The sequence below is a fragment of the Glycine soja genome, unplaced genomic scaffold, assembly GCF_004193775.1.
Source record: "Glycine soja cultivar W05 unplaced genomic scaffold, ASM419377v2 tig00032885_1_pilon, whole genome shotgun sequence".
Lineage (NCBI taxonomy): Eukaryota > Viridiplantae > Streptophyta > Magnoliopsida > Fabales > Fabaceae > Glycine > Glycine soja.
This window is the reverse complement of record NW_021143877.1, coordinates 1-70,841: the sequence shown is the minus strand read 5'-3', so window position 1 is coordinate 70,841 and position 70,841 is coordinate 1. Positions and strand designations below refer to the sequence as shown.

The following is a 70,841-nucleotide window of genomic DNA, read 5'->3' as shown; positions in this document are numbered from 1 at the left end:
TCCTTGCCTTCAGAGGTCTAAACCCCTCGCCTTTAGAGGGCTGCACGTCCTCGCCTTCAGAGGCTGCATGTCTTTGCCTTCAGAGGGCCGCATGTCCTCGCCTAAGAGGGTGGCACGTCCTCCCCTTCTGAGGGCCGCACGTCCTCGCCTTCCGAGGGCCACACGCCCTCGCCTTCTGAGGGTTGCACACCCTCGCCTTCGGTTGGCTACACGCCCTTGCCTTCTGAGGGCTACACATCCTCGCCTTCAGAGGATTGCACGTCCTCGCCTTCAGAGGGCTACACGCTCTAGCCTTCAGAGGGCTGCACGCCCTCAGCTTTAGAGGGCTACACGCCCTCACCTTTGGAGGATTACATGCCCACGCCTTCAGAGGGCTACATGCCTTCGTCTTAAGAGGGCTGCACGCCCTCGTCTTCAGAGGATTGCACGTCCACGCCTTCAGAGGACTACATGTCCTCGACTTCAAAGGGCTGCACCTCCTCTCCTTCAGAGGACAGCACGTCCTCGCCTTTAGCGGACTGCACGTCCTCACCTTTAGAAAACTACACGTCCTCGCCTTCAGAGTATTGCACGTCCTCGCCTTCCGAGAGCCGCACACCCCCGCCTTTGAAGGGCTGCACGCCTCTCCTTTCGAGGGCTACAAGTCGTCACCTTCAAAGGATTGTCCGTCCTCGCCTTCAGAAGACTGCTTGCCTCACCTTTAGAGGGCTACGCGTCCTCGCCTTTAGAGGGCTACACGCCCTTACCTTCAAAGGACTGCACGTCGTCGCCTTCCAAAGGACTACACGTCCTTGCCTTCAAAGGACTGCATGTCTCGACTTCAAAAGGCTACACGTCCTTGCTGTCAGAGGATTGCACGTCCTCGCCTTTGAGAACTACATGCCTTCACCTCAAAGGACTGTTCGTCCTCGCCTTCAGAGGACTGCTTTCCTCGCCTTCATAGGGCTACACACCCTCGCCTTCAAAGGGCTACACGCCCTCGCCTTCAAAGGCTACACGCCCTCGCCTTCAGAGGACTACACGTCCTCGCCTTCAGAGGGCTTCACCCCCTCACGATTAGAGGGCCGCACGCCCTCGACTTCAGAAGCCACAGGTCCTCGCCTTCAGACGGCCCACATGTCCTCGCCCTCAGAAGGCTTCATGTCCTCGCCTTCTGAAGCCGCACGTCCTCGCCATCGGAGGGCCACACGTCCTCGCCTTCGGAGGGCCACACGCCTTCGCCTTCGGAGGGCTGCACACCCTCACTTTCCGAGGGCTGCACGTCCTTGCCTTCAGAGGAATTGCACGTCCTCGGCTTCAGAGGGCTACATGCCCTTGCCTTCAGAGGGTTGCAAGCCCTCGCCTTGAGGCTAACATGCCCTCCCTTTCAGAGGGCTACACGCCCTCGCAATCAGAGGGCTACACGCCACTCGCCATCAGAGGGTACACGCCCTCGCCATCAGAGGGCTACATGCCTTCGCCGTTAGAGGGTATCACGCCCTTGCCTTTAGAGGACTGGACGTCCTTGCCTTCAGTGGACTGCAAGTCCTTGCCTTCAAAGGACTGCACGTCCTCAAATTCAAAGGGCTACACGTCCTCGCCTTCAGAGGACTGCACTTCCTCGCCTTCAGAGGGCAACACGCCCTCATCTTCAGAGGACAACACGTCCTCGTCTTTAGAAGGCTGCACGTCCTCGCCTTCAGAGGGTTGTATGCCCTCGCCTTCAGAGGGCCGCACGCCCTCACCTTCAGAGGGTCGCACGTCTTCGCCTTCAGAGGGCCACACATCCTGGCCTTCAGAGGGCCGCATGTCCTCACCCTCAGAGGGCCGCACGTCCTCGCTTTCTGAGGGCCGCACGCCCTCGCCTTCTGAGGGCTGCACGCCCTTGCCTTCCAAGGGCTGCACGTCCTCGCCTTTCAAGGGCGGCACGTCCTTGCTTCTCGCCTTAAGAGGGCTGCACATCCTCACCTTTAGAGGGTTGCACATCCTCGCCTTCAGAGGGCTACATGTCCTCGACTTCAAAGGGCTACACGCCCTCACCTTCAGAGGGCTGCATGCCCTCGCCTATAGAAAACTACACGCCCTCGCCTTCAGAGGACTGCACGTCGTCGCCTTCAGATGGCTACAAGCCGGCACCTTTAGAGGACTGAACATCCTCACCTTCAGAGGGCCGCATGTCCTCACCTTCAGAGGGCTACACGCCCTCCCCTTTGGAGGAGTGCACATCCTCACCTTTAGAGAGCCACACATCTTTGCCTTCAGAGGACTACATGTCCTTGCCTTGAGAGGGTTTCACGCCCTCGCCTTCATGGGACTGCACGTCCTAGCCTTTAGAGGACTGCACGTCCTCTCTTTCAGAGGGCTACACGCCCTCGCCTTCAGAGGACTACAAGCCCTCGCCTTCATAGGACTGGACGTGATGCAATCCTCCCTAGGAAAGGACCAGTTACCAGAGCCATGAGCAAGAGGCTCCAAGAGGATTGGGCTAGAGTTGATAAAGAAGGCCTTAGGGTTCTCATGAACCTTAGGATAGATTTTTAGCCCATGGGCCAAGGTTGGGTCCACTCTTCTTTGTAAATAGTAGAATAGGTTGTTTTCTTATTTTGGGCCTTGTATTTTGGCCATTCTAGTAGTATAGGGTTTTAGCCTTGTATTTCAGGGCATTTTGAGTAGTCTTTGTAGTAGGATTTTTTTTGTATTTTCATGTTTTTTTGTCATGGGGGTGAGCTTAGCTATTATAGGGGTGTGTAGCTAAGCTCTAGCTTCTCAAGAAAGCTTCTCAAGGAGGTGAGCTTAGTTTTTAGATGGGTGTGTGTAGCTAAGCTCTAGCTTCTCAAGGAAGCTTCTCAAGGAGGTGAGCTTAGTTTTTAGATGGGTGTGTGTAGCTAAACTCTAGCTTCTCAAGGAAGTTTTCTCAAAGAAACTTCTCAAGGAAGTTTTCTTAAGAAAGCTTCTCAAGGAAGTTTTCTTAAGAAAGCTTCTCAAGGAAGCTACCTAGTCTATAAATAGAAGCATGTGTAACACTTGTTGTAACTTTGATGAATGAAAGTCTTATGAGATACACTTCAAAGTTCCACTTCTTTCCCTCTTTTATTCCTTCAATTTCGTGCTCCCCCCTTCTCTCTTTCTTTTCCTCCATTAAAGCATCCTCTTCAAGCTTTTTATCCAAGGCAATTCTTGGTGGTGAAGCTCCTTCTTCCTTGGCTTATTCCCTAGTGGATGGTGCCTCCCCTCTCCTCTTCTCCTTTGCCTTCCGCTGCATCTCCATGGTGAAAAATCACCATTGAAGGACCTCATTGGAGCTCAAAGATCCAGCCTCCATAGAATCTTCACAAGCAAGCTTCCATCAAGTGGTATCAGAGCACAAGAGCTTCAAGTAGGTGCTCCTTAAACCTCCATTAATTTTTTTGCTCTACCTTCTCTTCCATTGTTGTTTCTTCATTTTTCTCCATGTATCTCCTCACATGTCTTGTTCTAAATGTTGTTAACATGATTCTTTAGAGTTTCCATCGATTAAACTTGCTATAGAAGTTAGATTTGATTTTCTATGGTTCAAATTTCTTGTTCTTGTTCTTGAACCATGAATTGTGTTGAGTTTAGGTTCCTTTGAGTTTTGTCTTGTTATTTTTTGTGGCTGAAACCTAAACCATAAAATTCTTACAAAAATATTAAAGTAGAAGAAAACCTCAAAAATCTAGAGTGACTTGTTCACCTATTGTAGTTTTGTCATAGAAGTCATGTCTAGTCATGAAACTTGTCACATAAGATCTCTTATGTTGTGCTGAATTTTATTTTCTTGTTTCTTTGTCTAACTCATTTGTTCATGAGTGTATGAAATTCTTTTAGCCTATTATTTGATTTGAGTCAAATCTTTCATGTTAATTAGTCCTTAACATGTTCATGCAAAATTCTTAGAGAGTCTTTGATTGTGAACCTTTTCTTGAACTTTTAGGTTTCTTTATGATTGTGTCTATTGTGAATTTGAGTTTTGGTGATTGAATTGCTGGCTGAAATGTTGATCCTAAGTGAATATTGAACTCCGAAAACTGTGGTAAACAATCCTAGTGAGTTCAACATACATAGGAAGGTTGAAAGTAAGCCCAAGGCAATCAATATACCATGCTTAAAGAAACAAATCGCTGGTGCTGGCAGCTTGGGCATACAAACTTGTAAAAATTACTGAGAATTGGTTACTTCGAATTTTGAGCTGAAATTTTTACTTAATTTTCTATACATCTGGAAAAAAGTTATAAAAAAAGAAACAAGTGATTTGGATAAAAGGAAAAAAATACGAAAAATCGCACAAGTTGGCAGGAAAATCAGTATCCAGAAAAAAAAGGTGAAAGGGAAGGGTGCTTGTTGTTTTGGCTCAAAATTTATTCTATAATTGGAAATTTCAATTCAAAATTAGTGTGAAGACAAGTGCCAAAGCTAGAGTTTTGTTGAGTCTTTTTTTTTTTCATTTTTTTTTACTCTACTCTAGAGCCATTCTAAGTTTCTCTTTGAGTCCTAGCTTGCTTCTATGTCCTTTTCATTGCTTTAATTGTTGAATAATCCTTGAAAAATTGTCTTGTTAAAACTCCATTGGTTTAGCTTTCATTTCATTTTTTTTTGGTCTTTGGTTATTGCTTGTCTCTTTGTTTCCTTGTTTGTGGGTTGCCATATAGGGAATTGGAAGGAGGATTGGTGCCATCCCTTGAAGAATTTGAGTCCAGAAGCAAGGGGCCAACCACCATAAGAGCTATTGGACTAAGAAGCACTCCAAATTGAGTGAATCACCAAAGAGAGAACAACCACCAAAATTGAGAACCGTTTTGTAATTTTCAATTTACTTACCTTCATTGCTTTCAAGTTTTTGTAACAAAAAGGCCTTTCATTGGAAGTGTGTTGGGAGCCTCCAATAGGTTACCAAACTTCCATTTGTGTGTAATAATTTTAGGCAATTTTTGCTTAGGATAGTGAGTGCTTTGTTGGGAACCTTGAATGTGGTCATCCAAACACTCTTAGGATTCACCTAGTTTACATTTCTTGCTTACTTTCATAGCTTATTTCTTTTACCTTCCATTGTCAAATCGCCTAGATAGCTTGCATTTTACCAATTAGTTTTTTTTACCTTATCTTTCACACCTCTTTTAGTGTTTATTTTGGCTAGTTTCAACCATAGTTTCTTTTACCTTTTGTTTTCAAACCTCCAACAAGAAAGAACCACAACTTAGAAACCAACATGAGTCATCATTCAACTAGTGTTAATGATGAGGGTACTAGTCATAAGGACCCTCTATCTAGAATCTTAGATGAGTTGAGTTCTCTCAAGTTATGGAAAGAAAAACAAGAGAGAAAAGAAAAAGGAAAAAAAAGAGTGGAAGAAACAAGTCAAGATGAAAGAGAGAAAATAAGAGAGGAAGAAAGAAGAAAAATAATAAAAGAAATGAAAAGAGAAAAACATGCCTCCTATAGTAGTCATGACTCTTGCAAGAGTTTAAGTGAAGAACTTAGCGACTATTATAGGGGGCGCCATAGTTCACATACTAAACATCACTCCCAAAGAAGGGAAAGGGATAGAAGGCCTCAAGAGGTTAACATTAGTCTTCCATATTTCCATGGAAAAGATAATGTTGAGGCCTACTTAGATTGGGAAATGAAGGTTGAACAACTCTTTGCTTGCCATCATATTAGCGAAGAGAGAAAAGTTCCATTGGCTACCCTTAGCTTTCAAGGGTATGCCCTCTATTGGTGGACTTCCCTTGTTAGGGAACGAAGGATTCATGGGGATCCTCCAGTAGAGTATTGGAATGACCTTAAGAGTGCCCTTAGGAAGAGGCACATTCCTCCCTACTATGAAAGGGAGCTTATGGACAAGCTCCAAAGGCTTAAACAAGGGAGTATGAGTATTGAAGAATACAGACAACAAATGGAACTACTCTTTTTAAGAGCTGGACTTAGGGAGGAGGAAAGGACAAGCATAGCGAGGTTCCTTAGTGGGCTTAATATGGAAGTAAGGGACAAGGTTGAACTCCTTCCATATAGGGACCTAGATGAACTAGTCCAACTTTGTATAAGAGTGGAACAACAACTAAAAAGAAAGCCTTCTTCAAAATCTTATGGCTTTCACTCTTATCCAAGGAAGGACCAAGCCCAAGGAGTTTTGGGGGCTACACCTTCAAAACCCAAGGAAGAAAAGGGTAAGACCATAGAGAAATACACCCCTAAGACTAGTTCCCAAGAAAGGACTAGCAACATTAAATTCTTCAAATGTCTTGGGAGAGGTCACATTGCCTCTCAATGCCCCACCAAGAAAACCATGATTATGAGGGGTCAAGACATTTATAGTAGTCAAGAGGAAACTACTTCTTCCCCTTCCTCTAGTGGAAGTGAAGATGAAGTAAGGGGTGAAGAGTCTAGTGAGGAAGTCTACCCCCATGAAGAAGGTGACCTCTTAATGGTTAGAAGGCTCCTTGGAGGTCAATCTTGTGATCTATCTCAATCCCAAAGAGAGAACATATTTCATACAAGATGCAAAATTTTAGATAAAACTTGTTCTCTCATTGTGGATAGTGGATCTTGTTGCAATTGTTGTAGCACAAGATTAGTTTCCAAGTTGAACCTCACTATTATTCCCCACCCAAAACCTTATAAACTTCAATGGCTCAATGAGCAAGGGGAAATGATAGTTAACCAACAAGTGAAGGTACCTTTCTCCATTGGGACATATAAGGATGAAGTTAATTGTGATATAGTTCCCATGGAGGCAGGACATATTCTTTTAGGAAGGCCATGGCAATTTGATAGGAAGATCATTTACAATGGCCTAACTAATGAGATTACCCTCACCCATCTTGGCACTAAATTTGTGTTGCATCCTCAAACACCTTCACATGTGGCCAGAGATCAACTAACTATGAAAGATAAGAGGGATGAGGAAGAAAAACTAGAAAAACAAAATAAAAAGAAGGATATTAAGGCCTTGTCTTCAAAGGCCAAGGGGAAGGAAAAAGAGGAAAAGGATTCCTCCAAGAAGATTGTTAAGAAGGAAAATCATTTTGCAACAAAAGGTGATATTAAAAGAGCACTCCTTCTTAAACAATCTTTCTACCTTTTCCTATCAAGGGAAACATCCCTTAGCACTGCCACAATTCCTACATTTGAGACCTTACCCCCAAATGTCCAAGAACTCTTACATGAATTTGGTGATATATTTCCCAAAGAGATACCCCCTGGGCTACCTCCTTTAAGGGGAATAGAACACCAAATAGATTTAGTCCCAGGAGCAAGCCTTCCTAATAGGCCAGCCTATAGGACTAATCCTCAGGAGACTAAGGAGATAGAGTCTCAGGTAAAAGAATTGTTGAAGAAGGGCTGGGTCCAAGAGAGCCTAAGCCCATGTGCTGTGCCAGTGTTGTTGGTGCCCAAAAAGGATGGTACGTGGAGAATGTGTACAGATTGCAGGGCCATCAACAACATCACTGTAAAGTATAGGCACCCCATTCCTAGACTTGATGATTTGCTTGATGAGTTGCATGGTGCCAATATCTTTTCAAAAATTGATCTTAAAAGTGGGTATCACCAAATCAGGATGAAAAAGGGTGATGAGTGGAAAACCGCTTTCAAGACCAAGTTTGGTTTGTATGAATGGCTAGTGATGCCTTTTGGGCTCACTAATGCACCAAGCACCTTTATGAGGCTTATGCATCATGTCTTAAGGGATTTCATAGGTAGATTTGTAGTTGTTTATTTTGATGATATTTTAGTGTACAGTAGGAGCCTAGATGATCACTTAGGACATCTCAGGCAAGTTCTTTCAGTCCTTAGGAAAAACACCCTCTATACAAATATAGAGAAGTGTACTTTTTGTGTAGATAATATAGTTTTCTTAGGGTTTGTAGTTGGTAGAAATGGGGTCCAAGTGGACCCTGAGAAAATCAAGGCCATCCAAGAATGGCCCACCCCAAAAAGTGTGGGAGATATTAGGAGCTTCCATGGGTTGGCAAGCTTCTATAGAAGGTTCGTTCCTAATTTCTCTACAATTGCATCACCTCTCAATGAGCTAGTGAAGAAGAATGTGGCATTTACCTGGGGTGAAAAGCAAGAGCAAGCCTTTGCTTTGCTCAAAGAAAAGCTTACTAAGGCACCTGTTCTAGCTCTTCCTGACTTTTCTAAAACTTTTGAGCTAGAATGTGATGCCTCTGGAGTGGGAGTTGGAGCTGTTTTGTTGCAAGGTGGGCACCCTATTGCTTATTTTAGTGAAAAACTTCATGGTGCGACCCTTAACTACCCCACCTATGATAAAGAGCTTTATGCCTTAATAAGAGCACTCCGAACTTGGGAACATTACCTTGTTTCCAAGGAATTTGTCATTCATAGTGATCATCAATCACTTAAGTTCATTAGAGGGCAAAGCAAGTTAAACAAAAGGCATGCAAAATGGGTAGAGTACCTAGAGCAATTTCCATATGTTATCAAATACAAAAAGGGAAAAACAAATGTGGTAGCTGATGCCCTCTCTAGGAGACATACATTGTTTTGCTCACTAGGAGCTCAAATTTTAGGATTTGATAACATTAGGGATTTGTATGCTTTAGATGAACATTTCTCTCCCATTTACAAGAGTTGTGGGAAAAAGGCCCAAGATGGATACTATTTGGCTGAGGGGTATTTGTTCAAAGAGGGAAAGCTTTGCATACCCCAAGGAACCATCAGGAAATTACTTGTGAAGGAGAGCCATGAGGGTGGGCTCATGGGCCACTTTGGGATAGACAAGACCCTTGTCTTACTCAAAGAAAAGTTCTATTGGCCCCATATGAAGAAAGATGTCCATAAGCATTGCACTAGGTGTGTGGCTTGTTTACAAGCCAAGTCTAGGGTGATGCCTCATGGGCTATACACACCCTTACCCATTCCATCTGCACCTTGGGTAGACATTAGTATGGACTTTGTCCTTGGGCTACCTAGAACCCAAAGAGGTGTAGACTCTATCTTTGTAGTGGTGGATAGGTTTAGCAAGATGGCACACTTTATACCATGCCACAAGGTGGATGATGCTTCCCATATCTCAAAACTCTTTTTTAGGGAAGTTGTGAGACTCCATGGTTTGCCTAGGACCATTGTGTCAGATAGAGATGCTAAGTTCCTTAGCCACTTCTGGAAAACATTATGGGCTAAGCTAGGAACTAAGCTTCTTTTCTCTACCACTTGTCATCCACAAACTGATGGGAAAACAGAGGTAGTGAATAGGTCTTTATCCACTCTTTTAAGGGCTCTTCTAAAAGGCAACCATAAGTCTTGGGATGAGTATCTTCCTCATGTAGAATTTGCCTACAATAGGGGGGTTCATAGAACCACCAAGCAATCCCCTTTTGAGGTTGTCTATGGGTTCAATCCCTTAACACCCTTAGACCTCATTCCCCTCCCACTTGACACTTCTTTTATACATAAAGAAGGGGAATCTAGGTCAGAGTTTGTAAAGAAGTTGCATGAGAGGGTTAAGACCCAAATAGAGAACCAAACAAAGGTGTATTCAACTAAGGGCAATAGAGGAAGAAAGGAGCTAGTTCTTAATGAGGGGGACTGGGTTTGGCTCCATCTTAGGAAGGAAAGATTCCCTACTAAAAGGAAATCCAAGCTTAGCCTAAGAGGGGATGGACCTTTTCAGGTCTTGGAGAGGATCAATAATAATGCCTATAGGTTGGACCTCCCAAGAGAGTATGGAGTCAGCACCACTTTTAATATTTCGGATTTAATTCCTTTTGCAGGTGGAGCTGATATAGAGGAGGAGGAACCAACAGATTTGAGGTCAAATCCTCTTCAAGGGGGAGGGGATGATGCAATCCTCCCTAGGAAAGGACCAGTTACCAGAGCCATGAGCAAGAGGCTCCAAGAGGATTGGGCTAGAGTTGATAAAGAAGGCCTTAGGGTTCTCATGAACCTTAGGGTAGATTTTTGAGCCCATGGGCCAAGGTTGGGTCCACTCTTCTTTGTAAATAGTAGAATAGGTTGTTTTCTTATTTTGGGCCTTGTATTTTGGCCATTCTAGTAGTATAGGGTTTTAGCCTTGTATTTCAGGGCATTTTGAGTAGTCTTTGTAGTAGGATTTTTTTTGTATTTTCATGTTTTTTTTGTCATGGGGGTGAGTTTAGCTATTATAGGGGTGTGTAGCTAAGCTCTAGCTTCTCAAGAAAGCTTCCCAAGGAGGTGAGCTTAGTTTTTAGATGGGTGTGTGTAGCTAAGCTCTAGCTTCTCAAGGAAGCTTCTCAAGGAGGTGAGCTTAGTTTTTAGATGGGTGTGTGTAGCTAAACTCTAGCTTCTCAAGGAAGTTTTCTCAAAGAAACTTCTCAAGGAAGTTTTCTTAAGAAAGCTTCTCAAGGAAGTTTTCTTAAGAAAGCTTCTCAAGGAAGCTACCTAGTCTATAAATAGAAGCATGTGTAACACTTGTTGTAACTTTGATGAATGAAAGTCTTATGAGATACACTTCAAAGTTCCACTTCTTTCCCTCTTTTATTCCTTCAATTTCGTGCTCCCCCCTTCTCTCTTTCTTTTCCTCCATTAAAGCATCCTCTTCAAGCTTCTTATCCAAGGCAATTCTTGGTGGTGAAGCTCCTTCTTCCTTGGCTTATTCCCTAGTGGATGGTGCCTCCCCTCTCCTCTTCTCCTTTGCCTTCCGCTGCATCTCCATGGTGAAAAATCACCATTGAAGGACCTCATTGGAGCTCAAAGATCCAGCCTCCATAGAATCTTCACAAGCAAGCTTCCATCAGGACGTGCTCGCCTTCAGAGGGCTACACGCCCTCGCCTTCAGCGGATTACACGTCCTCGCCTTCAGAGGTCTAAACCCCCTCGTCTTCAGAGGAATGCACGAGCTCGCCTTCAGAGGACTGCACGTGCTCTCCTTCAGAGGGCTAGATGTCTTCGCCTTCAAAGGACTACACGTCCTCGCCTTCAGAGGGCTACATGCCCTCGCCTTCAAAGGACTGCATGTCCTCGCCTTCAAAGGACTTCATGTCCTCGCCTTCATAGGGCTACACACCCTCGCCTTCAGAGGACTACATGCCTTCGCCTTCAGAGGACTGGATGTCCTTTCCTTTAGAGGACTGCACGTCCTCACCTTCAGAGGGCTTCACGCCCTCGCCTTCAGAGGGCTGCACGTCCTCGCCTTTAGAGGGCTTCACGCCCTTGTGGAAGCAATGTTTTCCAAGATTATTTTGATGATGCGAAAGTCTCAAGTCAAGAATGAAGCGTCAAGCAAGTTTCAAGAATCAAAGAGTTGTTCAATCAAAGCTAGTTTCAAGAATTAAAGAGTCGTTCGATCAAAGCAAGTTTCAAGAATCAAAGAGTCGTTCAATCAAGATTCAAGATTCAAATAAAGAATCAAGAGAAGACTCAATTAAGATAAGTAATAAAAGAGTTTTTAAAAATGTTGAATAGCATAATTTTTATCAAAAGAATTTTTCAAAGAAAATCTTTTACCAAGAGTTATACTCTCTGGTAATTGATTACCAGAAGGCAGTAATCGATTACCAGTAGCCAGCATTCTTATCGAACTGATTTACAAAGCTGTAATCGATTATCATAAGCATGTAATCGATTACCAATGTTTTAAAATGTTAGATTTCAAATTTCAAGAGTCACAACTTGTGATAAAACATTTTTCAAATCATTTCAAACTTGTGTAATCGATTACACAATACTTGTAATCGATTACAAGTGTTTCTAAATGTTTTGATTTTCAAATTTAAACATGGAGTGTCACATCTGTTGATGTGTAATTGATTACACTATGATGGTAATCGATTACCAGTGACTTGTTTTGAAAAATAAATTACCAAAAGTCACAATTCTTAAAGTGACTTGTTTCTGAAGATTTTTTCAAAAGTCACAACCTTTAAGTGACTAGTTTTCAAGAAAGTCACAACTTTTAAAGTGACTAGTTTTCAAAAGAGTCACAACTTTTAAAAAGTGACTAGTTTTGAAGAAATTGCCAAGAGTCATAAACTTTTAACTTGAGTTGTCAAATTACTATAAATATGTGACCACGGCATGAATTTTAAAGAGACAACTTTTAGATTTCTTTCATTCATTCAAAGCATTCTTCTAAGAGTTTTTGTTCAAAACTTTCTTTATTCAAGAAAAGTTCATTGGCCAAAAACTTATGCTATTCTTCTTCTTCATTCCTTCTCCCTCTAGCCAAAAGATTCAAAGGACTAACCGCCTGAGAATTCTTTTGATTCTTCCTCTTCCCTTTAAACAAAAGATTTCAAAGGACTAACCGCCTGAGATATCTTTTGTTTCCCCTTACAAAGATTCAAGGGACTAACTGTCTAAGAATTCTTTGTCTTAACACATTGGAGGGTACATCCTTTGTGGTACAAGTAGAGAGTACATCTACTTGGGTTGTAATACTAAGAACAAGAGAGGGTACATCTCTTGTGTATCAGTTCAAGTGGAGGGTACATCCACTTGGTTGTTCAAAGAGAACAAGGGAGGGTACATCCCTTGTGGATCTTTGCTTGTAAAGGATTTTACAAGGCTATTGGAAATCTCAAGAACCGGTGGTTGTTTGGGGACTGGACATAGGCACGGGTTGTGGTTGAACCAGTATAAATCTTGTGTTTGTCTTCTTCTTCCCTACACTCTTTATCATTCCGCTGTGAACTTTTTATTTCCGCTTTACTTTTGTCTAAGTTATTGTTTTTGTTCGTTACTTTCTCATAACTTAGTAGTAAAGCATAATTGAATCTTGTAATATTAAGAAGGATAAATTTTTAATTAGTCAAGGCACATTAATAATTAATTCAACCCCCTCCCTTCTTAATTATTTCGAGGCCACTTGATCCAACAGCCCTCGCCTTCAGAGGACTACACGTCCTCACCTCCAGAGGACTGCACGTCCTCGCCTTCAGAGGGCTACACGCCTTTGCCTTCAGAGGACTACACGCCTACACCTTCAGAGGACTGCACGTCCTTGCCTTCAGAGGACTGCACGTCCTCGCCTTGAGAAGGCTGTACATCCTCACCTTCTGAGGGCTACACGCCCTCACCTTCAGAGGACTACACATCCTCACTTTTAGAGGGCTACATGCCCTCACCTTCAGAGGGCTACATGCCCTCGCCTTTTGAGGACTGCACGTCCTTGCCTTCAGAGGACTGCACATCCTCGCCTTTATAGGGCTACGTGTCCTCACTTTCAGTGGGCTCCACATCCGCACCTTAGGAGAATTCAAGGTCCTCTGCCCTTAATGCTTAACCGAGTACGGATCATGCGCACCAACATGACCACTCTTACACAAATATTGATGACGTTGCTAATTAGCAGCATTCTGCCCAGCGACCATAATGTCGATCTCCGCCTACGGAAGTATCAGTTGGTCTGTGCCGTCACGACATAGGTAAGTATGCATGTGGCTCAACTGATTTATGATGCCATTTACTATTTGCAGGGATCGCGCCCCCTACGAGGAGCCCCTTGGACCCAGAGAAGTCCAACAGGGCCCTAAGGTTCCCGACTTTGATCATTAGGCCCCTATTAACCGGGCTTTCAACGAGAAGTATTGCGCCCCCAGGCAGGCGCAGGGCAAGGCATCACAACAGCCTGGGGATGGCCAGCAGCAGGTAACAGACGCACCGCCACCACCTCCAAAGTCCACCTCAGCTCATCTACAAAGGCTGGAGCGTTGCCTACAACACGTGGCTGACCAGCAAGCGACCAACCACCCGGGCAGGTATGAGCAAGGACTAGGCCCGAGACCAATAAGTCATCACGCGTCCGGCTCAAGACGTTAAAGAAGCACTACTAGGAGGCAACCTAGTACCTTTTAAATTTTTTCTTGTTATTTTGTTCACCTATGTTTCTTAAGCCACGGTTGAACACGCCTAGTTGCTCATAATCCTAGGAACTTAAATAAACAAGCACAAACTGGGAAGGTAGTAATACCTCACGAACAATATATATATATGTATATGTTTAGGTAACAAAAATGCTTTGAATATGTATGTATATGTTTAGGTAGCAAAGATGCCTCACACAAAATAAGTATATGTTTAGGTAGCAAAGATGTCTCACACTAAATATGTATATGTTTAGGTAGCAAAAATACTTTGAATATGTATGGTAGCAAAATGCCTCACAAAAATATATTGTGTTTACATGACCATAAAAACTTGATGCTTGAGTGTCCACATGGGTGCATGCATGACCAGTTTTGCATAAAATTTCCAAATCATCATTGTTGGATGTGTGCCATGGAAAGCTTAAGAGTGTCCACATGAGTGCATGCATGACCTGAGGATGATCGTTTGTCAACATTTGGATTCTTGCCAGCCAAATTGAGCTGCTTAACACTAATTGCCATGCAATCCGTAGGGTTTTGTGACGTTTCGGCAGGAAATGTGCAAAATACTCAAAAGGAGGGCAAAAAGGTCACTTTTGAGGCATTTTCAGCCCCTGAGTCCACTAGAAAGCTTAAGAGTGAAGAAACCAGCTCGCCTGGGCGAGCTAGGTTACTTCAGGAGAAAGCAAGCAACTCGCTTGGGTGAGTTGTTGTGCAACCTCCACCCCTTATTTGCTATAAACAAGCGTGAGGAGGCTGAAGAAAAGAGGTCCAGAGATCCAGAAAGAAGAGGAAAGAATAGAAAAGGAAGCTAAAATGCAGCCGAATCGTGACTGCAATCAATTTCTACATTGTTCATCGGTCGTTCTTCGTTCTTCATCCAGTTAGTGCTTCTTTTAAGAATTTAAACTTGATTCATGGACCCTCAGGGGTCTTCTCTATTGTTTTGTGCATCTTCATCTCCTTCTTTGATCATCGATAATCGTTTTTCTTTTGTAAAAGTAAGTTTTAACCGATCATTATCACCGCAAGTTATCTTTAAAAAAGGATTGAAGATTAATAAGCAAAAATAAAATAAAACCAACTCATAAACTTCTTCATTTCATCAAAAATCAAGAGATCATTTCAAGGTCCAACGCCTTAATGATTCTCTTTTCTTTTCAAACTTGAGAAGATCGTTTCAAGGTCCAACGCCTTAACGATTCTCTCCGCTTTTCAAAAGTTTAAAACATCGTTTCAAGGTCCAACGCCTTAAACGACTTTTGTTCGTAATTAAAATCAATCTTTCAAAAAAGATAAAATCAATGTAATTCACAAAATTTCAGACTTAAAGAACTACGTAGGTCTGAGTTCCTCATCGCACTTGAGGATATGTAGGAGCGAGAGCAATACCCTTGTCGACCCCAAAAATTAAAAAACATAAAAAAGGAAAAAAGTAAAAAACATAAAAAAGGGGAAATACATAAAAAAAAACATAAAAAGGGAAAATACATAATTTTGAAGTCATTTTGCACACTCGATTAGAGGTTGTCGTCCCTTGTGACAAGCGCGTGGGGTGATAGTACCTTCCCCGTGCATAAACAACTCCCGAACGCTCATTTTCAAAATACGCAGACCTTCATCTTTTTGGTTTTTCTAGCGTTTCCCTCTAATAAACATTGGTGGCGACTCCGCATGTTTTCCTTCCTTGGAAGATGCACATTGAGTCTCACGTCGCCCTCCCACTGAAGGGTAGGTTGCGACAGTTGGCGACTCTGCTGGGGACTTGTTAGAGAGTTAGGTCATTCAATCAGTGTGCAATGTTTTATCATGACTTCTCTATTTATTTTCCCTTCCCCTTTTATCTTTTGTTTTGTCCATATTTTTATATAACCTTTGCTATGTTGTTGTGTTTGGTGTGTGTTTGTTTATCGATTACATTCATAGTTAGAAATATTTTTTCTACATACCTACACCTCGCACACACATTGAGATATTAGGCCCTATACCCGGATCTGTGTGAGCCATAAGGAGTGGAGGCCGATCTGTGGTCATGTTGGGTCTCCGAATCGCTTGATGACAGTGAAGACTCATCTAGATTTTTCCTCTTTTAGTGATGCATTGTCGTTGATAGTCCCTATCACCACAATGTATTACTTAAGAGGATGATATCTCTAGAAGCCACTAAGGTTACATGAAACCTCCCTTGGGAATTATTACTAGAAGTGGACTTTTGGATCCTTTCCATTAGATTCCTAAAATTAGGGGGCACATAGCAAACTTACTCAGGCATATTCCTTGATTGCGTCATGCATTTCTTCATGGCATCATAATGGGCATATCATTCCTGCATCATATTCGTGCATTGCATTTGCATAAATCATTGCATTATCATACACCTTCATTTAGCATGCTTTTGTTCTGCCAACTGCATGTATTCTACTTCCATCATTCACATGTCATGTTCACTCATGCATGATCCTAGCATTTTCCTCTGCAAAAATAGAAAAAGCAAAAAACAAAACAAAGCAAAAACAAAAGAAAGTCACATTGAAGTATGAAAGTCACACCACATTCTTAGTTACATGTGTTGGGTACCACGATGATGGACATAAACCAACCATGTTGGGATTATACACTCACTTATCTAAAAAAATGATTGAAAATCATGTGAACATGGTTCCTAGTGCATGGTTAATTAGGAAATGATGTTTCTTTGGGCATCTCATGTCAATTACATTTTTCCATGCATAGCATAAGTATGCCCTAGTCATTCATTCTATGATGTGTTCTCAAAGTATTGGCGATCAAAATTGCTATTACTTGGATTAGGGGATTGAACCAAGCACATGTTTTAAGGAAAGTTTCATCAAATCAAAGTCAAGTATGGAAGTAATCGGCTTGCAAAAGTTGGGGCAGAAGATGGATCGAGTTACATTGCTTCATTGTCTACTGCGAACACATGATTGAGCTAAATAATTTACAAAAAAAAAATAATAATAAGACTATTGACGTCCATGTTTTATTTCCAATTTCACTTTGACAATATGTGATGGACCATGTTGTTTTAATGAAAATCTAAATTGATTCAACCCTATGTCCTATGTAAAATTTGCAATACTTCAACAATGCATCATTCACATACATCCATGTTTTTCATTGGTTGCATTGCTTATTTCATTCTTTCCTTGAAATCAAAACTGTAATCATTGTTATCAAAAGGAAAGACCGCGCTTTACGGCACCCTTACCAAACGCGTGCTAGAGCTAGAGTAATGGGTGAAATAGAGGAGGTGCAAGAGTGGATGAAGGCCGACATAGAGGCCATGAAAGAGAAAATGGCCACCATGATGGAGGCCATGATGAGCATGAAGAAGATAATGGAGGTCAAAGCGGCTGCAGTTGCCGTTACCAACGCTGTTGCTGAGGTGGACCCGACTCCCCCATCTGGTCTCAACTAAATAAATCATCCAACCTCGGATATGGTAGGTCAGGGAGGCAAAGAGTTGGGATGTACGGGTGGCCCCCATTTTGTGCAAGTTCAGAACAAGCATGCCTTCCCGCCATATGGCTTGCCTCCCAACTATACACCACCCAATGTGGCGCACACTCCCGATAAGAATGTCAATAACTCCATTCCCATACTCATTGAGAGCCAATAACCTCAATCTGATTATGCACATGTCTCTCAACCCATGGGGGAGACGCATGAAATACCCCACCACAATCTAGCCGACTTCGAGCCTTGCCTTGGATATGCCACTAAGGGGCAAGCAGTTGGTGGTGTACCCCTTCCGAACACTTTGGAGGGCCCTCAATTTCGCCCACAACCACATCCCTTGCATGTCGTAGTGGGGAGAGTCCTTCCTGTAATGGTGGAAAGGGAGAAACTGGATCATATAAAGGAAAGGCTCAGGGCCATTGAAGGAGGTGGAGATTATACTTTCACTGACATGGCAAAGTTGTGCCTAGTGCCCGATGTCATCATCCCTCCGAAGTTCAAGGTGTCGGACTTTGAAAAAAAAACAAGGGGACTACTTGCCCCAAGAATCACCTAAAGGTGTACTGTCGGAAGATGGGGGGCATACTCGAAAGATGAAAAATTACTGATGCATTTCTTCCAAGAAAGTCTTACTGGGGCAGCCGTCACCTGGTATACTAATCTAGAACCTTCCCGGGTCCATTATTAGAAGGACCTAATGGTGTCCTTCATTAGGCAGTATTAGTACAATTCTAATATGGCTCCAGATAGGATACAACTACAAAATATGGGTAAAAAGGGGCACAAATATTTCAAAGAATACACCCAAAGGTAGAGGGATCTGGCAACTCAAGTGGCGTCCCCAATGATGGAAAGGGAGATGATAACAATGATAGTAGACACGTTACCGGTGTTCTACTATGAGAAAATGGTGGGTTACACACCTTCAAGCTTTGCAGATTTAGTTTTCGCCAGTGAAAGGATCGAAGTGGGTTTGAAAAGAGGAAAATTTAATCATCCTGCTTTGACAAATAAAAAGCCTGGGGCAAATAGAGAGGATGAGAAGGAGGAAGGAAACCATGTTGTGACAATCGTTCCTACATGGCCAAATTTCCCACCGGCTCAACAATGTCAATACTCAGCCAATATCATCCCTTCTCATTACCCACCACCCAATCAACCACAAAGACCACCCCTAAATCATCCAATGCCAAACACCACCCTTAACACAAACCAAAAAACCAACCGGGGAAGGAATTTTCCAACAAAGAAGCCTGTAGAATTCACCCCAATTCTGGTGTCATATGCTAACTTACTCCCCTATCTGCTCAATAATGCAATGGTAGCAATAACCCCAACCAAGGTTCCTCAACCTCTATTTTTCCAAGGATACAACTCGAACACAACATGTGCTTACCACGGAGGAGTCCCAGGGCATTTCATTGAGCATTGTATAACCCTGAAACATAAGGTACAAGGTCTGATTAATGTTGGCTGGCTAAAATTTGAGGAGGATAATCGCTTGTGAATTCTGACATTGGAAAGCCACACTATGCATGGGGAAATTTTGAATGTTGTTGTTAAATGTCTCTAGTGACTCATTAGGATTTTCAAGTTTATGTCATTACTGTAAACAACAACTGTAATGCTAATAATATGGATAAATTTGATGTCCTTATATCATTCTTTCACAATTACATCTTTGCTTATTTAACTTCCACTAGAATGTGAATGTAATCCATTGGTTTGTTTGCTCAAGTGACCTGCACTCTTGAGTTGATCTCCAAGTCTGTTTAATCAGAAATCGCCCGTTCTCCACGTTAGGTGAGGGTGTCGTAAAACGATGAGTAAAGTTCAAAGAAAAAAAAGTAAAAAGCAAAAAGAAAAAAACATTTGATTGACTGTGTTTCAAATAAAAGTACAGACATTCATGTGACCTCATTCTTAAAAGTTTTCTTTTTGAAAAAAAAAGTGAGTTATCAAGAACAAGAGTCGTTTGACTTGATCTATCAATTGAGAATCCTTTAAATATTTCTCATCCATGAGAATTCATTTTCAAGAATCTGCACAGTTTCTTTCATCTTGCCTTGCTACAAGGTCATAGCCAAAGACAACAATAAATACTTCAGAGCCCTATACTGGGGCAATAAGGAGGCACCATACATGAGCCTTCAGTGAACCTAGGGGTAGATTAGAAGTTCTTGCCTGGTAGGTCGAGAACCCAAAAGGGCAGTTGTCGCAACCTACCCTTCGGCGGGAAGGCGACGCGAGTCTCACGGGTGCGTCTTCCAAGAAAGGAATACGCGCGGAGTCGCCACCAACATTTATTCGAGGAAAACATCGGAAAAACAGGAAAAGGATGTGGTCTACAAACTTTAAGTGTGAAAGGTTTGGGAGTTGTATCTACGCACGAGGAATGTATTAGCACCCCACGCGTCCGTCACAAGGGACGACAGCCTTTAATCAAGTGTGCAAACATGACTTCAATTTGTTTTATGTTCCCTTTTATGTCTTTATGTCTTTTTGTAACTTTTATATTTTTTATCTTTTTGTGGTCGACAAAGGGCTTCCCCTTGCTCCTACGTATTCCTCTATTGTGGTAAGGAAATCAGACCTACATAGTTCTTCGAGAACTAAATGTTGGTTAAGTTGTTTTTTATCTTTTTTGCAAGATATATTTTGACTGAACAAATGTCGTTTAAGGCATTGGACCATTAAACGGTCTTTTGTTTTTGGAAGGAGAGAAACGTTAAGGCGTTGGACCATTAACGATCTCTTAGTTTTGAAAGGAGAGAAACGTTAAGGCGTTGGACCATTAACGATCTCTTGGGGTGGTCGACAAAAGCGGGGCTTATGCTCCTACGTATCCTCAATTGCGATGAGGAAATCATACATACGTAGTTCTTGCAAAAGCGATAAAGTTACATGTTGATTTTATGCTTTTGAACGGTCCATGTTAACCGATAAAAGCAAAGAGGACCGTTTAAGGCGTTGGACCTTAAAACGATTTTAAGTGACTTTTGCGGACAAAGCTTGATTTGTGAGTTGATTTTAGCCTTAGTTTCACTTTGGTTATTAGTCAATTGATCCAAGGAAACTTTCAAGGAAAAACGTCCGATTGATTTTTTTAATTATTTTATTCAAAGATATTTTGATTATTTTATTATTATTTTTCAAGATATTTTGATTATTATATTATTATTTTGCTTTTTTTTTTGTTTAACCAAGGTTACAATGTAAACGATCGGTTAGATTTTGTTTTAAAAGTGATTAAATGATATTGCAACACAAATGATCGGTTGAAATTCATTTTATCATTTATTAGGTGAGAAAACTGCTTAAATAAACGGTAAAAGCGAGTTAAAGACAGAAGAAAAGAAAACCGAAAATGAACGAAATAAAGATCAAAGTCAAGAAAAACAAGAAATGAATTGAAAGTCTCAGATTCAAAAACTTACTCGTTGAAGAACGAAGAACGAACGAAGAACGGATGAAGAACAGTGAAGAACGACGGAAAACCTTCACGAATTCGCTCATGGAAACATCTCAAAAGCGTTACGGAAGCACCTCGGCTTGAATTTTCTTCACGGAAACAATTTTTTCCACCCAAAACAGCTGAAATACATAGCCAGGGGGCTCAGGGATCCTTAGAACAGTCCCCTTCAGCTCGCCCAGAAGCAATCCAGCTTCGAAAAATACTTTGGAAGGCCCAATTCAAAATTTCAAAATTGCTATTTGCACCCCCCCCATTTTGATAAGTTCACCCCCCTTCTTTCGTAATTTACGGAAAAGTTACGAAAGCCAATAGGACTTGATTTTCTTCTTTTTTTTCTCTTCCTTCTCACGCATATTAAGTGAAATATGCTTATTTAGGATTATGGGAATTTTACGGAAGCATTACGGGTGTCCCGGAAGCCCCGGAAGCCCATTTTTTAACAAAACAGGGGAGGTGGTTACCACCTAGCTCACTCAGGCGAGCTAGGTTGCTTTCACCTTAAGCAAGAAAATGCCCAGAAACCTCTAGAACGGCCCAGATTTGAAAACTACTATTTGCACCCCCATTTTACTAAATACACCCCATTTGCCCCTTTTTTGCTGATTCTTTTTCCGTAACGTTACGGAACCTCACGAATTACGTAAAGATACTTGTTTTATTTCCGTAATGTCACAAAACTTTACGGATTACACAACCATTCCTTCTTCGGCTTCTAGAATGTTATGAAACTTTACGGATTGCGCCTAAACACGTTCTTTCAACTCCCGACGTGTCGCGGAACTTTACGGATTGCCAAACGATGCACGTCAAGTACCTCGAAGTGATTAAGCGAGGGTTGCATCCCAACAAACAGATGATCCCCGGACGAAATTAGGGAATGACAACGGCCTAGGCAAAAATTAGGGTAATAAAAAACACAATCAGGGACGTGTTAAGGTTTTGTACCAAAATCCAAACTATAAAAGGATCTAAGTCAAGATTTGAAATGACACATGGTCATGTTTCAACATCCCAAACACTAATTTATCCTTTGCTACCCCCTCCGAGCCAAAGCATATTTGTTTTCTTAAAAAAAACAAAAAAAAATAGCAAAAGCAAAATAGAAACCCTGAGTAGGAACCACCACTAAACCAGTGGGAAGAGCTATGCAAACACCATATGCATGAAGTTGGGCAACAATGAAAAGAAAAAGAAAATAAAATCCGCCAAAGGTGAGTGAAGAAAAAAAGAAGAGAAAAGAGAGACGGAGATCTCTAGATTTTACAAGAAAGGCACAAATTGCAACGAAAGATTAATGTATAAGACAAAAGGAGTAGAGCCCAACCCAAAAGGTACAAGCAAGACTCTCGAGGTTCTTACTCAACGTAACCCTTAAACACTCTTTGAGCCTCTCTAATCCTTTCTTTCATAGCTTTCTTACTCCTGATCACGTTACAAGCCCAAAAAGCCCATGAGGATCAAGGAATGACTAGTTTTGCTTTTGTTGGGATTCTGGAATGGAACCCGCACACGCTTGTGTTTGTTAAATATATATATATATATATATATATATATATATATATATATATATATATATGTAACAAAAAAAGAGAAACCCCTGAGGTTCACACTTGCATATTTGAGAAGAAATCTCATTCAACCAGGAGCTCGCAGAAAATTCCCGAAGCCAATAGTGATAGTAGGGTACATCTGACGTTAGTCTCTCATGCAAGCTCTTTGGGATTCTTTTTGAATCCAAGGGGTAGCTTCGTCATATAAATTATTTTGTGATCAGCCCATGTCATTAAACTCCCAACGGGATCAATAGACCCATGGCATCACTCTATGACCTTAAATCAAGAAAGTTTCACTTGGTCATATACCAAAGTGTAATGATCCATTGCCATCCTTCAATGGTGCATGTGATTGGTCCCAAGGCCTTATATCTCTCTTGCTGTGCAGAATGATCGATGTTTTCTTTTTCTTTTTTTAAAGGGACGAGCCCTAGGATCAATATTTCAATTGATTGATTAAATGTCAAACGGCTCCATTGCCGTCATCTAAAATTGTCAAGTGACTAAATCAAACAGAACATAAACTCTGGGGGAGTTCCCGAAGATATTTGCAAAAGATAGGATGAGGTTGTATGAGTTATCACATCTTTTTTTTTAAAAAAAAAAAAAGGACAGTCAATTTGTGTTTTCCACAAAAAGAAGCAAAAAAATCAAAATCAAAATCACAAAAATAGGAAAGAATGTCATGAACATTGTACAAATTTCCATTGCATTGCATTGTTGCATACGAAGCTTGCATTTACTACATTTCAAGATAAAGGTTGCATGCATTTGCATCCCAAAAATCATGTTCATGTTAAGTGCATAGACTTCTCTTGAGGATGAGAGGCCCTCTCAAAGAGTCAATCTCTTGCTTTCTCATAAGGTTGAGCCACTTGGTACTAGTACCTATCGGCTTGCTTCATAGGACTCAAAGTCCTCCCCTTTGTCTTTCATAGGACTCAAAGTCCTCCCCTTTGTCTTTCATAGGACTCAAAGTCCTCCATCACTTGGGCTTTCTAGACAACAAAGTCTTCATCCTTTTCAAAGACTGTTACAGTCTTCTTTTCCTTCGAGAGACAATCAAGTTCGTTGGCCTGCAGAGACAATTATGGTCATTTGCTACTTTTCGAAGACTTCAATGTCTTTCGATCAAGACTATTAAAGTCTTCTTTGCCTTGTAGAGACAATCAAGTCTATTGGCAAGCAGAGACAATCATTGTCATCTGCCTCTTTTCGAAGACTTCAATGTCTTTCGACCAAGACTATTACAGTCTTCTTTGCCTTCTAGAGACAATCAAGTCTGTTGGCATGCAGAGACAATCATGGTCATCTGCCTTTTCCTGAAGACTTCAATGTATTTCGACCAAGACTATTGTAGTCTTCTTTTCCTTCTAGAGACAATCAAGTTCGTTGGCATGCGGAGACAATCATGGTCATCCGCTTTTGTTGTTTTCAAGACTATTACAGTCTTCTTTGCCTTCCAGAGACAATCAAGTCCGTTGGCATGCGGAGACAATCATGGTCTGCAAAGACAATTATGGTCATCTGCTACTTTTTGAAGACTTCAATGTCTTTCAATCAAGATTATTAAAGTCTTCTTTGCCTTCCAGATACAATCAAGTCCATTGGCATGCGGAGACAATCATGGTCATCTGCCTCTTTTCAAAGACTTCAATGTCTTTTGACCAATACTATTACAGTTTTCTTTGCATTCCAGAGACAATCAAGTCCGTTGCATGCGGAGACAATCATAGTCATCCACTTTCGTTCTTTTCAAGACTATTACTGTATTCTTTGCCTTCCAAAGACATTCAAGTCCGTTGGCATGCGGAGAGACAATCATGGTCATCCGCTTTCATTGTTTTTAAGACTATCATAGTCTTTTGTCTTGTAGAGACAGTCAAGGTCATCTGCTTATTTATATTTCAAAGATGACAATGTCTTCAAAAGGCGACTGCCTTCATTTACATTTCAAAGACAACAATGTCTTCAAAAGGAGGCAAAGCCTTCATTTACATTTCGAAGACGAAAATGTCTTCAGTCATTTCATGCTTCCAAAAGGCGACAATGCCATCCTTTACATTTCAAAGACGACAATGTCTTTAGTCATTTCATGCTTTCAAAAGTCGACAATGCCTTTATTTACATTTCGAATAATGTCTTCAAAAGGCGACAATGCCTTCATTTACATTTTGAAGATGACAATGTCTTCAAAAGGAGGCAATGCCTTCATTTACATTTCGAAGACGAAATTTTTTTCAGTCATTTCATGCTTCCAAAAGGCGACAATGCCTTCATTTACATTTCGAAGACGACAATGTCTTTAGTCATTTCATGCTTTCAAAAGTCGACAATGCCTTTATTTATATTTCGAAGACAACAATATCTTCAGTCATTTCATGCTTTCAAAAGGCGACAGTGCCTTCATTTACACTTTCGAAGATGACAATGTCTTCATCTCAAAGACTTCAATGTCTTTTGTCCTTGTGCTTCATAGGACTCGACGTCCTCTGTTTCTATGCTTTTAAAAAAGAAAAAGACTAATATATATATATATATATATATATATATATATATATATATATATATATATATATATAAAGAAAAAATAAGAAGAAGAAAAGAAAAAAGAAGACTTCAATGTATTTATGTTTTCACAGGTTTTACTGCTTGGACTTTCATTAGTGGTCGGGTGGATAGTGAGATTCCTCGAACAAAATTAGTGTCTTTATCTTTATTTCCCTTTTATTTCCAATAAAAGATAAGTAAAGAGGGGCAACTGTCATACCCTAATTTCGTCCGGGGACAATTGTTTGCCAACATCTGGATTCTTGCCATCCGAATTGAGCTGCTTAACACTAATTGTCGCGCAATCCATAGAGTTTTATGACGTTTCAAAAGGAAATGTGCAAAATACTCAAAATAACGGCAAAAGGGTCACTTTTGAGGCATTTTTTAGCCCCTGGGCCCACTAGAAAGCTTAAGAGTGAAGAAACCAGCTCGCCTGGGCAAGCTAGATTACTTCAGGAGGAAGAAAGTAGATTGCCTGGGCGAGCTGAGATCGCATGGGTAAGCTGTTGTGGAACCTCCACCCCTCATTTTCTATAAATAAGCATGAGGGGCTGAAGGAAAGGGGTCCAGAGGTCAAGAAAGAAGAGGAAAGAAGAGAAAAGAAGAAGAAAGAAGAGAGAAAGAAGCTAAAATGCCACTGAATCGCGACTGCAATCGATTTCTACATCGTTCGTCGGTCGTTCTTCGTTTGTTATTCGGTCATTCTTCATTCGTTCTTCGTTCTTCATTCGTTTAGTGCTTCTTTTAAGAATTTGAACTTGATTCATGGACCCTTAGGGGTCCTCTCTATTGTTTTGTGCATCTTTATCTCCTTCTTTGATCATCGGTAATCGCTTTTCTTTTGTAAAAGTAAGTTTTAACCGATGATTATCGCCGCAAGTTATCTTTAAAAGTGGATTGAAGATTAATAAGCAAAAATAAAATAAAACCAAATCATAAACTTCTTCATTTCATAAAAAATCAAGAGATCGTTTCAAGGTCCAATGCCTTAATGATTCTCTCCACTTTTCAAAAGTTTAAAACATCGTTTTGAGGTCCAATTCCTTAAATGACTTTTGTCCGCAATTAAAATCAATCTTTCAAAAAAGATAAAATCAATGTAATACACAAAATTTTAGGCTTAAAGAACTATGTAGGTCTGAGTTCCTCATCGCACTTGATGATACATAGGAGCAAGGGCAATATCCTTGTCAACCCCAAAAAGTAAAAAAACATAAAAAGGAAAAAAGTAAAAAACATAAAACGGGTAAAATACATAAAAAAACATAAAAAGGGAAAATACATAATTTTGAAGTCATGTTTTGTACACTCGATTAAAGGCTATCGTCCCTTATGACAGGCGTGTGGGGTACTAATACCTTCCCCGTATGTAAACTACTCCTGAACCCTCATTTTCAAAATCCGCAGACCTTTGTCCTTTTTGGTTTTTCTAGTGTTTTCCTTCCTTGGAAAACGCACCATCGAGTCTCACGTCGCCCTTCTGCCGAAGGGTAGGTTGCGACAGGTACGTTTCTCTTAGGCTTTTATTCACAAAGGACCCTAGGGTTAGGTACCTTAGTCTCTTTTTTTGGGTAGGAACTGAGATTGATTGTGATTACTTGTATGAATTCTATATGCATAGTCAAAATCTAATTCGGTTAGGATTAGGTAACCAGAGTAGCTTCTTTAGAAATAGAGAGTGAACCAGTATAAAAATTGGTGTACATCTTCTCTTGATCTTATCTTTCTTTCTCATTGTATTCTTGATCAATTTTCTGAAGTTTAAAGAAAATATCTTTTTGAATAAGAACTTTAATAAAAGGATTTTGTGTTTAGGGTGATTGATTAAATATTGGTTTTAACAAAAGTTTGTGATACGATCCTTGGAAAAGAAAGTTTTTTAAAACTCCATTTTTTGTTTGATTAGATTTATAACCAATTCACCCCCTCCTCTTGGTTTGTGAGTTCTATCATCTTTTTTCAATTGGTATCAGAGCTACATCTTGAAAGTTGTTTAAGAACACAGTTTTTCTAAAATGGGCTCTAAACAAATCACGTTTAATGAGGCTGCATCTCTCAACCAACCTCTATTGTTTGAGGGAAAACATTTTTCATTTTGGTAAACAATAATGGAAATCTTTATTCAGTCAATTGATCCTGGTGCATGGAATGCTATTGTTAAAGGACCTTTTATACCATCTAAAGAAGTGAATGGTGAATTGGTGACTAAAGAATGAGATGAGATGAAAGATGATGAGAAAAGAAAAGTGTAAGATGATCAAAAATCTAAAAACATTTTAACTTTTGGTTTATCTTATGATGAATTTTTTTGTGCTACAAGGTGCAAAAGTGCAAAGGAAATATGGAAAATGTTTGAAGTCACTCATGAAGCCACAACGGATGTAAGAGCAAGAAAACACACTCTTGTATCCGAATATGAAGCTTTCTGAATGGAGACTGGAGAAACCATTTCATAACTTCAAACAAGATTCACCCATATTGTGAAACACCTTCTTGGTCTTGGAAAAACGTTTAAAGATGATGAGCTAAAGAACTTCGGAACCAAAGATCACAATGATCAAGGAATCCAAGGACTTAGCATCAATGTCAATGGAAGCTCTCTTCGAAAAATTGCTTGCATATGAACATGAGTTGATTCAACAATCTCATGTAGAAGAAACAAAAAAAAAGAAAAGGAATTGCACTCAAAGTTAGTTTTTCAAAGGAAGATTACAAAGAAAGCTCTAGTGATGACGAAGATTTTAAGCTCGATGGTGAAGAAGTTTTGAAAATTTCTCAAAAGATCTAAATATAGAAAATTCTCTAAACCTTCAAAGAAGATAGAAAGTAAAAACAACACCTTCACATGCTTCGCATGTGGGAAGCAAGGTCACATCAAATATGAATGTCCTATCTACCTTAGAAAACAACTTGCTGAAAAGAAAAGAAATAAAGATAGAAAACAGAAAAGGACCTACATAGCCTGGGAAGACAATGCATCCACATCCTCCAGCTCTTCTAGTGAAGAAGAAGTTGCAAATGTGAGCTTGATGAAAGATTCAATAGATGAGTCCTCAACCATTGAAGAAACTAAGGTAACTTCTAAATTTAAAGAAGTTTTGGAAGCATTTAATGAAATGCTTGAAGAAGCGCAAAGGCTTGCTATTATGAACAATAAGTTGAGAAGCAATTTAAAACTGCATATCACTAAATTGGCTTCAACACAAAGTGAGCTGGATAAATTGAGACAAGAAAATCAAAAACTTGTTTCGAGTTATAAAGCCACTAGATGTGTTTATGCATCCACTTCTCTTAATATGGATGATTACAAATCTTTACAAATTGAGTTTGAAAAGTTCAAAAAGAATCGCTATGTAGAACGTATGAAGTTGCAAACTAAGCTTTCCTATCTTAAAGATATGTTTAGAAAAATGAACAAAGGAAATAGTAGTCTTAGTCACATGCTCAGTGTGCATAAGCATACTACTGATAAAACTGTTTTGGGGTATAACAAGCAAACTACCTTTTCGAAGAAAACCAAGTTTGCATCGTCCAACAAGGTGAACCCAAACAAAATCTCCAAAAATAAAAACACAGTGCATTCAAACCCTAAAGCAAAGACTTACCATTATTGCATGAAAAGAGGACACACATCCTATAAATACTATGTTAGGAGATTTGATGTTCCTAGGGGTAAATGTGTTTGGATTCCTAAAGATGTAATTGTGAAAATTAACCCCATTTGACCTAACCTCGATTGGGTACCACCTCTCTCTAATTCATTTTGTCTTGTAGGTGTGCCTAAAAGCAAAGGACTCACTATGGTACTTGGATAGTGAATGCTTTAGGCACATGACGGGTGACAAGTCCAGACTTACTGACTTTGTGCAAAAGGAAGAAGGATATGTCACTTTTGGAGAAAACAATAAGGGAAGAATTATGGGAGAAGGAAACATTAGAAATCAGCACAAGACACAAATAAAAAATGTTCTATATGTTAATGGACTTATGCACAATCTCTTGAGCATTAGTCAACTATGTGACAAAGGCTTCAAAATTGAATTCAACAAAATTTTTTGTCTCATTTGTGAAGTTGTATATCGTGAGGTTGTTCACATAGGTAATATCTACATGTTGAATATTGAACATGCATCATTTCATCAACTTAGTTGCTTGGTAAGTAAGATTGATGATTCTTGATTATGGCATCGTAGGGCTGCACATATAAAAATGTATCATCTCAATAATCAAGTTTAAAAGGACTTAGTAATTGGTATTCCGAAACTCAAGTTTGAGAAAAATAAATTGTGTGAAGCATGTCAAAAAAAGGAAACAAGTTAAAAATTCTTTTCAAAGTAAAAATATTTTTTCTACTTCAAAACCCCTTCAACTACTTCATATAGACTTATTTAGACCTTCAAGAACTATGAGTTTAGGTGACAACTACTATGGCTTTGTAATTGTAGATGATTATTCAAGGTTCACTTGGACTTTGTTTTTGAAAACCAAAAATGAAGCTTTTGATGCTTTTCACAAACTTGCCAAAGTTATTCAAAATGAGAAAGGTCTTAACATGAAGAGAATGGAATTCACCACAATTTTCCGACCCAAGAACACCTTAACAAAATAGTGTTTTGGAGAGGAAAAATAGATCCCTTGAAGAAGGAGCTAAAACTCTTCTAAATGAAACAAAGCTACCAAAGTGCTTTTGGGTTGACGCTGTGAGTACTATTTGCTATACTTAAAACAAGGTTCTTATAAAACCTGTTTTGAAGAAAACTCCTTATGAGCTTTACAAAGGAAGAAAACCAAATATATCTCATTTAAGGGTTTTTGGATGTAAATGTTTAGTTTTAAATAATGGAAAAGAATCTCTTGGAAAATTTGATGCAAAAGCCAATGAGACTATTTTTCTTGGTTATTCATTGCAAAGCAAAGCATATAAAGTGTTTAATAGGAGAACTTTGTGTGTGGAAGAATCTTTACATGTCGTGTGTGATGAAACTAACCTTATTGTTCAAGAAATTCTTTGGAAGATGAAGATGCAGGTTTTCATGATAAGGATACTGCACTTGAAGATGAAACCAAAGTTGAAGAGCTTGAACAAAGCAAAGAAATCATTGTCACACCTCCTAAAGACCTCCCAAGAGAATGAAGAACTCAAAGAGACCTCTCCTTAGACAACATTATTGGCGAAATATCAAAGGGAGTATCTACTCACTCTAGACTCAGGATTTTATGCAATAACATGGCTTTTGTTTCTCAAATTGAGCCAAGAAACATAGATGAAGCTTTGTATGATGAGCATTGGTTGCTGGCTATGCATGACGAGTTAAATCAATTTAAAAGGAATGAAGTGTGGGATTTAGTTCCTAAACCTGCCTCTCACAAGTCAATAGGAACCAAATGGGTGTTTCGATACAAACTTGATGAATAAGGCATCATAGTAAGGAACAAGGTCAGATTGGTTGCAAAAGGATACAACCAAGAGGAAGACATTGACTATGATGAAACCTATGCACTTTTTGCAAGGTTATAAGCCATCAGACTACTGCTTGCTTTTGCATGTATTATGGATCTCAAGTTATACCAAATGGATGTGAAGAGTGCTTTTCTCAATGGATACATTGAAGTAGAGATATATGTAGACCAGCCTCCAGGTTTTGTAGACTTTGAACATCCTAATCATGTTTACAAGCTGAAAAAAGCTCTGTATGGTTTGAAACAAGCACCTAGATCTTGGTATGAAAGATTGGGCAATTTTTAAATTGAAAAATCTTTTGTAAGAAGTCAAGTTGATAAAACATTGTTTATCAAGATGGTTTCAAGTCAGACACACACACATATATATAGGTCATTTGTGCCTTTTAAAAATGGTTTGAATAGATGTGTCTTTTCAAAAAGCTTTTTTCTGAAAATTTTCACTGGTAATCGATTACACTATTATATTTTGAAGGTTCATGACTTTTCAAATTAAATTTCAAGAGTTTCGTTGTTGGTAATCAATTACAGCTTTTAAATTCAAATTTCAAATCCTTCTAAAAGTTGTTTTTTCAAAATCGTCTTCTGGTAATCGATTACACTGCCTGATAATCGATTACCATAGCCTTGAATGTCTATGAAACACTTTGTTGTGAGGCAAAGCTTGATCTTGAATTAAACTTGAAGCAATGCTTGTTTGTTGAAGCAACCTTGTATTAATCATGAAGCAATGCTTAACCTTTGAATGGTTGTTGAAGTAATCTTGAACGCAACCTTGTTTGATTATTCTTTGGCATCATCAAAATCATGTATTCATACATTCACATTCTCCCTTTTTTTGATGATGACAATCATTTATCAAGTGAATTCATTTCAGCATCATCAAAACCTGCATGATTCACATTCTCCCCCTTTTTGATGATGACAATCATTTATCAAGTAAATTCTTTTTGACATCATCAAAATCTGCATGATTCACACCTTGGACATCAAGTCAAGCAAATGGAACATGGAACCTTCCTATGTCAAACAAAATACTGTACAAAACTAATTAAGAAATTTAGTATGGAAAATTGCAAAGAAGCATCAACACCAGTCGCAACATCCACTTATCTTGACTTAGATGAAAAAGGTAAATTAGTGGATGAATCAAAGTATAGAGGTATGATTGGCTCACTTCTTTACTTAACTATAAGCCGAGCAGATATTATGTTTAGTGTTTGCTTGTGTGCAAGGTATCAAGCTAACCCTAAGGAATCTCACTTAACAGCTGTTAAAAAGATCACTAAGTACCTTAAGGGCACAACCAATGTTGGTTTATGGTACCCCAAAGGTACCTCTTTAAATCAAATTGGCTTTTCAGATTTTGACTTTGCAAGATGCAAGCTAGATAGGAAAAGCACAAATTGGACATGTCATCTCTTAGGAAGCTCTCTTGTATCTTGGAATTGTAAGAAACAAGCTTGTGTAGCTCTATCCACTACAGAAGCATAATACATTACAGCTGGAAGTTGTTGTGCTCAAAGTCTTTGGATGAAACAATTTGAAAGACTTTGGAGTAATCCTTGATCAAATTCCTTTGAAATGTGACAGCACAAGTGCTATTAATCTGTCTAAAAATCCTGTTATGCATTCTAGAACCAAACATATAGAGATAAGACATCTTTTTCTTAGAGATCATGTATCAAAGGGTGATTGCTGCATTGAGTTTGTTGAAAGTAACTAGCTGACATTTTTATTAAACCTCTTGCTAGAGATAGGTTCTTTTTTATTAGGAATGAACTAGGTATCTTAGATGGATCTAGTATTGAATGATGTTATGTTTTAGTACATGCAGCTTGTTATATATGCTTTCTATGTTTGTCATTTTCTTCAATATCTTAGTATGTTGATATGTTGATTTGTGGTTGAATACCTTTTTCTTTAAATACATGTTTTACTCTGTCATTTTTTGTTTTTCACTATTTTAATCAATTACTCTCTAGTGCTAATCGATTACACTATGTTGTTGTGTGGTTATCAGTTTTTGGAACCTTCTGTTTTAATTGATTACCCCATGGTTTAATCAATTGCCATACTTGCTTTTGTGGTGTTATGGTTTAAGGTTCTCTGTTGTAATCGATTACTACTTCATTTCAATCGATTACATGTTTGGCTTAAAGCTTTTTTTGGTGGTGTGTTTTGTTTTCATCGATTACTTCTTCATCAACAACCATTATTACTACATTTATTCCTGCCACCCATCTCAGCCAACCAAAGTGCCTCAGCCTTTCTTTATAAGACAACCCAAACCTATCCACAAATCACACCAACACCTCCTCTAAAACCTCCTATTACCACTCCTCTCTGAACCCAAACATCTTCTACTCTCAAACCCTTTGTCTCCATATCAAGATGGTGAGCAATCCTTCAAGAGAACAGAAGAAAGCCAAAACTTCCAAGAGGAAGCAAGATGAATGCTCACGGGCTGCTCTCAATCATTTGGACACATGGTTCAAAGATAAAAGCAAGAAGAATGACTACAAGATGATATATATTGTAAAAGATGTGAGGATCCCCCAAGTATTTGGACTTGGAATAGTTCTCTCAACAAGGTTTCAACTTTCCTAATCTACTGGAAGCACATGGATTGTCAAAGCTGGTGCAAATGAAAGTAACTTTTTATCCAGAGCTAGTCAAGGTTTTCTACACCTATGCACGTGCTGACCTTAAGGTAACCTCTTCTCTACTGTAAATGGAGTAGATATGGTCATTGATGTTGTTGTGTGGAAGGAAGTAGTTGGTCTGGACATGGGTGGAGTCCGCAAGTTCAATGAAATGCTTGAGGAATTTCTTGGGAGTTGGTGGACTGACTGTAGAAGACAGAATGGTGGTTTACCTCATTACCTACATTCTCACTCCAAGGCCAAGCAATCATGCTCATGTAATAGATGATGATCTATAGATTGCTTATGGTCTAAAATCAGGTATCAAGATGAGTTAGATATTGTTGATTGAAGACATTATGCTGAAGAGTCGTTGCCTGGTGGATTATGAATTTCCTTTATGTTGTACTTGCCTCAAGATTCATTGATTACTTTAATATTGATGTCTCTAATGAGTTTGTGGACTTTACCAAAATGTCTAGTGAGATTATCGAAAGGCGTCTCAAAAAGCTTGGAATAAGGTTTGTTGATCATGAATGGATAATGGCTGGAGAGTTGGCAATTGAAAACTTTGACTAGATGAAAGAAGATGTTGAAGCGGAAGCTCCACAAGAGCCTGCACATTAATGAAGTCCTTTTGAGTCACCTATGATTCAGAAGGTGGACGTTATGCTTCACCTCCATCAAGAGCACTTAGTTGAAGTTCATAGTTTGATTGAGAGTAGGTTGACCCTTAGCAACCTCATTAACCCTGATGACGATGAAGCTTAGTTGTGTTTAAGTGTTTCCTTTTATGGTCTAATTGTCCTTTCTGATTATGTTTAATTTTGTTTTTGTCTTTAATGATTGAGTTGTAATGTTTTTCTATGAATGAAATGCTATCATATATTTGTTTGTTTACTCTATAAGTAGTTGTGACTTTTTGGCCTTGTTATGCCAAAAGGGGGGAGAAACATTGCATTTGGAAGAAGTAGTGCATTGCATACATACATTCATATACAACTCTACTTAATGATGATGATATGATTTGACACTTAGTGTTTAGAAACTTTCAGGAATTTTAAGAAAAGTCTCTACTCTTAAGACTCTCCAAATGCACTCAAATGACAATTCATGTTTAACATCATCAAAGCCAAAAAAGAGAGAGATTGTTAGAGAAGGGGGAGCAACATGAAAATTAAGCTTTGGAATTTGAAGTAGTTTTGTCTTTTTACATACCCAATTCTTTCAGTGGCATTTGTATTGATTGTTACATCTTAGTCTCTATCTTTTCATATATATACATCATGCATAATCATGTATAGGTAGGAAGATTATTTCTAAAGTTAGAAACTTCTTCAATGCATAAAAATGGTTATTCCAAATTAGTATCCTATTCCAGAATAACTATTTCGGATTATAAAAATTACATTCCAAAATAGTTATTTCAAAATAGGATAATACCTCTTGCTCCCCTATACCATAATATATATGAGACTTATCATTTGCGTAGTACCACCTTCTCTTTGAATCCCCCCCCCCCCCCCCCCTGTAACTAACATTTATAAAAAAAATCTAAAATTAATATTTATTGATAAAAAAATGACTAAAGTGATAACATAGGAACTTTCAGAAATATTTTTGAATTTTATTACTTTCAAATTAATGCCTCACATTATTAGAGAGAAATTTATCATTTATAATAATAATAATAATAATAATAATAAATATCAATATTGTAGTCTCCTCTTCCCTAAATATCCATAATCTATATGGGATATTTTGCATATTGAGACGGTGCTTTTCCATTCACCACCAAAATCCAAAGTCCTACAAGATATTGTTTAACTTAACACAAGCTTGAGTAATAGAAAAGCCAAATCCATGTTTGGTCTTTGTTCAGTTTAGGAACAAAAATCATTCATTACCATATTTCCTTTTCTCTCTTCCTTCCTTCTATAATGTTGCACTCTCACCATCACCACCTTCTCTTCTCCACTTTCCCTATTCCTCTTTCACTCAGCACCATCACCTATCACCACCCATCATTACCATCTCTTCATTTTCTCCAGAGACCCATCACCAGCACCATCACCATCACCACAACTGTTTCAGCCATTCCTTTTATTGTTGCATGGCTTGCAAAGCTCACAACACAAGGCTTTGGCCCCTTTGAACTACCTTTTTTTAGTCCTTCTTCCCTTCTTTTATTAAATGACCCTTCTACCCTTCAGGTTGCTTCCAATGTTCTTTTTTCTGGTGCCATCACTGTCTTCTTTCACTCAATCCAGCACCACACAAAATGTGCCAAAGAATTGGTATAGTTTGTTCTTCTTCGTGGAATTTAATGTTACTTCTGTGACACCCTGATATATATATATATATATATATATATATATATATATATATATATATATATATATATATATATATATATATATATATATATATATATATATATATATATATATATATATATATTAGTAATTATGTTTGATGTTTGATTATTTGTTATGTTATTTTTATCCGTAATTATTTTCAAGGAGGTTAATTTAGTTAATAGAAGGGTGTGGGTAGATAAGGATCTAGCTTCTCAAAGAATCCTCTTGAGAAAGCTTCTCAAAGAAGCCACGGGGAAGCTTCTTGAAGAAGCCTCTTAATGAAGCTTCTTGAGGAAGCTGCATGAAGCTGCCTCGGTAAAAACGTTGTCCAGCCTTCGTTAACCGTTGGATCTTCTCGAAATTTGGTCTGCAGCTTCACAAGACAATTGTCCATGATCTAACCGTTGGGATCTTTGAGAAGATGTCTGGAGTGTGCTCGAAGCTTCCGTTCCCGAGAGCATTTCTTATTTAAGCACTTCAGCCTTTGCTTTTGTGTAGCTTAGGAAAAACATCATTTCTTCTTCTTTCTTTCTTCCAAAGCCATTTCTAAAGTTCCAAGCACTTTCTCCATCACCCACAGCAACCATTAGCCACCACAAATCATCGTTGTCCTCCATTGAAACCCCACACCGAGAGGAACCCTTCAACCAAAGCGGAATCTTCCAACTTGGCTTGCGGCTTTGGTAGAGAATGAAACCCTAATCTGACCTTTCGTTTTCTTTCGAGGTAACCATGGTTCTATGCTTGTTTCTTGTTATTTTCATCTTGTCTTTGCATCTTTTCTGACTTTGGAACCGCCATTGCATGTCTTATGCTTCCTTTGAAAAACCTTAGAGAAAGAGACTTTGTAAACGTTATCCTTTCATGAAATGCATGTTATTTTCATAACCTACACTGAACCCCAGTCACATTGGCGTGGTTGGAATTTCCAAATGATGGCGATTTGTTGTTGATGTCGCTATTAAGGATTTTAATTGATATGTGATGATAATGATAATTATGATGATATTGATTTGAGATGACGCTGTTAATAAAGACCATGTCAACATGAATTGTTATTATTGATGAATATGTGAATATGAAATGAGGTTGTTGTTGTTGTTGATAACGTCATTGAGATGAGATGATATTTATGTTGTGAATGACATGGAAATGGAATGTTGATTGATGTTGAAAATGCATTGGCATGTGCATGTTGTGTATGTTCGTGGGGGGCACTGTGCATTGACCTTCCAGGGTCTTTAGCACTAGCTTTTGGCCACGTTCATACGTTGGATGTTGTGTATGATCGTGGGGGGCACTGTGCACTGACCTTCCAGGGTCTTTGGCACTAGCTTTTGGCCACAATCATACGTCGTATGGAGTGTATGCCATGGGGGGTAGAGTGCATTGACCTTGTCGGATGGCCCAAACGTGGGTAACTAGCGTGGTTAGAGAATCTAAGCATTTCTGAGGGAATGCTTAGGCGCTTTAATTGGCCCATGGTCTTTGGCACTTACTTTTGGCCGTGATCATAGCTCATACGACACAGGAAATAGAGTAACTGCGGCCAAGTGTACTTTGTACTAGAGGGCTTGTCACCTGGTAGGGAACACCTTTGGGCTCCCAGGCTGATCATCTATGGGAGGGGGGCTGTTACGTGCACAACCGGGTGGTCTCGACAAACTCAGCACAGTTCCCTAAGTGAGAGTGTCGTGTGGACACGCTTAGGCTATTTCCTGAGATTTGGTTGTTGTTGGTACGTACCACATTGCATCTGAGTGTTGAGTCAGGTGCATGCATCATTCTGCGCAATCTTGATTGGGTCCATGGATGGATGATGAGTAATTGTTGGATGTGGATGATGAATATTTGTTGGATATGAGTGTTGAAGAATAATTGTTGTGTATGCTCATCATGTTTGCCTATGTTCCTTACTAATTGTGGTTATTTGGAATTGGTATTGGTTCTTTTTATAATAAACTCACCCTTGCAATTTTGTATCGTGTGGTTGATACCTGTGATGATCACGAACCTTGTTCGTGGGAGCAGAATGACAGTGGCAGGGTGCAGGGAGTAAGATTCTAGTGAGGAGCCGTCAAGTCGACGTGATGACGTTGGCGTTATTTTGGGAGAGAGTTGTGTTTTGTAATCAACTCCTCCATAGTTGGTTTTTAAGTTTTATTTTGTTGAGTTAAAGATGTAAAACTGGGATTTTAATTATATCTATGAACAGATTTAATTTTCGTTATGTGTATGACGTGTACCGAATTATTGTTTCTATGTAATTATGCATATTCACTTAAGTAATGGTGTGTTGTTGGATGAATTTATGTTGTGACAAAATCACTTCTATTTTCATAATCAAAAATTAAGGAAGTTCTTTTTATATAAAAAAAATTGAAATCATCGAATATTAGAGTGTGGATACCGTAGCGACGAGGCGGGTCGTTACAACTTCCATGTGTTTGTGTCTCCGTTCATGTTCGACTATTATTAGATTTTTAATGGTTTAAATATATTTTTAGTCCCTGATAAATACCCTTTTTTGCATTTGGTCTCTAATAAAAATTTTCCTTCGGATCAGGTCCCTAATATTTGAAATTTTTTGTCTTAGATCCTTGTCGTTAGTCCGAAATCATTATCATGCCACATGTAATCTTTGTCTGAATGGGATTACACGTGGGAAAAAAAATTAATTTTTTTAAATTAAAAATGACGTCGTTTCTACAATCTCCTTCTTCCTCTTTTCGACAACCTCTCCATGCACCACAACCACCATTAAACAATGACCTACACCCAGAACATCCCTTCTTCTCCGATCGCAAACACAAACCTAGAACATCTAACCTCCTCGCAACTCCACCTGGATTTCCTCAACAAATTCGAAAACCTCTCAGATTTTCAAACCATAGCATCCAAAACCTAGGAAGATGGTGTGAGTAACTAGCATGGAGGGCTTAGACGAAACCTAGGCTCAATGAACCACTACGACGACACGCCTCTCATAACAATAGTATTAGGTTCGCGCTGACTTCGAAACGTGGAATGCTCTTCCCAATCCTTCATTCCTTGAAAATCATCCAGAACGGAGTTGTAACGACAAGTCTGAACTTAACGCCCTCAAGGTTGAGTTCAATCCCGTTAAGCTTCTCCGTTAATTGAAAGCGATGATTCTTCGTTCGGAAGGAAGAGAGGTCTCATATGCGGACTGTTCTGACGGCGATAGGGGCGTCGCGCTTGCGGCATGAGGGAGTGGGAGGCAACAAGGTCATTTTTTTAACATGCAAAACGATGTCATTTTTTTTTTACCTTTTTTTATAAAAAAAAAACTTTTTTCCATGTGTAATCCTACTCACACAAAGATTACACATGACACCACACGTGACATGCCTACATGACCGGTTAATAACCACGTAGGCAGATAACGATTTTGGACTAACGACAAGGATATGAGACAAAAAATTTCAAATATTAGAGATCCGATCCGAAGGAAAAATTTATTAGGAACCAAACCCAAAAACAAGTATTTATCATAAATTAAAAATAAATTTAGTCATTTTTAATTAGTGTCCATGCATGTAGTAACTTTATTTATATCTAGAATTTGATTGTCATGTTTGTATAAAAATGTCAGCATGTGTTTTCGTACATTATTTATACTTTATTTGTCCTATTATTTAGTTGCCACGTTTAATTAATTTTTTTATATGTAATATAGTCCATTCATATAAAATTTGAAGGTTTCAGCTGCTGTCAAAAATAGTATAATTTCAAAGTATAGTAACAACTAAAAAATTATAACATACTATTATACACCTTTTTTTCTTTGTTGATTACTACTACTATACACCTTTTAAAAAACACCTGAATGCTATTAATTATGCTCTCGCTAGCAAATGTACAGCTTGGAAAATTGGACGTACTTCAACAAATGAAAAGTTGTAATTTGTTAATATAAGCATTCTGAATAATAACTGTTTTCACAAAAATAATTAATCTTAGTATTGTTGGTGATATAATTGTATATGGATGGTAAACATTAAAATTGAACAAAATCAATCTTGAGTATTTGTGTATGGTCAAAATTTGTTGTTCTTATGAGAACAAATAACAACAGTCTCAATTGATATGTATGGACCTTATATATATTGAGAGAAAGAAGATAGATTAATGTTTCAGAGCATGAATTTGTATTAAAGAAATCAAGTCATATTGAAATTTCATTTGGTTTTGTTCAATGCAAATGGTTTGGTGTGGTTCTAGAAATTTAGGTCTTCAGGAGTCAAGAAGTCATTGAATAACTTGAAACCTATGAGTTCAAGTTACATCAAAGCTAAGAGTCCACCTTCACCTGATCAAGCATTGTGAGGGGCAATCATAGCAGGTGTTATTGCTGTTGTTCACTACAGGTTCACCACATCTATTGAGGCTTCTCTCGGTCGCCAAGCACTTTCAGATAATTTCTCGGTTAGTATTATTTCCTTTTCTTGCAAAGTTCTGTCCTTTGTTATCTATTCTTTTTTGCTGTACAGTTAATGCAGTGAAAGCATCACCCTAATATATCTATTTACATAGAAATATAAAGGGAAAGGGTTATTTTTATACTAGATGATATAGATAAATATTAAATTAAATCTTTAACACAAATTGTCAAGATCAAAATATTTTTAAGTCATAATTTCTAAAATAATCATGTGACATTAAAAGGGTGTATTTGATTTCTATATTCAAAATCTGTTTTTAGTTTTCAGAATACAACTAAAACAAGGTGGCTAAGACAGTTGGTGGAAGGTAGTGTAAGACGCAAACCAGAGTGTGGAATTGAGAGAAAGGTTGAACACGATATAAAAAACAGAAGATGAGAAAACATCTCCCAATGGTCAGATTCAATATTTTAGTTTTTTAAACGCTTTTTTTTTTTTGGAACAATTCTCAAAGTTGTGAGATTTTCAATGAGAAATTGATTGCTGTGTAGTATGAAATTATTTTAGATAACAGTTTTTAAAACCATAAAGTGTGAAAGAAATCAAACATGCCCTAAGTAATCTTTACATGTGATAGTGTGTGTTTAAACACACATAGTTTATAAAGAGGATGTTTTTAAGCAATGTCATTGTGTTTGTATCTTAAAGATAGGATTGACGAAGTATTTATGATTGATTAACACATTACTTTCTCATGCCTGCTCAAGATAAACTGACAATGAAAATGGCTTGCTTTTCAGGTCCGCCAGATAACAATCACAATAAGGTAGCTTCTGTAACATATCTTTCTTGCATACCTTATGGTTTCATTTTATTAGTCATCTAACAATCATATGATATTTTCTCACAGGACAATAATAAACGGCTTGTGCTACCTTGCTACATTTGTCTACGGCATCAACTCTGTCGGTTTATTTCTTTATTCTGGCCAGCTTGCCATAGACACCACGGGGAGAGGGTCAAGTGGAAAGGAAACTGAAAGCAAAATCACTCAGCAGCCAGGCTTATCAAATGCATCTGTTGATAATAATAATAATAATAATAAATTGAGCAGCACAAAGGAAGATCAAAGTTCAAATAATTCACTGTAATGGAAGCCTTGTGCTGAAGATAAAGTGGAGGAATACGTCAACTGCTCATATCCCTTTGGTTTCAAGAATAATGTTGGTGGCAAGTAATCTTTTCATGAAGTCACTATTCTCAATGGAATGTTCTAAAGGTTCCTTTTGCTGATAGGTGAAAATCATGGAGTTGAGATGGTTAAACTCAGTCCTTCGAAATCGACATATATATGATATTCAGGAATTAGCATATGCTATATACTCACTGTATTCATACAAACCTGTCTTCACCAAAAACTTGTGTATAACTACCACTTATTCCAAGGACAAAAATATATACTTGTAATCTGTCCTCTTACATTTTTAGTAAGACAATTAAGCAACTGCTTGCAGAGTTGAGTTTAGTGAAAATGAAGTATAAATGGCAATATGGTATAAGTATTGTTCTCTCTTATATAAGAGCAACTGTTATTACATGAAATTTTTTAACTATAAAAATCAATATTCATTTTAATCCCTGATGGAGAAAATCTCATAAAATTAAGAATTGAAGTTTCATAAAATTCATGTGGTGGAGCACTGTCCCTATCTCAAGCAATGAATTAGTCTATTACCAATGTAGGGAGGCATGAAACTCGTCCTGGAACAATTGCCTAGTCGAAAAATTAAGAGCTAATGTAGCAAGCAACCCTGTTTCTGATTTTTAAGAACTTGTTTGCCTAACTTTTTTTAAAAAAAATATAAGTAATTGTTTTCCAAACGTTATTTGTCTCAAGCACATATAAAAGTATTTGTCCCCTAAATATAGTTATATTTTCTAAAATTTTATCCCCTAAACACTTAGAAAACAGAGAGAGAGAACATCTCTCAAGTCTCAACTATATCTATCTTTTGGTTTTCAAAACACTTATTTTGAATATAATTTAAAAAACTTCATAGATTTTGGATGAGAAATTGATGAGGAATATGGAATATTTTTAGAAAATATTTTTAAAACAAATAAAATGTAAAGGAAATCAAACAAACCATAAATTTTCTTACTTTCAAAAATAGAATTACTTGAACTAAAAAGAAAAAAAAATACACGAAGAACCAAAATCGCTAGCAAACCAAACTACGGAGATCAATATTACTCTGAATATCACATATTCTTTATCTTTTTTTCAAGAAAAAAAAAATGCCCCGCTATATGCTCGATAATTGTATGATCTCATTTTTCTTTTAATTTCTACGGTTCAAATAAAATAGCTAGAGAAAGTCACTTATAAGCATTGTTTGCTGAAGATAAACTACACCAGATAGCTAATAGTTCTAAAAAACAAAAGAATGTACTCAAGTCTAATCAAGTTTGGAAAAATGAAACAGCTATTTTCATTCAACCATGTTCTGAGTCTGACTAGAGACTTTAGGAACACCGCTTGTAGTAATGATGTTAGTAAGGACACTGCCTGGGGTGATGATGGAATTTCCTGCTTGAACATCAGTATTTGTTTCAGCTTTCTTTTGATCCACACCCATATCCATACTTTGTGGAGGTTGAGGAACATTTGTTTGCACAACTGGAACTGTCTCCATATGAATGTTTGCTGCAATCAGCTGCTTCGGCACTGTTTCAGTAGTAGTGGCCCTTACGGCATTAACATTTGCTGCTGTTTCAGTAGTAGTAGCCCTTACGGCATTAACATTTGCTGCTGGATCCATCCCAGTTTTCTGCTGATCCATAGGTGCTGCCTCATTCACAGCATGAAGTTGCTGTAATCGATAATCGGTTTCGGGCCGGCGACAAATCTTCCTAAGCGGCACGATTTCCTGGCAAGAACACAAACTCATTGAATCAACAAAATGCATCTATTGAGTGACCTTTAACAGTGCAGTTACGCATCTATAGAATTTAAAACAAACTTGTAAGGCTTTGTAAAATGCATGATTCTGCCTCTTCTAGAAAGAGCAAAGCAAAGGGTATTATATCTAATCTGGAAACCTTTTACAGCAATAAATATTTATAGATGAGCTATTACAGCAAGATTTACACATCTATAGGAAATGGAGTGGCAATAAGTTATATAAGATGCTTAAAGAGTATCACATATTACCCTCAGAGAACCAAAACTATAATTCATCACCATCACTTAAACTAATTGCTACCTTGGCTCTATATGATTCCCTACAATTTCCTTTCATTTAGGTTTTCTCTCTATAGTATATTGCTTTTTAATATTGGTCCCCATATTTTTCAGTTATGCGGGTTTTGGTCCCTTAGGAACCAATACCTTAATAAGTAGAAACTACAGGAACCAATCCTTCATGAAAAATAGGGATCAATATCTCAATGAGAAGAAACTTATATAGACATAGAGCCACACAAATGCAAAATATAGATGAGTTAAATTATAAGGATTGATATCCAAAAGATAAAAACTATAGGAAACAAAACTAAAATGTGTAACAAGTGAAAACTATAGGGACTAAAATCTTATGTAAACCAAAAAAATAGTGATAGAATTATATCATAAAAAACAAAATCCAACAAAAGAAAATCTTATTGAAAAATAATACCTCTGACTGATCATGATCATAACGAACCAGAAATCTACAACGGCAGCCTCGTACATCATGCCTTCGTCTTTGAGCATCAAGGACATGGGCATCAAAGTAAAGGGCTTGCTCCTTACCTTCCTGTAAGGTAAAAAATGAAGAGTAAATAAATGATAAGGAAAAAATAGATGTTCCAAAAAGTAACACATGATTAGAGAAACATGATCAAAATTATCTTTTTATGACACCTGGCTACAGCTATTCCTACCTGAAAACAAAGTATGAGATCGCCAGGGATGACTACAACGCATTCTGATGATTCACAAGGCAAAGAGCGTGGCCTGACATGCTTTCGAATGTTAATCCACTCATCTTCCTCAGGTCCAAAACCAGCAAATCGTACCAGCACTTCCTGAAATGTGGAGAAAGATATTACCATTACATAATATATAAAGGCAAAACAAAATAAGATGAAGCGAACAAAAAACTCTGTTTATATTTCCTTCAAAATAATTGAGGCCAAAACTCAAGATAGTTACAGCACCATGAATGAGTGATCTGGAAACTACAAAACAAAAAGAACATAACACGTAGTATATTTTCTGTCACTAGCAGAACTTGCCCAGTCTACATCCACATAACCAACAATGTCTGCATGTCCTTTCCTGGAGAACCCTAGAGATATCTCAAAAGTCGAATTACTGCATCTTAGTGGCTATCTCATTGAGTCTCAAGGAGTTGACTCACATCACTCACAAAAAAAGGAAACACCTGGCCTGGCCACGGTGAGATAGAGCAGTTTCCCACTATTCAATAGTCTGAGTAACCCCGGATCCATTATAAGCTTAAGAATCAGATTCATAGGAGTGTGAATGGATTTTATGAGGGATATAATGTGTAAAAGGAGGAAAGCAGAGGAGGCAGACCAAACAGCAATAAAACAAGGACCTTGAAAATACACATGTAGGGTGGCAAGGGAGCTGTACATGCTGAGAGATGAAGCACATTGGGGCAGTAAGTGGAGGTGCATCTGATGGAAGATGGATGATGGTCTTTCAGGAATAGGTCAGTCAGGTTCTTTATGAATTGACCTATTGCCAGAGTTCAGTTATTGGATACTTTACCAGAATTGTTCATGGCATTGGGAACTGGAGTGGATTTATTCACATGTCACAGTGGTGGCCAAAGAGATTCATGACCAGAGAGGAGGTTCATCATACCAACTTTAACTCTCTAGACTTCTTTTAATTACTTGAGAGAACTCCTCTCAGCCCTTCTGAATTTATACTGAAGGATTAGAATTCAAATCTGATTAGTGATTACAAATCTAATCCCTAATATAACATAGCTCCTAAATTGTAGGTCTTAAAATGTGGGTTTGGGCTAAACTCAACCCCCTACACAACTGGCTTGTAAGGTGAGGGTTGCCCCCCACATATATATACTATTTTGGCCTCATCACTAGTCGATGTGGGATCTCCAATAGTAGGGACCAGAAATAAAGGGTATATGATCTATAATAATTAACATTAGTAGTTGTATAAAAAAACTATTAATGTTAGTGCAAGTAAAAGCCCACTAACAGTAAGACTAATAGCTCCTATATATTCTAACAACTTTCAACCACTAAGAACATTTTACTACAATACTTTAGTAGTTAGTCTTAGCATCCATGAGGACATGCGTGCAGGAATAGAAAGCAATAAAATCATAGGATTGCCAAGGAAATATTCTAGTGAGAAAGGGAAATTGAAAACCATATAAAAAAGCCTCATTAATTTCTTCACAAAACTTAAAAACAGAAATAATCTTAGCATTGAATTACCGGATCACTTGTTTCTAAATATCTGTGTGATAGAAAGGTAGCCACATCATACCTAACAATAAGACCATAAGTCAGGCCAACAAATGTAGAATATTTAAGAAGAAAAATAAACAACGGATCATAAAGATTATTGAAGAGGAAATACCGACCATGCTCCATCCCTTCCAGATTTAGCTTCAAATTCCAAAACTGAATTTTCTGGAGTTGCTTTTACTGCTGTTGGAACTATGTAGAACAAAATGAAGGCAATGTAAGTAAACAAAATGAAGGCAATGTAAATAAACAAAATAAATAACAAGAGCATAAAAACATAGACAGCATAGTCATGAAGACACAATCTGTAGTAGGACCTTTTATTCTGATTAAGATTTACTTATTCGTTATTAAAGATTGAAACCGGCATGACGGGGTCGTTTCTGGTTGGCAACACCATAGACAGACTTGACAGCCGCTGATCTGTCCAAATCCAGTCTGTGTTTCCCCAAAAGACCTCTGACGTATCCTCATGCGTGTCCTCTTTCACACACCTTACTTTGCCAAACAGCACCTTCAACCAGCACGTGTCGGCACATCTGGCTCCGGTTCCGACAGCAACTTTCAACACAGTGGTCACCCTAACGCCCTTTTGTTTCTGCCTTTGTTTTTCTTTATCAAGCAGCCCCTCTTCGCAGTGAACAATACCACGTTGATGCTCTGCCCTTGTTGGGAAAACTTTCCAATGCCTTTTCGTCGAAGCTCACCTTTGACCACTGTCACCCATCACCATCCAACTGTGCAGCCAACACACTGCCGCACGCACCCCAACACAGGGCCCTTTTCCAGCGCTTCAAGTTCATGCACACTATCCTTTTTGACACGTGATGCATCTTCGGCAAGCCTTACACTGGTCCTCTCTCCCTCTGCCTCAAGATGTCCCCTGGTGGACCTTTCAGATCTTTATTCACGGGTGAGCAGTACCTGTCGCCACTGCGGGCCTTCGTTGGTTGCCGTTGAGCCATGTTGATCCAGCGCAACCAGATGATTGGAACCGCCTTTCGTTTTTATTGGGTTTACCACATTTGTAACAAGCTTGGTTCATATCATTATTAGATTACATATTATTCTCTTATTTATGATTAGATACTAAATAGTGATTTAGTCCTTATTACTCTTTATTAAATTGAGGGCGAGCCCTGGTGCAGCGGTAAAGTTGTGCCTTGGTGACTTGTTGGTCATGGGTTCGAATCCGGAAACAGCCTCTTTGCATATATGCAAGGGTAAGGCTGCGTACAACATCCCTCCCCCATACCTTCGCATAGCGAAGAGCCTCTGGGCAATGGGGTACGAAGTTTTTTTTTTTTACTCTTTATTAAATTGATCCTCTATAATCAATATTAATCCTATTTGTTCATTATAAATAAAGACTTAGTGTGGTCATCCAACACACACACAACATTACAGTAAAATACTTTTATATATTAACATCTTTGAGAGAAATATCATATCATGTACACTAAAAAATAACAGCAATATAATGAGTTGCCAGATATACAATTCGGAAGAGTTTTTAATTTTATGCTATGTCACAGCCAATGATGAATCTCTAGCCACGTGCTGGCACACTTAATATATTTCTAAGTGATGAAAGATAGTACCAAATCTATATCAGGTTCTGACCCATTAGCAGACCTCTAATATGGAGACAGTGTTGTCAATAGCGGATCGCGGAAAATCGCGATGAGCTGAAAATCTGCTATAGCATATAGCGGATAGTGTCATGGGCAAGTAGCGGAAGCAGCATAGCAGTTGAAATATTATATATATATATATATATATATATATATATATATATATATATAACGATTAAATATGTATAAAAAAATTAAGCTATATGCAAACAAAAATAAGCTGGATAAACACTGACATAATATTAACTCAAAAGTTAAATTGTGCAAGACAAAATATGTTGCAAACATTAAAAAAAGAGCTAAATACTAAAGGAGTCCTAGGAAAGGAGTGGAGAAGAAGGCTGGACTCTGGAGGGTTCTGAGTTATGGGAGGAAGGGTTTGCGTAGAGGAGATGTTAACTGGCAATGATTTTCAAAGGTCGAATGCAATAGAAATAAAAAAGGCTACGTTGGGCCTATTTTAAAATAAGAAAGCCCAATTCACATTTGACTCCAACTCCATAGTTTAAAAACTAACGTGAGTTTTAGTATAGAATAAAACAAAAAAAAAATCTGAATCTTTATTATGTTTTATAAAGGCATGTGAGCCCAATATGTCCAAGACCCGCAAGCCCAAACATCAGTCATCTCCTTCATGGGAACCCTAAATCTGAAACTATCTCGACTCTGTTCTATCACGGCTGAGAAACCGCTCTGCAATTTCTGAACGGAGACAGGAGGATTTAAGTGTTTGATATCCCCCCCCCCCCTCCCTCCTAACAACTAGCTTTTAAGGGTGAGTACCCAAAGTACTTGGTTGCTTATAAGAAACTTCCTTTATGCTCTATTGGTTTGAGAAAGAAAAAAGAAAGGAAGTGATAACAGAATGATTGAGTGTTTAGTTGTTTGGTATGAGAGGAAATATGAAAGAGAGTGAAGAGAAAGGGAAGCATGATTCCCTCAAATCTTTACCAATTAAATAGGAAATAGAAAGTGACTTTTTCTCAAATAGACAAATATGTCCCTGCCTCCCTGGTAAACAAAAAAGTAAATAAATGAAAAGAAAGTGAGCAAGAAAAAAGGGACAAGGGCTAAGCTTTAGAAAGAAAACTTGTTGATCTTTCTCATGTTGCTTTCTTGTCAATTTTGGGGAGAACCAAATTTGAGTGGGTCCCACATATTTGTTTTGTCTCAGTCTCTCCTATTTCTCTTGTGCCAAATATGGTTGCTCCTCCCCCTTTGCCCAATTTCTCTCTCACCAAACTCTTTCTTTCCTAAACCATTGGCACCAAAAAGTGTTGATGGAAAATTCAAGCTTACAACATTACATCTTGGAAATTATCACCAATAATACTGACCATATATTAACGTAAAAAAAATAAAGGTACTTTAAATGTTCTAGTCAAAGTTTGGTATAAATAGCAATGACTTTATAAGGGTTGTTGCTGAAATTTACTGTGTTTGACTCAGAATTACAAGATACAAACCAAAGTTATTTATGGTCTGCTTAGCACCATAGTGATGCTGAGTGGCCCATGGCCACTACAAACTTCCACCACAGAGCATTTCTGGGAGCACAACCGTCACAGCTGGAATGGCAGCTGAAATTCACGTGCAATAGTCGGGCGGCGGCACCAATGGATGCCTCCCCCCCCCCCCCCCCACCACTCTGCCCCTATTCCAGGTTTGTTTTAGATTTTTGGGGGTAAAAATGAGATTTCACAGCCCGTCTTTTTGACCTTAACCCTACTTTCCCTCTGTCATGAACTCTATTTCACACTCACAACACTCCTCTTTAAGCCCTGAAGTACACCCCGCCCCCCGCATTGCCACTGCAAGCCTCTTCTCTGGCAGTTTTCCAGTGACTCTGTTGTGCAACTGCGATATTCTCTTCTATGTTTGACCGCATATGATCTAAGTAAATGCATGATAATTTTCAGAAAGAAATTGACACAACATGAAGTATGCAAGATTAACAAATAAGGGTGACTATGGATTCAAGCAAAATAAAGAAAATTAAGCACCCAAAAGCAGCAACATTCTACCTGTAGCAGAAGCAGCGGGAATTGGAGCAGCTGTTGGTTGTTGAGGCATACTCCTTATTGGGGTTGAATTGTAATCATCCCGAGGCATAGGTGTAATATTTAACTTCCCAGGAGTCTTACTTGATTTTGCTCTTATCGCATACCGCTTATTTTGAAACCAATTCCAAACCTATAATGAAGCAGAAAACTAAGAAAATGAAGGGTCAAAGTTTCCAATTTAAAATAAAATATAGTAGTCATATCATACTTGCTTCATCTGCACTGCAATCTTGCCTTTACGATCTTGTGATTCACTGAAAGAAAGAAAGAACTCTCATCACACTTTTCAAGAGCAAACAATATTATTTGTAGTCTGATACTCATTACAATTTACAACACTCCATAATAGCATAGGAAGTTAGGCACAAAGGCACACCTGAACTTCTCTGCAAGAGTTGTAAGAACATCACGTGATGGCATTGCATTGTTATGTTCTTGAAGAATAGCTTCCATCTCTGCTACCTATACAGAGAAACAATAGTTTTTGACAGCACTCTTTACAGAAAATCTATGTTTGATAGAACCTTACAATTTGCAATTTGAATTCCATATCACCAAAACTAATCATACAATTCAACCATTTATAATTTTTTTTCTTAGCTTCCACCAATTTTCATCAAAGAAACTGAAAGTCAGATAAGTTCTACTTCTTAAATGAAAAAGAAAAGAAGTAAAGGAGCACCATTAAACACTATTTAATTCCCATGCTCTGCTTTCATTCTTCTGAAACAAAGGCTTCACACACTTGCTAATGATTTAAGATTTTGTTTCATAAGAGTCAGTTAATTTGTTTTGTCAATTTCTAATTTCAAAGTTATAACATTGAACACTACAAATCAAACATTTGTGAGGAAAAAGCTTCACAAAACAAGAAATACAATATGGCATATGGCATTTGACCAAATATAAAAAAGTTTTGGTAGCACAGAGTCAACATTTATAGCCTAACCCCAAATACACCCAAATCCTAAGACAGGGAACAAAACCTATTTGAGGGTAGTGAGGTTTACACATCACATAAATTTCACACCCCTTCCCACCACTTGCACAAAAAGATGTGGATACCATACAGGGGTCTAAAAAAGTGATGCAACTACCCTTTACCCTAATTCATTGTGCAATGTCACAACCCTAACTTGGTGCATGTATTTTCATCATCCATCATTGGTTTATTACACCAACACAAACGAAATATCCACCAGTCAGAAACCAAATACCACACATGCATAGAAAAATCGAATGCCACAAAATCCAGTGACAAAATTTAGAGCACCAAAACGAAGGAGATATGAATGAGAGCCCCTTGGATGATTTAATTCAGCACAAGATTAAAACTTTAGCATAAAAAGAAACGCCCAATAGATAAACACACGAGAAAAAGAGCAAGAAAACATGAGAGAAACACACGAATTTGAAATTTTCGATGAATACCTCAGGCTGAGTGAAGCGAAAGGCTGGGCCCCCATTACTCGGTGGACGACCCATGATCAGAGGAAACCCAAAACAAAGCACAGAGAGAGAGAGAGAGAGAGAGAGAGTTTGTGTTGGAAAGAAAAAGGGTGCTTGGATTCAGAAGAAGTTGAAAGTAGCAAGCTTTGGTTGTGTAGCGAAGAGAAGAGATGAGAAAGGGAAAACAGACGCAGGTGACAGATACGACGTTGATGATGATGAAATATATACAGCTCCCCGCGAGATTTTCATCCTCCTTGCATTTTATTGTAATAATTTTTTTATAAATAAAATTATTTTAATACCACTAAAGTTAATTTTAAATCACAACTCATCTCGATTCATGGATTGAACCTGATTAATTTTGAAGGAAAAAATATCCAATTCAATCACTTATATATTTTTTGGGAAATAAACTTATGTCATTTTATTTATGGTAAGTGAAGAGATACATTGTGGAATATGATTGCAGATATGAGAACTAACCCTCAAAATTGACACCCTTGTTAAAGTATGAGCCGACAAAATTTGTTTGTCTCTTTATAAATCTCATTGTTGAGTTGGGAAAAAGAAAAATAACAAGTTGCATTTATTCAAAATTAGATTGAAATCAGAGAGACCATGGCTAAGATTGTCGAAGCCATCGACCACCACCTTGTTGTCAAGCTCAAAATCAATGTTCTGGTAATTTAGATCCTTCAACGAAGTCAGAGATTGGATTAGACCCGATGCTTTTGCCTCAATCGGGTTTGGAGTTCGATGTTGCCATGTTTTGAGCTTGGAGAAATGAGCCATTGTGATTTTTCAAACAAAGACCAATTCCGAAACATAGTTGTTGCTGGAAAAGTGCTGCATCAATGTTGCACTTAATGCGCCCATGGGAAGGTTTCTGTCATGTCGAGTTGTATTGATCGAGGTGGGAAGAGATAGTGCTGGTTCGGTGAAAGCAAGCTTGTTGCCACTCAGAAAGGTATTGGAAAGCTTGTTGAATTGTGATTGTTGCTGGCTTGTACTGATTGTTCCATATCTTACGGTTTCGCTGCTTCCAGAAGCTCCAAAGAATGGTGGCGAATTTGATACCAAAATTCTCCTGCTTGTGACATGTAAAGCGATTGATACCAAAATTCAACCGTTTGGCTGTTGTTCGATCTGATTTGCTAAGTATCCTACTTCCATTTTTTGTTTTACGGAGAATAGCAGAGCAAATTTTCATTAAGAAAAAAATACCAAAGTATAAAGATTACTATATAAAATATATACAATAAAATAGACCGAGAAATTTGTCCGCCTCTTAGATTTTTGATAGTCTTCCTCATAAAAAAAAAACTTGTAATACCTATTTCATTCGAAAATCCATCTTCAAAAAATAATTGAATTTGATTAATTTTCTTACACTCATAATTAATGATATATAATGTGATTTGGATTGGATTGGATTTGATCAATTTTTTATTTTACTCTTTTACTTTTTTTCTTAAATTTTTAAATAAATGGTAAGATATATAATAAAAACAATTTAAAATATTTTATTTATATGTCATTATATAATAAATAATAATATAATCTTTTAAATATATACTATATCAAAAATATATTTATATAAGTTGATAATTATATTTATGTATCTTAACTCAAATAGATAGTAAAAGGTTATCTTTAATTAAATATTTTTTATAAATACATATAAGTTATGTGATAATTTTATAAATATATAAGAAATAAAAATATAAACATGAGTGATAATATCAATTTATGTACAAAAATATATACATAAGTACATGTTCAATTTGGATTGATTTTGAAAATTAAATTGAAATCCAATCCAATCTAATAAAAATATTTGGTTTTTTAAATTTTTGATTCGTTTGGTTTTCAATTTATTCATTTTTAGTTTTTTTAGATCGGATTTTCGATTCTCATTGAATTGGATTGATTTATGAACATTTGCATCTATAATGTTTTTTGTGTAAAGCAAAAAAAAAAATTATATCAAACATTGAAAGAATTATTACATAATTTGAGATAGCTCAATTACTAAATATAGTCGTTAAAGAAAATTATGTTCGAGATACATTCAGGTACTAAATTCAAACGTTCAAAGGCATCAAATATGACTATTGGAAGGAGAAGATGATTGCACATTTTGAATCCATGCACAATGACATGTGGGACGTGGTGGATAATGGAAATCATATTCTATTTGATGAAGAGCTAAATGAGATCCCTAGAAATCAGTGGACAGAAAAGAAAAAACAAAGGTTTCTACTCAACTCAAAAGCTTGAAACGCTCTAGTGTGCACTTTATTAGAAGAAGAATATACGAAAGTCCACAACTTCAGAAGCACAACACTGATGTAGGACACTCTTGCCATAACATATGAATGGTCATCGCAGGTAAAGAGGAACAAGTTAAGTCTCCTCAAAGTAAGTATAAATAGTTTACTATGGAGGAAGGAGAAGACATACAATGTATGTTTAGTAACTTTCAAGCCATATTAAACGAGCTAAGGTCTCTAGGTAGAACTTTTAATAACTATGATCATATTGACAAAATCTTGAGAAGTTTGTTTAGAAAAGGGAGATTGCAGGTAACAACTTTAAGAGCCCGGAAGAATCTTGACACCATGTCCCTTGAAGAACTCATTGGAATTCTTAAGGTTGATGAACAAGAATTTTAAAAGGATGAAGGACTTAAGAAATGGAAGTCTCTAGCTCTTAGCATCCAAAAGACCAAGAAAGTATCATCGTCCAAGGAGTCATCTTCAAAATCAACGTCTAGAAGCTCGTCCAGAGCTTTAAGTGTAGAAAATTCCTTTGATGAAGAATCTGAGGACAAGTTTGATGAAGATGGTGAGCATGCTTTCATCTCAAGAAAGATCCAGAAAATGTGGAAGAACAAAAGTGGATCTAAGTGGAAGAACATCTCCAAGGTGTTAGGTCTTGACATTTTGATGTATAAGTGGACAGGATCCTTATGCTAAAGGAATTTTCAACATTCATAATTGTAGAGAGAATGCTCTATACTCTTTAACTAGCATCCAACATGTTATATTTAGTGAGTGTCCACTCTTGTGTAAATTAGTATAACACATTGTCTTAAGGAAAACTCAAGCGTTCAATCTCAAAGACTAAGTATGACAAAAATGGAAAGTGCACATATTTTGTCTCATTCAAATTCTATTTGCCTCTCTTATTTTTGAATTACTAACGTTTGAATTTAAGAAAGGGACTGTATAGAAGAGTATAAAAGGTTCTCACAAATTATTTCCTTAAAGGTCGCTTTCACTATGGACAAAAGGCACATGGTGTTGTTTGTACAATGGATCATTTCTCTCCATTTAAAGCATGACATGTCGCCTTATTCATCAATGTGAGACAATGGTCCTTTCAAGGAATCGACACTAATCCCGTAACAGATCCTTCACTAAAGTCTATAAAAGGTCATCTCCATCAAGGAAGTAACTGAGAAAAATAGAGCAAGATCACAAGAAAATACGTGAAGCAAAACTCTACTAAAATCAGTAGACGACTAATACACAATTTTCATTAGCTTTATTCTTTGTGAGGAAAGGTTATTTTGTATTTGTGCTTAACTTTTTATTCACTTTTTGAGTGCTAAAAATACTTGTATTCATTCAAACATTTGCTTGTAAAAGCTTAGAGTGGCTTAGTGTTAAATAATACTTGGATTCTTAGATTCAGGGGGAGTCTAAGAAGGTACCAAAAGTGATGTTAAGAATACTTGTAAAGCTAGGAATGATAGGTTAAAAACTTGTTTTGTAATCAAGTTTTGATTAGTAGAATCCTTTACTAGTAAGTAAAGGAGAACTGAATGTAGCTCAGGTTGAGTAAATCAGTATAAATCAAGTGTTTCTACTTTTCTCCATAATAATTTATTAATCATTTTTATAACACTTTCTATCACCTCTTTAACACTAAGTGTTTATTCGAAAAACTATTTCAAGAATTTTATTTGTCACTAGACAACCATACTAATCTTCATTATATATTTGATTTATCCTCGGTAGACGACTTGTGTTTAATACATTACTATCTATATTATCCTTTATATCACAAAAAGTTTATATCTTTGATATACACACTATTCAACCCCCCCCCCCTTTAGTGTGTTTCTTATTGTTTCAAAAGGTGTTCAAGGAGAAAAAAGACAAAAATAAAAGCTCCATAATATGCTATGAGTGCAACAAGCTTGGACACTTTAAATATGAATGTCCAGATTTAGAGAAGTCCAACGACAAGAAGAAGTACTACAAATCCAAAGAAATGAAAGATCTCATGAGAACCTAGGAGGAGGACTTGGACAACAACTCGTATGATGAGGATGAAGAGAAAGCTAACATGTGGAAAGAGTATCAACAAAATGATTTGAAACAACTTAATGAACTTTGTGATGATCAAAATGAAGAAATATATGATCTATGGAGAGAGAGTGCACAAGCACACAATGATAATTCAATCCCTAAACACTTTTGGGTTAAAGTAATGAATATTGCATGTTATTTACAAAATAAAATTTATATAAGACTACCTATGAATTGTGGAAGGGACAAAAATCCAACATATCATACTTTCATCCCTTTGGATGTAAATGTTTCATTCTTAACACTAAAGATAACTTGGAAAATTTTGATTCAAAAAGTGATAATGGAACATTTCTTGAATACTCTAAAACATCTAAGGCATACAGAGTTTACAGCTCTAGAACCTTGGAAGTTGAGGAAGTTATTCATGTGAAGTTTAATGACATTAAGCCTGATAAGGAATTATTAGAGCTAGATGAGTACTTTGTAGAATTGAGACTGAAAGAGGGCATAAGTTGTTAGGTATGAACGATCCATTAATCACTAGAAAACCCTATCATACCTTGGATTTTGATGTTTATAAAAGTATATATTGTTAATAAACTAATGAGTTATTGTTAAGTGCACAAGACCAACTTCATAAAAGAGCTTACTCATTATTATATCAACATCTACAACTCTAGTAAGTCGTGTCCATACTTAATATGGAAAATAGTTTTGTTAAGATATATTTAGCATCCAACACGTTGTTAAATCAATCGTGTCCACATTTTGTGAAAACTAGTGTTTTCACACTGTGTTATTCTTAGTTACGTCCATTGGAATTTAAATCACTTATACACTTATTTTACATCCTCACAAGTGACATCCAACAAGGTACTAAAGGATTATGTTCACCACAAAGTGAAGTGCACAGTCTCATTTTTCAAATTTCAATTTTGTCTCTCTTTATTTGAATTGCTAACATATGAAATTTAAGAAAATGACATAATAGAAGTGAATAAAAGGTATTTGCAGAATATTCCTAAAAGGTCACTTTCGTTGTGGAAGACAAACATGTGTAGTTGTTTGTACCTTTATTCCTATCCTCGCCATTCAAAGCACGCCACGGGTTTCGCCTCCAGCTATGAGACAATAGTCATATCAAGGCTTAACATTGATCCTGTAGTGAATCCTTCATTGAAGTCTATAAAAGACATATCTTTTTCAGAAACAAGACTTGAGGAAAACCAATCAAGTGAAATACAAGCACAAGTTCTTTGAAGCAAAACTTTGCATATTTTAGTGGAAAATATACTCAAAACTTAATCATCTTTACTCTTTGATAAGCAAAGTTATTTGTATTGAAGCTTAACTGTTTATTCACTCTTTGAGTGTTGCTGCATTATTGTATTCATTCAAACCTTTGAGTGTTTATTCACTCTTAGATTTAAGGGGAGTCCGAATGTGTGCCAGGAGTGGCAAAGAGAATACTTGTATAGCTAGGAGTGGCCAGATATAATACTTGTTCGTAATCAAAGTTTTGATTAGTAGAACCCTTTACAATTGTGTAAAGAAGAACTAGACGTAGCTCTATTTTAGTGAGCCAATATAAATCAAGTATTTTTATGTCTCGCTTAAGTGGTTTTATTTAGTGTTCTTTTAAGCTTATATTGACACCATTTTCTCACCAAGTGTTAACTGTAATGCCCATAAATTTTGCTAACTAAAAATCGATGTTTAATGTATTTCTTGTGTTATTTGATTGATTTGGAAGAGTTGAGGTGTTATTTGAATTAGCTATGTGTAATTGCTTGATGTGAATGTTAGGTTATGCGGAGTTTGAATGACCTATGTTGAAATTGTGAGATTTCAAGTTTTACCCAAACTTATTCCGGTAAAACCGTGATCCTAGACTCATTAATCATTCGATCGCCTTCAAATTTAGACTATAAGTTCATAACCCATGTCTTCAGACTTTGACCGTTGGGATTTGCAAAATAACACTTTTGGAAATCTCGCTTAGCTAGACAAGCGCACTAAGTGTAATTCAAACTCGAGGAGAAAATTCGCTCAGTGAGGTTAGCGCGCTAAGCACAATTCCAACCAGTAGAGAAATTATGCTTAACATGAAATGTTGCGCTCAACACCAAAAGTTAAATTTCTCGCTAAGCAAGATTTGTATATTATAAATATGTTTTTCAGCGTGAAAAACACGATTTTTTCACTATTCTTCTCTCCAAACGCCCACCCAAACCCTAACACCTTCTTCTCCACCACCCATAACCATCGATGGCCACCACAAGCTGTCATTGCTTGCCGTTGGACCACCGCATGGAGAGGAATGTTTTAATCAGAGCGGAATCCTCATAATCCACCTCAAGGATTCGATAGAGAAACAAGCTCTTGATCCTTTCTTTCATACTTTCTCTTAGGTAACCTTGACTTCTATATCTTTTTCCTAGTTAGTTTGAGCTTCTCTTGGTATCTCTTGTATTTTGGGTACCGTAATAGGATGTTTTTACACTTCCTTTGAAAATGAAACGTAAAAATTACCTTTTTATAAAATTGATGTCATATTAGTGACCTTTGTTGAACCCCGGTCACATTGGTGTGATATGAATTTCAAAATAACATGTCTTTGAAGTAGACCCCAAAACACCTCTTAGCTTCTTTTAATTTGACAAGGGTATTCGACTCTGAATGTTGATATTAACCTTATTTTTAAAATTTATACTAAATTTCCTTCAATTTGGTATATAGAACTCTACATTTGGAATGACAGATGTGAACGCGAGAGGCCTCCGAGCAATGTAAAGAGGAGCCGGCGGAGGGATATCCATAGGTGAGGGGAGTTTATTATAATTTATGGCTTTGATACTGTCATACCCTAATTTCGTCCGGGGACCTTTGCTTGATGACATGCGACCTTTCTTTGGTCCTTGTGAGGTGCTTGGTACCCATCATTAGGCAATTTGTGAAATTCCAGGACATGCCGGAAAACCAAAAAAATATTGATGCACAATCCGTAAGTTTCCGTGACACACCGGAAATCAAATGGAAGCATCGTTGCATAATTAAGTGAGGTTCCGTAACATTCCGTAAGTCAAAAAGGGGATGATTATGTAATCCGCAAGGTTCCGTAACATTACGGAAAGAAAACAAGTATCGTTACGAAATTCGTAAGTTTCCGTAACTTTACGAAAAAAGAATCACCAAAAAACAGCAGAGGGGGGTGTACTTAGTAAAAATGGGGGTGCAAATAGCACCCAGGCCCACTTGGACCCTCCAGAATATTCCTCCAGAAGGCTGTTGCTTCTGGAGGAAGCAACCTGGCTCGCCTGGGCGAGCTGGGCGGCAACCACCTCCCCTATTTTGCTATAAATAGGGGAGGAAGTGAAGAAGGAAGGGGTTCAGCCCCTTTGGCACTTCTCTCTCTTTCGAATTTGCTTGGAAAAATTGTTTCCGTGAAGAAAATCTAAGCCGAGGCGCTTCCGAAACGTTTCCGTAACGTTTTCCGTGAGGAATTTCGCAAAGGTTTCAACCGTTCTTCGACGTTCTTCATTCGTTCTTCATCGTTCTTCGATCTTCAACGGGTAAGTACCTCGAACCAAGCTTTTCGATTCATTCTATGCACCCATGGTGGTCCACATTGTGTTTCGTGCATTTTTATTCTCGTTTTGTTTACTTTTTATACCCCCTGTTGACGTGCTTAAGCCATTTTACTTAAGTCATTTCTCACTTAACTTAAAAATAAAATCAATTTCCACCGAACGTTTGAATTGTATTATCCGTTAACTTCGGTTAAAATGAATTCCGACCGTTCGGTCGTGCCGTAACCACGTTGGAAATCAAAAAGAGGTAAAAAATAATATAATAATCAAAAAAACATCTTTTAGTAAAATAAAGCGAAAAATCAATCGGACGTTTTTTCTCTTTGGGATTTCTCATTCTTAATCGAATTGATTAATAACTAAAGTGAAACTAAGGCTAAAATCAACTCGCCTAGTCAAGCTCGTCCACAAAAATAGGCTTTTGAAGTTTGTCATTTCAATTTCTCACTAAGTAAAATGGATCATTTTTAAGGTCCAACGCCTTAAAATGACCACCACTTAAGTAAAAAAGAATCACTTGATAAGAAAAAACTACGTAGGTCTGAGTTCCTCATTGAGGATACGTAGGAGCAAAAGCCCCGCTTTTGTCGACCACCCCAAGAGATCGTTAATGGTCCAATGCCTTAACATTTCTCTCCTTTCAAAAACAAGAGATCGTTAATGGTCCAATGCCTTAACGTTTCTCTCCTTTCAAAAACAAGAGATCGTTAATGGTCCAAAGCCTTAACGTTTCTCCCCTTTCAAAATCAAAAGACCGTTTAATGGTTCAACACCTTAAATGACCTTTTGTTCAATAAAAACATATTTTGCAAAAAAAGACAAAAAACAACTTAACCAAACACTTTGTTCCGAAAGAACTACGTAGGTCTGATTTCCTCATCACAAATTGAGGAATACGTAGGAGCAAAGGGAAACACCCTTGTCGACCACAAAAAAGAGAAAAATATAAAAAGGGTATAAAGGATATAAGGACATAAAAGGGAACGTAAAAATCAAAGTCATGTTTGCACATTCGATTAAAGGCTGCCGTCCCTTGGGACGGACGTGTGGGGTGCTAATACCTTCCCCGTGCGTAAATACAACTCCCGAACCTTTCACTTAAAAGTTCGTAGATCGCGTCTTTTCCGGTTTTTCCGACGTTTTCCTCAAATAAACGTTGGTGGCGACTCCGCGCGTATTCCTTTCGTGGAACACGCATCCCGCGAGTCACGCGTCGCCCTCCCGCCGAAGGGTAGGTTGCGACAGTTGGCGACTCCACTGGGGACTGTTTTTAGAGAGTTAGGCCATTTAATCTTGTGCAAAGTTTTGCCATGACTTACTCCTTTGTTGGTTTCCCTTTATTATGTTCTTGTATATATAACTCTTTGATGCTTTTAGTGCATTTTTGTATGCATGAGGTAAATATTTATTCATTTGATGCACACAAACACTAACACTATTTGCACACACGGTGAGTTGAAAAAGGGCCCTATACCCGGGTTCGTGGGAACATAAGGAGTGGAGGTGAATCTGTGATCATGCTAGGTCTCCGACTTGCTTGATTACAGTGAACCCTCATCTAGAGCTTTTCTCTTTGAAAACTTATTGTTGCTAGTAGTCCCTACTGCTGCAATATGTTCTTCGAAGGGGATGATACCTCTAGAAACCATCAAGAGAGATATGACTACCTTGGGGATTATTGCTAAAAGCCTAGTTAGTTCTCTCCCTTATAGGTCCCTTAAATAGGGACACGGAGCAAACACGCTGCGTGCCATTTTTCACACTGCCATGCATAAGTATCATATACCCGTTTGCTCATGTTCAGTGAATATTATCATACTATGTACATCCCCATATTGTACCTTTCGCATGTGCATCATGTGCGGGTTCCGTCTTAATCCCCTCTCTTGGGCAAACCAACGGAGGGTCCGTGTCACCTTCTTAAATACATACGTTGGGCACTTTGCTACCCCAAGACGTTGTATCTAAGAAGGAGACAATTTCCCGAGCTCCCGTATTCATAAATTGCATCCGTGTCATATGCATTCCTTCATGCATTCATCTATTCCACCCATGATAGATGTCGGAGTTTTGATTCGCACTAGATTTTATTTCACTTTAGTAAAACATGGGATCAAGTCAAAAGCCTTCGCTTAAAAAGAGGTTTTATCAAGTCAAAATCAAGAGCTTAGAGGTCACCAGTTTACGAAAGTTGGGGCAATTAATGGGTCAACTTCAACGACAAGCCTTCCGCAAAGCCTATGGTAAGCATTTGGGACCTAGCTAGGGTAGAAGTCTCCATGGAACCAATTGCCTCCCTCGCCCAATATTATGATCAGCCGTTGAGGTGCTTCATCTTTGGGGACTTCCAGCTATCACCAATGGTGGAAGAATTTGAAGAGATCCTAGGATGTCCTCTAGGGGGAAGGAAACCATACCTCTTCTCAGGGTTCTACCCCTCATTGGCCAGAATTTCTAAAAAAGTCCAAATCTCGGCGCAGGAATTAGACCGCCAAAGGCAAGTTGAAAATGGGGTGGTCGGAATACCGAGAAAATATTTGGAGGTAAAAGCAAGAATCTAGGCAGATAAAGGCGAGTGGACCCCATTCATAGATATTCTCACACTGTTGATTTTCGAGGGAGTCCTCTTTCCAAATGTGGATGGGTTGGTGGACCTAGCAGCGATCGACGTTTTTCTCGCCTATCATAACCACAAGGAAAGTCCGGTTGTCGCTATGCTAGCCGACCTATATGACACCTTCGACCGAAGATGTGAAGAAAGCAATGCAAGGATTGTTTGCTGTACTCCAGCTCTCTATGTGGGGCTGGTTTCACACCTTTTTCTCCAAGAAGGTAGGCCCATCTATCCGCTACAAGGTTACCGCTCGTGCGTCGAAAAAGGAAAGGCGAATTGGGACCAACTCTTGGCTAGCATGGAGGGGCGTCTGTTAATTGGTTCCCTCGCTAGAAGGAAGGAAGAATCAGGATTGTATCTTCATGCGAAGGATGTCCAAATGTTCCCTGGATGGGAACATGGGGTTGTATTAATTATAATCCCGTCCTCGCCATAAGACAGCTTGGCTACCCCATGAGAGAAGCGCCATTAGACGAAAGCATCACGCCTTTCATTACACGGGGTTTCAGTGACCCCAATGCAAAGGTACTCCAAGGAGTTCGCAAGGCATGGGATGCGGCATGAAGAAAGGACAGAAAGCTTAGGGGAAGCAGTAATGGGATCATCGGTGGCTATCATAAGTGGCTGAGAGTCCGGACACAAGGATTGGATTGGCTCCCAAATCTAAAGACTGTGAGAGACAATGAGGTTAAAGCTTCGGAAGAAAGTGATGAGGTGCAAGCGCTAAAGGCAAAGCTTGAAAGAGCCCGGGTAGTCAAAGAGAAGTTCAAGTCCATAGCCATCAAAGTCTGAAGAGAGTATGATGAACTAAGGGACGTTAATATGGCCACCGATGAAGCCTTGGAATGAGAAACCAAGAAGGCCCGAAAGGAAGAACACGACCAAAACAAGTTTTGAGGGGCTTTATAGGGCAGCAATAGTGAGCTCAAACTCTGAAGAGGTGAAAGGAATCATCATGGGTCAAAGGCATGATCTGGAAGGACGAGCTAAAGGCTTGCCTTAGGTCGAAAAGAAATTTGTCCCAACAGTTAAAGTGAGACTGAAGGGAATATTTGGGCCATCATCGATGAGTGCAAAGAGAAGCTAAATCTAGCGGCGACTCACGAGCAAAGGCTAGAAGATGAGTACGCCAAGATATCAGCAGAAAGGGAAGCAAGGGAAAGGGTAATTGATTCATTGCACCAAGAGGCAACAATGTGGACGGACCGATTTGCTCTTACTTTGAACAGGAGTCAAGAACTTCCCCGATTGCTAGCCAAGGCCAAAGCAATGGCGGACACCTACTCCGCCCCCAAGGAGATCCACGGACTTCTCAGCTATTGTCAGTATATGATAGACTTAATGGATCATATGATTAGAAACCGCTAGGAAGTTTGTATTGTCGCTCAGATCTTGACTAGTTATAACTTTTTGAAAAAAAATGAGTTTATCCCACGTTTTTACTCCAAAAATCAGTGCGAATCAAGTCACTCCCGCATATTATCTCTAGCATGCATTGTATGTTGGTCTCGTCCTTTGTCACGGGAAGCCGGAAGGTCCATATCACCTTCTTGATTGTACACATGGGGCACTGCGCCCCCAAATGCGCAAGTAAGAAGAGATAATTTTCCAGACTCTCGTGTCCGTAAAATGCGTTCATATCATGCATCACATAAGCATCTCTTCATAATGAACATATCGTTCCTGCATTTGTCCGTTATCATATTCCAGCCTCACATTTTGCATGAGTCATGGCATCATCATATGCATTCAACAAACTTTTGATCTGCAAAATTGCATACCATTTGTTTTCATGTTTGCTCATCCTTGCGTTTTCCTCTACAAAACAAAAACAAAAAAAGAGGAAGCGTAAAACTTCACGCTACATTCTTAGTTGCATGTGTTAGGCACCATGAGCCAACCATGTTGGGATCATAAACCCATTTCTAAAAAAAAACACACAACAACAAAACAAAATAATTGAACATGGTACCTAATGCATGGTTAACTAAGAAAAGATGTTTCTTCGGGCATCTCAATTTGATAATTACATTCTCCATGCATAGTATGCGTAATCCCGAGTCTTTCATCCCTATGAAATGTTGTTGAAGTATTGGCGATCAAAATTGCCATTCCCTGGGTTATGGGGTTGAACCAAGCTCATGTTTTTTCGAAAAAAGTTCATCAAGTCAAGTTGAAGTATGGAAGTAACTATCTTGCAAAAATTGGGGCAAAAGACGAATCGAGTCATTGCTTCGTCTACTGCTAAACATATTTAGGATTGTTGATGTCCTTGTTACTTCCAGTTTCACCTTGACAAAGATGTCATGGACCATGTTGAAAATCTAAATTGATTCTACCCCATATCCTGCGTAAAAACTCGCAATACTTCAACTGTACATCATTCGCATGCATCCATGCTTTTCATCGGTTGCATTGCTCATTGCATTCTTTCCTTGAAAAATAAAATAAAATAAAATAAAATGAACTTAATCATTGTTATCAAAAAGAAAAGGACACGCTTTACGGCGCCCTTGCTGAACTCGTGCTAGAGCTAGAGTAATGGGTGAAGTAGAGGAGATACAATAGAAGATGAAGGCCGACATGGAGGCCATTAAAGAGAAAATGGCCACAATGATGGAGGCCATGATGAGCGTGAAGAAGATAATGGAAGCCAATGCGGTTACAATTGCCGTTACCAGCGTTGTTGCTAAGGTGAACCCGACGTCCCCATCCGGCATCAACCGAATGAATCATCCAACCTCAGATATGGTAGGCAAAGATTTGGGAAGTACGGGCGGCCCCCATGATGTGCAAATTCAAAACGAGCATGCCTTCCCGCCATATGGTTTGCCTCTCAACTATACGCCACCCAATGTGGCGTACACTCCCAATAAGAATGTCAATAACTCCACTCCTATACCCATTGAGAGCCAGCAACCCCAAACTGATCATGCACATGTCTCTTAAACCGTGGAAGAGACACATGAAATTCCCCACAACAATCTAGCCGACTTCGAGCCTTGGCTCGGATATGCCACTGAAGGGCAAGCAGTTGGTGGTATACCCCTTGAAAACACTCCGGAAGGCCCTCAGTATCACCCCCAGCTACACCTCTTGCATTCCACAATAAGTAAAAACCCTCGTGCTATGGCAAAAATGGAAAAAGTTAGATCATTTAGAGGAAAGGCTCAGGGCCATTGAAGGAGGTGAAGATTATGTCTTTGCTAACCTAAAAGAGTTGTTCCTAGAACCCAATATCATCACCCCTCCCAAGTTCAAGGCGCTGGACTTTGACAAGTACAAGGGGACTACTTGTCCCAAGAACCATCTAAAGATGTATTGTCAGAAGATGGGGGAATACGCAAAAGATGAGGAATTGCTGATACATTCCTTCCAAGAAAGTCTTACTGGGGTAGCTGTTACGTGGTACACTAACTTGGAACCTTCCCGAGTACATTCTTGGAAGGACCTAATGGTTGCCTTTGTTAGGCAGTATTAGTACAATTTTGATATGGTTCTGGATAGGATGCAACTACAGAACATTTGCAAAAAGGGGGACGGATCTTTCAAAGAACACGCCCAAAAGGTGGAGGGATCTGGCGGCCCAAGTGGTACCCCCAATGATGGAAAGGGAGACGATGATCGTGATGGTAGACACATTATCGATACTCTACTATGGAAAGATGGTGGGCTACGCACCCTCAAAGCTTTGCGGATTTGGTCTTCGCCAGTGAAAGGATCGAAGTGGATCTGAAAAGAGGCAAATTTAATCATCCTGCTTGGACGAATGAGAAAACTGGGGCAAATAAAGAGGGTGAGGATGAGGGAGAAACCCATGCTGTGACTGCCATCCCTGTACGGCCAAGTTTCCCACCAACCCAACAATGTCATTACTCAGCCAATAACAAACCTCCTCCTTACCCACCACCCAGTTGTCCACAAAGGCCATCCCTCAATCAACCACAAAGCCTGTCTACCGCACTTCCAATGACGAAGACCACCTTTAGCAAAACCAAAAACACCAACCAAGAAATGAAATTTGCAACGAGAAAGCCTGTAGAATTCACCCCAATTCCAGTGTCCTATGCTGACTTGCTCCCATATCTACTTGATAATTCAATGGTAGCCATAACCCTAGCCAAGGTTCATCAACCTCCATTTCTCCGAGAATACGACTCGAACGCAACGTGTGTTTGTCACGGAGAAGCCCCAGGGCGTTCCATTGAGCATTGTAGGGCTCTGAAGCGTAAGGTGCAAGGTCTAATTGATGCGGGCTGGCTGAAATTTGAGGAGAATTGCGTGTAAATCCTGACATTGACAAGAGATGCCACACATGGGGCAATTTTGAAAGTTGTTGTTAGATGTCTCTAATGACTCACCAGGATTTTCAACTTTCACCGGAATTGGGTGCAAGCCATTGGTCTATTTGCTCAAGCGACCTGTGACCATTCAATCAGAGGTTACTCGTCTTGCACGTTGGCGGGGCTGCCGTAAAACAACAAATAAAGCTCAAAACAAATAAGTTTCAAAATAAAAATAAAAAAGGAGGTTCAAAAAGAAAAAAAATCATTTGATTGACTGTGTTTTCAAGACATTCATGTGACCTCATTATATCATTCTGGAAAGTTTTAGAGAGAAGTGAGTTATCAAGAATAGGATGTTGGATAAATGGCCTTAGTTACCTTAAGAAAAGGGGGGGTTGAATTAAGATACGGAGATTATTCCCCAAATAAACTTTCACTCTCTCTTTTCGGATTAACAATGCACACAGGGATAACCCTTCCCTTGTGTTCAAGAATCCTCTACAACAAGAGACCCACGGTCTCTTAATCCTTTTTCAAAAATAAGAAGAAGAGAAGAAGAGGTCTCTCTTAAAAGAGATAGATTGTACAATGAAGATCAATCAAAAATTCCTTATCGAATATGCAAGTGGTTGACCAAGGAATCTTTTTGAGAGGATAAGACATTTCAGTTCAGAAAAACTCTCGATCTTTCGAGAGGATAAAACTGTTTGGGCAATGAAAACTCTCTTTAAAACATTTGAATGGCCGTTCATAAAACATTTGAATAGATATGTCTCTTGGAAATTATTTTCTGAAAATCCCCTCTGGTAATCAATTACAAGACTTATGTAATCGATTACAGGTTTTAAAAATTTGAATTAAAACATTTTTAATTGTTGGTAATCGATTACCAGAGAGCAAATCTCAATTTGAAATGATAGAATTCTTTGGTCAAACCTTTTGTTTGTTTCAATTTGGAAACTTCTTCCTAAAGATTCTAAGAGATCAAACTTGATCATATATCTTGATTTTCTTGGATTCTTGTCTTGAATAAAACTTAGAAGCACTTGATCCTTTAGCATCATCAAGACATCAAAACATCTTGCTTCTACATAGGAGTCATTTGACTTAATCCATCAACTGAAAGATCCTTCAATTATTTCTCGTCCTTGGAAAATTCTTCTTGCAAGAATCAACTGCTTCTTTCATTCTTCCTCACTACGAGGTCGTGAAAACAAGACAACAATTGGTACCTCTAAGCCCTACACTGGGGCAACGAAAGGCACCATGCAAAAACCTCAAGCGAACCTAGGGGCAGATTAGAAGTTTTCACCCAATAAGTTCCCAGCTACAAGGTCATGACGAAAGATAACAATTGGTACCTCAAAGCCTTACACTGGGGCAATGAGGGGCATCGTGCATGAGCCTCAAGTGAACATAGGGGCAGACCAAAAGTTCTCACCCGTCGATGTTTTTAAACAAAAAAAGGGGGGACAAACCCTAGGATTTCAATAGATTGATTAAACGTCAAACAGCTCTATCGCCATCACTCCAAAATGGTCAAGTGACTAAATCAAACAGAACATACACTTTGAGGGGGTTCCCGGAGAGATTTGCAAAAGATAGGATAAGGTTGCATGAATTATCACCTCTTTCAAAAGGACAGTCAATCTGTGTTTTCCAAAAAAAATTAAACAAAAATCAAAATCACAAAACAAGGAAAGAATGACATGAGCATTGTACAAACTTTCCATTTCATTGCATTATTTCATATGAAGTCCGCATTTACCAAATTTCACAACAAAGGTTGCATGCATCTGCATCCCTAAAAATCATGTTGACTACATAGATTCCCTACATCTAAATGTCCAAATCTTTTGAATTTAGGATGATCGGCTCTCTCGATGAGTCGATCCCTTGCTTTCTCATAAGGATGGACCCTTGGGTACTAGTACCCTCGTCTCCAGAGGACTATACGTCCTCGCCTTGAGAGGACTACACGTCCTCACCATCAGAGGGCTGCACGCCTTCACCTCCAGAGGACTATACGTCCTCGCCTTGAGAGGGCTACACGTCCTCACCTTGGGTACTAGTTACCCTCACCGTTAGAGGACTACACGTCCTCGCCTTGAGAGGACTACATGTCCTCGCCTTGAGAGGGCTACACGCCCTCACCTTGGGTACTAGTTACCCTCACCGTCAGAGGACTACACGTCCTCGCCTTGAGAGGACTACACGTCCTCACCACCAGAGGGCTGCACGCCCTCACCTCCAGAGGACTATACGTCCTCGCCTTGAGAGGGCTACACGCCCTCACCTTGGGTACTAGTCGCCCTCACCTTCAGAGGACTACACGTCCTCACCTTTAGAGGACTACACGTCCTCGCCTTGAGAGGACTACACATCCTCACCATCAGAGGGTTGCACGCCCTCACCTCTAGAGGACTACATGTCCTCGCCTTGAGAGGGCTACACGCCCTCACCTTGGGTACTAGTTACCCTCACCGTTGAGAGGACTACACGTCCTCGCCTTGAGAGGACTACACGTCCTCACCATCAGAGGGTTGCACGCCCTCACCTCTAGAGGACTACATGTCCTTGCCTTGAGAGGGCTACACGCCCTCACCTTGGGTACTAGTTACCCTCACCGTTGAGAGGACTACACGTCCTCACCATCAGAGGGCTGCACGCCCTCACCTCCAGAGGACTGCATGTCCTAACCTTCATAGGGCTACACGCCCTCGCCATCAAAGGACTGCATGTCCTCACCTTCGTAGGGCTACACGCCCTAACCTTCGGAGGGCTACACGCCCTCGCCATCAGAGGACTGCATGTCCTCACCTTCAGAGGGCTACAAGCCCTCACCTTGAGAGGACTACACGTCCTCGCCAACAGAGGGCTGCACGCCCTCACCTTGAGAGGATTACACGTCCTCGCCATCAGAGGGCTGCACGCCCTCACCTCCAAAGGACTACACATCCTCGCCTTGAAAGGGCTGCACGCCCTCACCTTTAGAGGGCTACGTGTCCTCATTTTCAGTGTGCTCCACATCCACACCTTAAGAGAATTTAAGGTCCTCTGCCCTTATATGCTTAACCGAGACTTGCACTCCCGGTTAAGGGGCCAGTAGTTTTCTTTTAACGATTCTTGGGCCACCCCCTGATATTGGAGGAGGGCCAACTGTGCGAGCACAACCAGAGAGGGAGGCTATTACACTGCTACTATGCATACCGGGGTAAGATTTCACCCGTGCCGCTGCAAAGAGACGAGTGTGGATCATGCGCACCAACATGACCACTCTTAGATAGATATAGATGACATTGCTACTTAGCAATATTCTGCCCAGCGACCGCAATGCCAATCTCCCCCTGCAAAAGTATCAGTTGGTCTGTGTCGTCCCGACATGGGTAAGTATGCATATGGTTCAACTGATTTCTGATACCATCTATTGTTTGCAGGGATCGCACCCACAAGACACCCAGTGGACCCGGAAAAGTCCAACAGGGCCCTGGGTTTCCAGCTCTGGTTACGGGCCTCTATCAATCCTACAGGGTGCCCGTACCCCCCCGGCAAGGTCACGTCATCATAGATAAGTATGCACCTCCCCCAACTGATTTATGATTTCATCTATTGTTTGCAGGGATCGCGCCTGCAAGACACCCAGTGAACCCGAAGAAGTCCAACAGGGTCTTGGAGTTGTCAAGCTCTAATTACGGGTCTCTGTCAGTTCTACAGAGTACCTGTCACCTCCAGCAAGGGCATCAGGCCCCCTACTAATCGAGCTTTCATCAAGAAGTACTGCGTCTCCAGGAAGGCGCAGGGCGAAACACCACAGCAGCCTGGGGATGGCCGGCAGCGGGCAACAGACGCACCGCCATCACCTCTAGAGTTCACCTCAGCTCATCCACAAAAAGGTTAGAGCGTTGCTTACAACCCATGGCCGACCAATAAGCGACCAAGTCCAAAGCCAAAGGTAAGCAAAGTACTAGGTCAGTGACCGATAAGTCATAAGGCGTCCAGCTAAAGACGTTAAAGAAGCGCTACTAGGAGGCAACCTAGTACCTTTTGAATCTATGCTTGTTATTTGATCACTTTTTATAGTAGGATGCACCTAGTTGCTCATGATCCTGGGGATTTAAATAAAACAAGCGCAAGCTCGGAAGGTAGTCATACCTCACAAAATATATATATGTATGTTTAGGTAGTGAAAATACCTTAGATATGCATGTATGTAAACAAAAAAACACTTCACAAAATATATATGTATGTTTAGGTAGAAAGATACCTTAGATATGCATGTATGTAAACAAAAAAAATACCTCACAAAACATATATATGTATGTTTAGGTGGCAAGATACCTTGGATATGCATGTATATAGCAAAAATACCTCACAAAAATATGCACATGTTTAGGTAGCAAAATACCTCATGAAGAAAAAAAGAAGAAAAAAAAAACAAACAAGAAAAAGAAATAAACAAATGATAATGATAAAAAAAAGAAGGAGAAAAAGAAAAAAATAAGTTGTCAAGCTGAAAAACCAACATGCTTTTGAAAAGAGATGACTTCCAACTTTTCTTTGGAAAAATTCACTGATCATAACTAGTTTTTGAAAAAATGTGTATACACCTGAAGGGTGAATGCTGTGAAGATTTTCCCAGACGCCCAAAATGGACTCGGATGAATGCACAAATTGATAAAAGAACATATTTTGGAAACGTTGGGTTGACTAAAATAGAGGAAATGAATCCTGAGCCCTAGCATCACATGACCATAAAAATTTGACACTTGAGTGTCCGCATAGGTGCATGCATGACCAGTTTTGCATAAAGTTTCCAAATCATCATTTTTGCATTTGTGTCATGGAAATAATGTGGGGCATCCCTTTTTATCCTTGAACCAAACCAAACCCTGACATGTATCATGTCTAGCCATTCTACAAGCCTTGAGCCAAAATCCTGACTCACCATAAACCTTACCCTCGGAAGCAAAGAAAAAAGAAGGAAGGGAATTTCCAATCAAAGAGAAAGCAAAAAAGGAAGGAAAGGAAATTCCAATCAAAGAGAAAGAGAAAAAGAAAGAAAGGAAATTCCCAATCAAAGAGTGGGAGAAAGAAAAAAGAAAAGAAAGAAAATTCCCAACCAAAGAATGGGAGAAAGTAAAAAAAGAAGGAAGCTCCTGGTCAAAGAAACCAGAAGAAATGTGCAGAAAGGTCTTTGACCAGACAATATCTGAACAATACAGAATTGTCACCAAATGAACAAAAAGAAGAAGGAAAGGAAACCACGACCTAAAATGGTCTTCTCCCTTTAATTGCCAACCAAAATCAGTGCACTAGCGACTTTTTCGCCCCACACTAAACAAACAGAAAAAGAAAAAGCCAGAAAAATCAAAAGCCAAAAACACACAAAAGCTGAAAGAAGAAACCACCAAAAGAACCCATTCCCGAGGAAGCCCTATTGATCCATGATCACGCATGTAATTTTTGATTTGATAGGAAATAATTTGCAAAGTCAAGTCATGACATATCTATGGTTCGGAATTAGGATGAAACACTTACCTGTGCAAGATTGATACACTTTGAGTGATTTTCTTCTATTTTTGTCGAACTCGGTGTTTCCTCTAAATGGTCATTTAGAAACGAAATGCTAACATCC

General features: G+C 38.8%; 1 protein-coding gene and 1 pseudogene across 2 annotated transcripts; one reads left to right on the top strand and one right to left on the bottom strand.

Annotated features, from left to right (window-relative positions):
• Positions 1-34,905: 34,905 nt before the first annotated feature.
• LOC114404398 lies at positions 34,906-40,939 on the top strand (annotated as a pseudogene).
• A 1,078-nt stretch (positions 40,940-42,017) lies between these two features.
• On the bottom strand, positions 42,018-51,593 carry LOC114404399 (protein SAWADEE HOMEODOMAIN HOMOLOG 2-like). Of its 2 annotated transcripts, none has more exons than XM_028367371.1 (9): positions 51,046-51,593; positions 49,319-49,404; positions 49,151-49,196; positions 48,904-49,072; positions 45,362-45,437; positions 45,213-45,264; positions 43,656-43,799; positions 43,409-43,528; positions 42,018-42,661 (listed from the first exon to the last, which is right to left on the bottom strand). In XM_028367371.1, exons 1-9 carry the CDS (start codon positions 51,184-51,186, stop codon positions 42,224-42,226), a joined length of 1,272 nt encoding a protein of 423 aa, XP_028223172.1. In that variant the 5' UTR covers positions 51,187-51,593; the 3' UTR covers positions 42,018-42,223. The 2 variants fall into 2 exon arrangements, with proteins under 2 accessions (XP_028223172.1, XP_028223173.1); XM_028367372.1 differs by lacking the exon at positions 51,046-51,593 and adding an exon at positions 50,374-51,028.
• Positions 51,594-70,841: the final 19,248 nt, after the last annotated feature.

What these genes read in the sequence shown, in the direction of transcription:
- LOC114404399 (XM_028367371.1), bottom strand. Translation starts at nt 51,186, where the DNA reads ATGGCTCATTTCTCCAAGCTCAAAACATGGCAACATCGAACTCCAAAC. An exon ending in TCCCGCTGCTTCTGCTACAG is followed by an intron (nt 45,438 to 48,903) that starts GTAGAATGTTGC and finishes TGTTCTACATAG; the next exon opens with TTCCAACAGCAGTAAAAGCA. An exon ending in TCTGGAAGGGATGGAGCATG is followed by an intron (nt 45,265 to 45,361) that starts GTCGGTATTTCC and finishes TCTTATTGTTAG; the next exon opens with GTATGATGTGGCTACCTTTC.